Source organism: Diplotaxodon limnothrissa, linkage group LG13, assembly GCF_057381915.1.
Source record: "Diplotaxodon limnothrissa isolate DT_005_m linkage group LG13, D_limnothrissa_male_GT1.1, whole genome shotgun sequence".
Lineage (NCBI taxonomy): Eukaryota > Metazoa > Chordata > Actinopteri > Cichliformes > Cichlidae > Diplotaxodon > Diplotaxodon limnothrissa.
The window spans coordinates 3,560,677-3,632,765 of record NC_140608.1 but is presented as its reverse complement, the minus strand read 5'-3'; the positions used below and the strand labels follow the sequence as shown (position 1 = coordinate 3,632,765).

Here is a 72,089-nt window from a genome sequence, read left to right as displayed (position 1 = left end):
AGTGGATTAAGCCTGCTGTGCTGAAACGACAACATCCTTCTTAAATCTTAAGCGTCCAGTTTAAAACGTTTATTTATTAGCAACTGGGGAATTCAGGGTCTTAGCACAGGAGACAACTTGTGTCAGAAATAGAAGGAGGTTGATCCATGTTGCTGGTAAGTTCTGAAGCGTCTAATGTTTGAACTGAATTAGTCTAAAATGGGAGTGACTGGCCAGATTTTTCCAGGAGGCAAAAGACGATGGAGGGCAGACATGCAGCTGAATGATTTGGTGGGGACAGACCATCTCAGAATGAGCCTACAAGAATAAGAGCAAATAAATCAAACAGAGTGACATTAGCAGAGGCACAGTGATCATCAGAAAGCCCGCTTAGGACAACTAAAAGAGAACAAGTTTGAAGGAAGCTTAAGTTGGCCCTTAAGTACTAGCTATATAACTACAATTTTTTACAGTTAAAAAAAAAGTAAAACATTTTTTTTCCACGTAGACATTTTATCTATTGTAAAGGTGGTTTCTTAAAAAAATGTTTTTGTAATACAATCATAGTTCACAGTTCACCCGTGCGTTTAAAAATATCTGCAGGTTATGGCAGGAAATAGAAAACGCAACATTAACTGCTTTTTTTTTTTTTTGTAAGACAGTGCGTCACTTTGAACTGTGGAATGATTTGATCTCTTTTCCTTTCATAAAGGATGGTTCAGTGGAGCCTCTGGTAAAGTAGGTCATAAAAGATGTACTGCACCTTTCCTTAGTGTTTGGAGGATTCAGCTACAGACCAGCAGATACCTCCAGGTCACTTCTCTCAGTAGAAAACAGATCCCTCATGTGTTTTGTTCTGTTTTTATGTCCTGCTTTACTTTACTTTTGCCTTTTCAGCTGTGGTTGATGTTTCTTGTCTTCTGTCTTCCTCCTTGTCGTTAGATAGTATATTATTAGTTTGTTTTCCTATTTTTGTTGTTCGTTTGGTGATCTTAAATTGAGCTTACCTTTTGCTTTTGCTGTAATCTTGACATAAAAGCCTTCGCGTCTTTTCCCATCATGATGCAAAACAGTATTTTGGCTCAGCTTTCATTCAGACAAGAATTTGCTAACTGAGAACAATGTGGGGTTTAGGGTCACAGTCGATTTGACAGCAGGGCGTCTGCTGATCCTGCTGCTCTGTGTCGCCTCTTTACATTTGACTCTGACAGATTACAGGGAGCCTCCCTGCATGTGCCAAGGAATGCTCTGATGTGACAAATGACCCGGTGCTAAACGACGCTTTGTGTGTCTGCCCACATGTCAGCGAAGGCCTCATTTCATAAATAACACAGGGGACGGCAGGCCTGCTGAAAGAAAGGGACAGCAGTGAGAGACAGAGGCAAACATCCTTCTCCTAACTTCTTCCTGAAAGCAAAGAAATGCTAATTTGCTTCCCCTGTTGCCAAGTAAAAATTTTCATTTTGGATTTTATGCCATTTTAATCACTTAATTGTTTTTGAAAAAATACTCAAAATTACACAGTGAACACTATTTCATTTTTTTAAATGACTATAGCATCTCTAATGCTGCACCACGGGATCGTTTTATGTGCAAATATATTTTTCTCAGCCCAAAAAACACAAAGGGAAGGAGCGAGAGAGCAAAGCGGCATACCCCCAACTGAGATTTGCCCCATTTGGCCATAAATATAATCTGTTTATAGATTATAGCCAGAGGAAATTATGAAACCAAACTAAAGTGAGATATCAGCAGGAAGTCTGATCACTAAGTAATTAATTATAACCAGATTTATTGAAATTGAAAACTGTTGCTTGTGCGGTTATACGACCCTTGATTTGTATGTTTGTTTTGATCCTCATGCTTTGCCTCTCACCACAGCCTGTATCTCTGCAGCTCTGTCTTTGTAAGCCTTTTTTCCCACACATGGAGTCTAATCAGTAGTAGCAGAGCTTCTTTTGTTATTGTGGGCTCTGTGTTGATTGTGCCAACAGTGGTTCTTTCTTCAGCCAACTGTGCAGGAAGAGTGTAAGTTTCACACCTAACTTCTCTTTCTATTTCTCCATCACCCGTCCACCTACTCGCTCTGTTCCCCCTCTGTGGAGAGCCAACAAAAACACGTCCTCCAGGGTGTAAGTTGGCTCTCTGAGAGCAGAGTCTCTGACTTTCTGTGTTAGACCACTTGAAAAGACCTGTTAACAAAGCAGAGTCCTTTAGATACTAAGCCAAGTGAGTCTGAACCACTTCAGTGGAGCACAGATCGCCAAAAGTGTCACTGTTGACAGCTTAGTGGAGGAAGAAGAAAACAGAAGCTCGAGCCTTTGAGTTTTAGTAGTGTGTGAATGTTTTAACGGCGCCATTCAGGGTTGGGGGGCTTACAGGCATCTATTTATTTCACAGTGATGCACAGCTTCTTAGAGATGATTGGCTGATAAACAGCATTAAGAGTCTGTAGATGTTAAAAAGGCCATAAAGGAGTTAGTTCTCTAACCAGTATGGTAAAGGAAATAAACCAGATTTTATGTCATAAAGTGAAAGTACGAAAGGTGTGTGGTGTTCTTTAATTTTGGAGAAGTGAACTGGTGTCTGGTTAAACATTCTTCAGAAGCCAGCAGGGGGCGACTGCTCTGGTTGCAAAAAGAAGTCGGATTGTAGAAATCTCAAAAATGATGCAATTTTACACAATTTCTCACCTCGGCAAAGACTTTCTCTGTGAGTTTATGGTTTCAACTGGTCATTTGTAGTCTTAGTCTTACAGCATGGTGTTCCTTCTGTAGATTGCAGTCATCCATAAAGAGCCTATCGAGCTGGATATGTTTTACAGCGTGCAGTGTCTGGTTTGCTCGACATGTCCGTATTCTAAACACCATGACAGGGATGGCTAAAATATTGCACTTTAGGCTTCAAATCAGGGTACCACAAACCAGGGTGGCTATTTTTTACCTTTTATATACAGAATATGTTATACAGATCCGCACTTGTGCTTTGCTGTCCCGTGTATCAAACATTCATCATGAGCCAAAAAAGTGAAATTATTCCACTTTGAATGCAAGGAAACACACTGTTATTCTTTTATCTTTTTCATGTTGTCTAGTCAAACACAATCTGACACTAAAGTGAAAAAGTATGGATGATATGGTGGCTTTAGAGAAGTCATTCATGTTGAAATTTCACTATTTTTTAAAGACATCTTGGATCCGTATGTCACACCTCGGATTAAACTGAGCAAAAAAGGTTGTTTTAAGAGTTTAAATCTAGCATGATGGCTGGGCTTTAAGATTACTGATTTCTACTGGATAACTGAATATCATCCCTTTTTAGCTGTATTTCTCAGAAAATCCTAGTGTAGCTCCTTTCAGAATTTGTTAAGCCTTTTCTTTACATGAGATTTGTTTCTGGCAATAACAGAAATATATAAAAACCTCAGGCTTGTTTTCTAAACTCATACTGTTTTAAAGTCAGGGGTTGTCAGCCACTGATACCTGGACACGATGCCTCTATGTAATTTGGAATTGTGATGAGTTGGGAATGCATCCCATATCTTTCATCAGTCAAGGAAATCTGGAAAAAGCAAATACAAATATAACTGTGTGTAAGTTTGCCAAGGCAACCTGAACCACCATGTTTTCCTCTTTCCACGATCTGGTCTCTCCCTGTGGAGATGTGTGTGATGTGCTTGCAATGCTAGATAGAAATCTGATAGAAACTGTGCCATCCTGACTCATGGCAGAGTGTCTGATCTGTATCTGGTGCTCAGTTACAGGAAGCCTCTGTTTTCAGACACAGCTGGAAGAAGGGTGTGGCAGTTTCCCCTTTTGGACTGCAGCTATCAAAAGCCACAACTGGGTTAAATCTCATAACAGAATTATGGGAGGTGTTTAACTATTAACTGGACAAAATACAATGTTATATTTGACTCCAGGATATACTGATGTCCTTATTTTACTCTTTCTGATGTTTAGGAGACAAGTTAATTCATTCACTGAGACAATAATTTCTAGGTAAAAGCTACACTTTGAAAAACTACGTACACCCTTTCTGGTTCCATAAGAATTAGGACGGTAAGTACCAGCCAGGTGCTGCTAATCAAATTCACTTGGTTTGTTGTTCATCAGAAAGCATGACCACCTCTATAATGGCAGAGGTTTTAGTAGTTTGTTGGTGTAGATCAAGTGTGTGTTAACACAGAGCTACAATCTTTCCTGCAGTAGATTCACTCCAATGTCATCTCACCCTGGGTAAACACACCTGAATCAAATGTTTAGTTCATTACCAGGCCTCTGGAGAACTTCATGGCATGTTGAGGAGGTAATTTAACCATTTGAATCAGCTGTGTTGGATCAAGGAAACATCTAAAACCTGTAGGACGCCGGCCCTCGAGGCCTGGAGTTCGACACCTGTGGTTTAGTTAATTGAACCTTTCTTTCTATTGGAGGCTACTGGTCAAATGTCCAAGAACCTGTTTCACACCCCCAAACATTTAGCTTTAGGATATGAATTTAAGCAGCACAGCATGTTCTGTAAGAAAAACATTTTTTTTAAAGGTACCGTTTGACATCGAAACAGAAATCAGAGAGCAAAATGCAGCCACAAGGGAAACGTAAATCATGAAGTTATGCCAATTCAGTCTGCTGTCTGTGGGCTGCCAAAATGAGAGCTGAAGGCAACAAAGCGTATTAAAATGCAAGTTGTTACAAAATACTTCATCAGTGAGTAACCCCTGGGATGAATATAAAGTCTCAAGTTGATTATGTTTAACAGTGTAAGAGTAGCGCAGAGGGTGGATAGCATTTTAATGTTCACATTACTGCTTCTGAGACAGCACATCTATTCATTTATGGACACATTAAACTCAATCACATCTTTGTCACAGTGTCACAGCAGTTCAGTCAAAGCACCTTGCTCTGCTAACGCTCTCAAATTAGAATTAAATTAATCTGTTTTTGCTGAGCAATGAGGTTCCCGCGACAGCAAATTACCCATTTACACTCATCTGAGCACTTATCAGATCTGTGTGAAACCCACACTGAACCAGGAAGAGCCTGGACTGTGCACAGACTGCACAATGATCTCTAGTTTGAAGAATCACTTCTCCTCTGGAGAAACATGGTGCTCATTACATAGGGCCTGCTCGCTGCTGATAGCGAAAGCCAATACATCACATTGCCATTTTATTCTGACTGTGAGAGCTCCACGGAGCGGGGCGACACAGTGGATGGCAATGCTGCACAATGGCTACAAAATAAATGTTTACTCAAGCTGTCATATTTTGAAATCCCATCATCTGCTGAGGGCAGCAGCTCTGAATTATTTCGGTGACCTGCACTGAGGAGTTCAATGCCCTCATTTGTATTCAAAAGCAGAACTGAGAAAAATCCATTCTGAGTCGGCAAAAACAGCTTAAAGCACATGATTGCCATGCATTTGTTTATTGGGGTGCAAAGTACAGGCATAAAGCAACATACAGGGGCTCAAACAGATTAATGCAACTGTTTCTTTTAGCTTAAGGATGTTCTTTTATTAAGCAGTAAATCTGGAGCATTTCAGACTGAAAAATTCAGCCCTTCTAATCATGTTTCTGCTGTTAAGAAATGAAAGCCATTTACTTTCCTCTGTGAATCACTTAGGGGCATGAGACTGGTGAGAGAAGTGGCTCAAATATAGACGTATGAAAGCACAGCAGCACCCATGTTCTGTTAACCTCCACTGCTGCAGAAGAAGAAAGGGACAGAAAAGGGAGCAACCCAGAAAGTGGGCTGTGAATCAGCCCACTGCTGCGAGATCATTAGCGAACAAGTGCCATGCCAGTATCAGCTCACTGAATGAACAGTGACAGTGGAGCAGACAAGTCACTCTCTAGTTACTCTCCCCAAGAGAGCCCTTCACTTCCATTCACACAACCTGAACAAAGGCGGCTAAATTAGTCCCTGGACAACTGTCTTGGGGCTTTTTTTGGGGGGGGAGCCCGCTCAGGCGGACTGAGTGCAGAATGACTTCCTTGTGAGCTCTACCACCGGCCTAGATAAGACATTTCCGCCTGCCTTTTTAATCACTTGTTAATTAGCAGCACGGCGACTGGATGAAGTCATTAAGGGGTTCACTGGCAGAAGTAATTAATCAACACCTCAGAGCTTGTTTAATATGCTGAAATCAATACAGCCATTGTTTCTCTTCGGGGTCTTTTATTGAATTTCCTTCTTTCAAGGCCCAGGTGAGCTGATTCAATACTTGCAATTTCACTTGTACTTTTTAATGTGATCAGTTTCAAAAGCTTGTTTCTCTGTTGGTCTCTTTGCTCCAGACTGAGATATCACAACTCCATGCCATCACTTTTGATGTTTTTCTCCCTTTCTGGTCAGTTTTCACATTATATTGATTTCTTTGTGGCAGTTGGCATTTGTTCTCTTATGACCAGTCACACACATAGACAGGTCTGCTGGCAGCATGACGGCATATTCAAGGAAGAAAGCTTATTAAAAACATTGCTTTTGTCAGTAATGCTGTAAAAAAACCTGTGAATATAAAGTGTAATTGAAGTCCATCCATCCACTTTCTCCTGTTTATTCAGGTCCTGGTTGCAGTTTAAACAGAGACAATACCTGCTGCTCATCTGTGTGGTGTTCCCAAACCAGCTGAGGGACATAATCTCTCCAGTGTGTCCTGGGTCTATCCTGGGGCTTTCTCCTGGTAGGAGACGTAGCAGACCTTTCAGTATTCTGCATATCACAGAAATGGCAGGATGTGAGTTGATATCTACTAAAGAACAAATATAAAAACTCTTTATATATGCAAGCAGGGTGAGCCTCTTTGCAAATTTTAGGCCATTACGTAAACAGCTTATATGCTATACTTCAGGATTGTTTATTAAGGTTTGGAGAAAACAAAATAGTTTTAAAATTGTTTAAAACAATCATGGAATAATATTGTTTCTAGGAATCTATATTTGTTTTTGAGCGATTGCCCATCATGATGTGGATAAATAAAGTATTTCTGTTTGGACTGAACCTCCGCTGTGGCTGTGGTCCCTCCTTGGCAGGGGGGAAAAGCAGGGGAGTCACTTTATATGTTATATCCAGGTTTCCTCTAGGCTGGGGCGTAACATTGGCACAACATTTAGTAGAGATGTTTAACCCTCTTTTCATTCCCAGGACATCAAGTGCTATTGTTTTGTCAGAGCGACTGGCATCTCTTGGAAATGCACAAGCTGTCCTTTGACGTCGTTGCCTGGACACACCAGTTGCTGCAGAGCATGAACTGTCCTGCATGCTCCAAAGACAAAGTAAGCATAAAAGAAGGCAGGAAGGAAGGTGTAAGACTGTCAGCTAGGATAATATAACTCTTCTCCTGTTTGTGTTTTCTTCTCAGCTACATTTGTTTTCAATTGATGATGATGATGATTATTATTATTTTTAAATTCATTGTTTGGTTAGCTTTAAGCACCAAAACTTTGGTTACCTTGGTGACCAGTCCAGGTTGTATCCCTCCTATGACTCCATGACAGCTGGGATAAGCTCCAGCTGAACTCGATAAGGAGTTAGGAAAATAAATTATGGTTGAAAATAAAATGAGATCTTGGAATATTTCAGTATACAGTAAGACACCTAAATCATGAGTATATGCCATGACATTGAAATATACTTACTATAAAAATATTTAAGTTGTAATACATTTTTACTACCTCATGTTTAGTTGCTATTTTGTATTGAAAGTTAATTAAAAATCGTTTTTTAAAATAAAAAAAAATCACAACAAATCTAGTTTTTATGATGAGTCTTAATAGAACCGTCATTTTTGACTGGAAACACAAAATGAACACAACATGAGGGTTAACCTCTGACATTCAGAGTCCAGTCTGAAACTCTTCTTGAGAGTGATTGTAGTCACTCTGAGTAGGATTGTGACTGTTGCCTCGCATCAGGAGACACGTACAATCACAATGATCAAAAGTGGACGCCAAGATGTTGAAGGTGTCAGTCCCTCCTATTTTTACTCTAGGCTGACTGAACCATCAGGAGTCAACTGTTTACTTTCTTGATTTCCACTACCCAAAATTAGCATATATTACAGTGAATAGGAAATGAATAGGGAAAAATGTTGAAGAGATGTGGGCACAAATATTAGGTCTTTGGCAACTTCTAAAGAAGACAAATGCTTGATGTAAGTGTTTCTAAACCTGACTGATGTGCCATAACTAGCTGTTTTCATTTCTGTATGACTTCAAATCGATTTTCCCTCATCTAAGTCACATTTTTGCAGCGAGAAGAGTTTGTAGGTCTTCGTCCGATTAATTAACTTGGTGTGGTAACGCAGGTCAAGCTTTTTTACAGCAGAACATGTAATCACATTTTTTGGGCAGACAAATATGATAAATTTGGGGATCAGAGGTAGAGCTGCTCATCTAGCTACTGAAGCCTCAGCAGTTCCTCTGGGAAAATACCGAACCCCAAGTTACCCCATCGGAGTGTGAGTGTGTATGTGAATGTTAGCCAAGCCATTGAGGTTTAGAAAAAAGGGCTTGTGTGAATGTGTGCGTGTGACTGAATGAATGAGGCTTGTGGTAAAAAGTGCTCAGTTAGAGTATAAAAGCCTTATATAAGTACCAGCCTAATCACTGTTTCCAAATGTTGTGCATTAAAACAAGCTGTTAGAGGGTAATCTAAGGCATCCATATGTGAAGACCTGCAGGCTGACACTATAGAGCTTTCAGTGCTTGTTAATGGGGTTTTTTGTCTTAAGCTACTGACTGAGAAAAAAGACTGAGAACACGCTCTCTCTGTTGCAAGAGGACGGAGGGTCACATGCATTCACATACCAACTCTCGAGGGCTTTTGATTGTAACTGTTTTAGGAGGGGGGAGAGCATCCTGATCATGTGTGGCTCTGAAGGAAGAGGAAGCGTTACCGGCCTCACTTCCACCACCCAGATATTCTGGTGATTTGAACTGGCCTGCTTCCAGTCACAAGGCCACTTATCTTGCATTTCCTCAACGTAAACAGTTTGCAGAGCATGAAAGAGCCTTTCATGCTGTAAGCAGCAGCGTTTCCGTAATTATTCTCCAATCTCAGTTTACCCAGTATCTCTGGCAGTGCAGAGTAAGGGTTTGCAGGGATGAAGAGGTCAAACTCTGATGAAGAGTTTTAGCTGAAGACCCTGAGAGAGTAACTCACAGCAGCAGAGGTGCTTGAAAAGCATGAGAATCAGATGTTTAAATTGTTTTATGTCAAGCACTGAGCAGGTGGCTGTGAATTCTCATCTCTCTTGCTGAATCAAGCTCATTATATTCCTGGTTTAACGTTTCTTCTTTCCTCCCTCAGGCTGGTTTGTCAGAAAATACTGCAAAGAAGTAAGAGGAAGTGAAAGACACGAGCAATTCCTGTCTTCACAGTATTTGTTCTAACTAGTATTTCAAGACACAGAACTTTCATGTTAAAGCTCTGGCTCATGGAATAACAACAGAAAGCATGAAATGAAACAGGTTTTCACATTCATTAAGAAAACCAGATTAGAACAAATAACAAGGAAGAAATCCTTTGTTTTGGGAGACTTTGTTCTTGCAGAAGTTTTGACTCTTTCTGGTAGATGAATAGGAGTCGTCGAAGCATGCTCGCTGACCACCCTCTTGGTTTTTCCCAGATGGGAGAATGGGTAGACAGAAGGATAAGAACAAATTTGCTATGATGACTGGGAGAGAAGGCACAGAGGACATGAAGAGCCCTTACTGAGGACTAAACACAGAAATCAGAGGGAGGTGGTGAAGGAAGATTGGGTGTAAGACAGGAATAACATACGAACAAACAATGGTGGGGAAAGGTGTAACACAGTGGTCATGAAATTCCATTTAGAAGAATGCAAACCAAAGATAAAATTTATAGATAAGGATTTTTTTTAACAAAAAGAGAGAAATAAGATTGCAAGAAGAAGGAAAAGGATGAAAGTCCGGACATGAAAGGGTACAGACTGAAAAGAGGCTGCGACAGTTTTGTGGCTGATAGAAGTCACAGCATGCATGAAGAGAAACCAGGTCAGCTCTTTAAATACACTGGACCAAAATCAGCCCCGATGACAACCAGCTGGCTAGAATTTCTCTGGTCCAGCCACGAATTAAATGATCCAACAAGGCCGACTAAGGAGAGACATCACAGCAGAAAAGTGACAGGTTTGCCACCGGTAACACATTCTCCTGATGACAGGTCCACACTGAGCACATGTTACAGACTGAAAGAGACACCAAGGCAGATGTTATGATGCTTGCAACATCATCCAGCATGACCAGTATGGCAAATCCTCAGACCCACTGTCACACAGTCTGGTCAGAAGTATGCAAACTAGCAGCCCACTGGACAGATTGATATCTCTGAAGTTTAACTGACTCTGGGTTTCACTGTGATGATGGTCCCTTAATCTGAGAATACTGCAGATGTATAAGCGCCACTTGTCTTTGAATTCAGTTCACTTTGTCAAACTATTAAATATATCAACTTTTGTTGCAATTCCCATTTTTATTAGATGCAGAAGGAACACAGATGGCCTTGTTTATAACGTTTTCTCTTCAAAGCTTTAGATTTTTGTAGAAATCATCAATGTTCCCAAACACAAGTGCAAAACTGTCAGTGTCCTTGCAACAGTTGGTCACAGTGAAATTAGCCGAGTTGAGAAAATTCCCTCTCCCCTCCTTTTGCAACAGCTGTGAAACCTGACGGCCTGTTTTATGAGGAAGAGCTGCTTCAGTTCAGAAGTTCGCTGTGAGAAATTCCTCCCACAGTTTTTGTTTTAAATTAATATGCTTCTGTTTTATTCTGTTTTCTTAATACTGTTAGGTGATCTGCAGGCAGTGATGTCCAAACATTTCACGAGGCTGTGGAGCAGCTTTTTAAAAGTTACACAATACCTTCATTTATTATTGCTGTAACAGTATAATCTGGGAGAAAGACAGATTGCTGACAAGGCAGGGTGAAACTGCTGATTACTGTAGTCTCATATGGGAGTTGATTCATTTTAGTTTTTCTATTTTGTTATTGGATCAGGGCTGCAATTGATTCTACTGTGTGGCATTTATTTTCTCAAAATGTGTATCATAAATTAAAAAAGGTATAATATTATTGTTTAATCTGACCAAGAGTCCAGACTAAAACAATACTCAGTTCACTAGCTTAAAACACAAAGAAAAGAAAAATAACTCAGAAATTGATGCGATTATTTCTGTAAACACACTCATTTTCACTTCTTTCAGATCCAGTTTTTCACCACCAAGTTTATTTTAATTTGGTAAAACTAAACTATGACCAGAGAGAAAACCTGTTCTAGTTACCTGAAATAATAATGAGTAAAACTAGATTTAAACAACAACTATGTGAAATAAACTAACTATGGTTTGTTCTCCATGACCACAAGTCTGTTGCCATGATTACCTCCATATTATCATAAAACAAATATTAAGATGAACACTGAAACTAATAAAAACTAAACATAACTAAACTGAAAGGAGCAAACCTACTGTTATCAATGTAAACTAGTTAAATATGTTTTAAATAGATTTCACTGCTGTAACACATGCATGTACAGGATGTTTAATATAAGGTATGGCCTCCGGACAGACCGTGACTCAGTGCAAGCAGTCACAGACTGCTCGTGGACTGCACAAGTGTCCAGATCTGGTTTTCAGGAATTGCTCTCCATTCCTGGAGAAGTGCAGCCTGCACACATTCAGACATGTTCAGCTGGAGACATAGTGGGATTAAAAGCTGGCCAAGGAAATATCTGGATATCCTCTGTATAGAGGTGGGAATTTTCCTGTTGAATCAGGTTGGACCACACACCCTCATTACCTCTGTCAGATCAGATAGGGGGCTCTCATACAAATCTGCAACACTCTAGCATGTCTAAAGGCCGGTCTCGGTCAGCTTTAATCAGTTGTGGCACAATGATATTGTTGTCCATACAAAGGTTTTTTGTGCTTTGAGATCACGTGCTTGAGAACTCAGTAAACGGAATCAATTCTGAGTTAATTTGTGTTTGTGGTGAACAAATGATCAATCCTGGCACTGACTACATAACACAACATAACACATAATATTTTGAATATGTAATTTACAGACAGCCTCAGCCTTTAAAGCAAAGCGTGAATGCCAGTTTGAAATAATCATCAGTCAGCAGTTTGTTCTTTATAGTTGCAGCACCTGGCTGACTTGCTAATGCAGCTCATGAAATGCTGCTCTGTTGTGCACAATCTGCAAAATCTCAAACGTAGCTGAACTAAAAGCTCTCTCCGTCCAGCTCCTCGTACTCTGAGAGAATAATTGATCGGCTCTAGAGTTTATTATCAGGAGTTTCTCCTCGCTGGCTGTCCAAATATACTGAAAGCTGGAGAGAGGAGTGGAGGAGTTAATACTCTTGGGAAAGGTGCCTACACAGAAAACAGGCAAAGAATTCAGAGAGAAAAAAGACTGGAAGGAAAAAGAATGTAGGGAGAGATGGAAAATGTTGCTTCTGTGTTTATATGATTGTGGAAAAAAAGTTTTAAGGGAATGAAGAATAGGTTGGACAGCACCGAGTGTGGCGTCCTCAGTCAAACTGCCCTGGAGGGAGCAAGACTCGTGTTAGAAACAGTGAATTAATGCTTATAAAATCTCCTTTGATGAGGTTTAAAATAAAATACAAAAAAGCAGAAGAATGAAACGAGCGGGAAAAAAGTAGCTGCTTGAGACAGAAAAAAAGAAGAGGTTAAAGAGGGAAAGAAAGCTGGAAGCCTCATATTCTCCTTTAGTTGATCTCCAGCGTGTCGCAGAGCTTGCTGGCCCGCTTCATTGCTTGCAGGTGTAATAACACTGACTGATCCAGGGCTAGGCTTTTGGAGTTCAGGATAACCAAGCAGAGGTGATATTTCTACGTCTCTCTCTTCTGGAAAACTTAGCTCAGCTGTGGTCTGCAGACATTTAAAGGATCTCAGCTGGTAAAATGTCTCATATTGCCACCTCTTCATCGTCCATTAACAGATGAGCCGAGGTGCAGCCGCCATTCCTGGCTTGCTTTGTTATTGCATTTTACGGCTTTTCTGCTGCATTAAATCATGTTAGGAGCCCTTGGCCGGACAGCGGCTTGAAAGTATGTGATCATAGGCACAGCTTGCTTGTATCATTAGCAGTGTAATGGTTTAAAGTCCTGTTTTTGTGTGACTTTAGGTCAAGTCTAAGGCCAAATTCAGAAGTTCGATGACTTGTTTTAAATCTTACATTCAAGATCAGAATGTCCTGTTATGATTCTCTCTCTTTTTTTAATCATCAATCATAATCTGCAGTAAGATGCAGCTAAAAAAATCTGCAAATCTTAAATTTAAATCTCATGTAATTACAGTAACTGAGGCATGAAATGCTACAAACGTAACTATTTAACTGGTGTAAAGTGAAGTGAAGGTAATTTAAACCAGATGGTTACTGACTCTGGGTCACTGGGGGCTCTCATTTCACATCTGCTCTCCCGGACCAAATAGAAACAGATGTTATGAGTCAGAACAAAGCTACTACAGGGGCGGAGCGTGGGGGTGGCTTACGGGGCTTAAGCCCGGGTTGTTTTGTCAGAAGCCCGGGGTATTTTGGAGTGTAATTTTTTCATAGTTAGATGCCTGGCTGACAACTGTATAAAACAAAAAGTACACACAATATTCGAAGCACATAGTGCACACTGTGGGAATTTACGACTGTGCGTGAATCCCCCCCTGATATTGGTATGATCCAAGCTCAGGCACTAAGCGACTGAGCGAGGGGGCGGGGGGAGCTGCTGCCCGTGAGTGCGCTGTTGGAGAGACGGAGCCAGCCATACTAAGGAGAGCTTAAGTTTGAGCAGGTACCAAAGCAAATCATTCGTACCATACAAATAATGTAAATATGACGGTGCATCACGAAAGATTGATATGAAACTGATCACTTGACCAATATTATTTTACTTGCTCTTCAAGTGAATCAACAAATGGCGAAATGAAAAGCCGAACAAATGCTATTTTTTTAGAGAGTCTTAGCTTACGTGTGTTTATTTCATATTTTCAGTTCTTACCCTCCCCGACTAATTCGGTTTCAGTTATGTACTGAAATATAAGAATGGACATTAGAGGGTTCTTTCAAAGAAAAAACTCAGGTAAATGTTATTTTATATATTATGCTTTGTATGTTGTTCAGTATATTTCTATGCAAAACAAGAGGGATTTCAGTACACAGCAGGATATTCACATTTGTAACCAGATATTTACACTTTAGGGAGAAAACATAAAACATTTTTACTGTACAACATCAATTTAGAGTAAACTTTTGTTTTAGATAAATATTGAAATATATTTTGAATTAGTTAAATGTCAGAATAAAGAGAGACAGAGCTGTCTATTTTTTATCACTTTCATTAAATTTAGGAGTACATGTACACTAAGTTTATTGTTAATTAATAAGAAAACTCCAGACGATTCCATTCTGAGCTGAAGAAGCTTCTGATAGGTTAGTAGAGTCCATGTGAGTAAAGTGGTGGCACAGCTGTGGATGCATATAAGGCAAAACACAGAGCCTGTTTCTTTGACATGGGAAAATCAAGAGATGTCAACCAAAACACCAGGAAAAGAATCGTGGAGCTCCATAAGTGTGGCTCAATTTGAATACAATTTGGTGCCATTTGCAATTAAAAAACACAGACAGTTTCTCTCTTTACTCTTAAAGTTAACAAATATGTTTTTATATTTATCAATCTAAAAAAATAAACATTTAGTCTGATTTGATGTTACAATTAAAAAAGTGTTTGTGTTTTGATCTGAAGAGTTTGTAAATATCTGGTTTCAACTGTATATTTGATGATTGTCAGCACAAAGAGGGAGAGAGAGGAGCAGAGATTGAGATGGAGAATGAGGACAGAACAGAGATGAACAAGAGCAGGTGAGACACACATGTTAGTCAAATGGTTGCTTACTAAAAGTATCACCGTATCATAGGTACTCATGTATCTCGTACCTAGTGTTTCTTTTTAGGTTTGCTATTTTTCAAATTCTATATTTATTAAGTTCTGCAGGCTTGTTTGCACAACAAGGATAAATAATTATATAAACTTTTCTCAATCTAAATATTGTACTTTGGTAGAATTAAATAAATAAGTGTAGTGCAGGTCTATGATGATTTTTAGTGCTACTATCATCTAGTTCTGATTGTGGTTCTGTCTTGGTTAAGTCCTCAGTAATCCTGCTTTTGAACTGTTGTAGTCCTGTTTTAATTCTGGATCAGTTCTGCGTCTGGTTGAATTGGGGTTTAGTCCCTGTGTCTTGATACAGCCCCGACTTCGTTCTGCCTTGCTGCTCAATTAAAAAACTAGTTTAAGGTGTCCTGCATGTGTGATATATATATTTCCCTATATGAAGTCATTCTTTTTTGAACAAAACTCAAAACAGAGCCTATTAATCTTTCAGTCATTTCTACACCCCCCCCCCCCCCCCCCCTCAAAAAAAAAAAAAAAATCCCACATGCATACTACCCTTTAGGGCTAAGCCCCGGGTGTTTCAAATGTCTGGCTCCTCCTCTGAGCTACTATAGAGATGTTTTGTCAAATAAACCCTACAATCAAACACTCATGGCTGATAAGCAACGAGGGTCTGGAAGCTGATTTTTTTCTTTAAAGATTTTGTATTCTCATTCTTACCAGATGGCTTTTCTCATTATGCAGGATAAAGCAAACACTGCGTCAAACTGTGCAGCCCAGCAGGCCTGCAGAGACTCTGTGTTCCCCAATAAACACAGAAAACCACAGTATTTTTCATTATTGTGACTAAATGAATGAAGCCAAATAAAAATTCCTCTCAGTTTAAGGAATTTCAACCTCAGTTATTGATGTGAACTGCTGCTGCTTGCGTTTCTGTCCATAGGAGCTGTAAAAAAGGCACATGATGATAATAATTACCATAATTTCCAAAATCAGCATCATGTTTTATTGATCAGAGTACAGAAAACTTTTAGTTTTTCTGAAAAATTTGTGTTTGCTGAGCTCACAGAGGAAAAAGCAAGAAGCTGCAAGTCTTCCATCCAGAGGAGTCGCCCTCTGCTGGTCTTTCTGTGGGGACTGGTTGTGTGACAATCACCACAGGAGGAAGGACAGGACACACACAGGAAGACCAACATTTAAATCATGGTGGTTAATTGATGGTGGTCATACACGAGAAGGAAGCAGGGATAAAGTACACATGAGTGCAGTGAACTGAGAAACCAGTTAGAAATGATTTACTGTTGCCTTCCTGTTTTTTCATAGCAGTCTGCTCATTCTCATCACACATCAACAAGACATTTTCACCCAGTGAACTGCTGCTCACTGGATGTTTCCTCTTCCTCAGACCAGAGATGGTTGTGTGGGATGAATCCAAGAAGATCAGCAGTTTCTGAAATACAGCACCAACAACCACGCCCCATTCAAAGTCACCTAAATCACTGTTTTTCCACTTTTTCATCCCCAGTTTGAACTCCAGCAGCTCATCCTAATCATGTCCATGGAGTTGCCATGTGATTGGCTAATTACATAATCGTGTTAATGAAGAGTTGAACTGGTGTACCTATCAAAGCTGCCATCATGGACATGGATCATTATTTTGGCTAACCCGCTCTCTGAGTGCTTCCTCTCTACTCTGTTACACGTTTGTTCACACTGTCATCTTACAGAGCCTCAAATGCTCCAAACATGCACTTAGTAGGTTGTCGACTTCACTTATTCACACAATTGCTTTGAGCAAAAGGCAAGCTTCTGGGTAACCCATCCCCAATAATTCGATTCAATACTTAAGAAACAGACTGACACAAAATTTACACAAACACCCACTTTAATCTAAGACTTTTTCGAGAAAACAACACTGCGTTTCTTTGATGAGGTCCCACAGAATAATTGTGTATACAGCCTGTTAATGACAACTGTAAGTGTAGCCATGGCCCTAATGCTCCTTTTTTTAAACATACCAAGCTATAAAACATCCTCAAATTCAGGCACCTCCACATCTGTAAGATGAAAAATGAAGAGTTAATAGCCTCTTTGAAGAATTTCCCATCATGCCCAGAATTAGCCAGTGTGGTTTTATCAGTTTTATCTTTTATCTGATTTGCGAACCCTCATCTGTGATTGGCCCTGCAACCCAAGAGCTAATCAAACGTCTGGGCTCTTTGCTGCACTCCATCCTGATGACAGAGGCCTCTGTGCTGGCTGAGATTAAATTTGTCCACCTTCTGTGCGTCATGGTGCCTCGGCCTAACCATCCCTTGTTGACGTATTACAGTACCTGTGCTTCCTGATACAAAATACAGCAAAAACCCACCAAATTAAGTCAAATCTCTTGTCATTCTCACACCCTGAAAAGCCACCAAGTGGGCTGGATTTGATTATTCGTCATGGTGGTTAGAACAAGGGCGGTGAGGACTCTTTGCCTCTTTTAAATCTGCAGGAGAGAGCAATCACAGAGGACAGATTACATTTTCATACCTGATACAGATCAGAAAAGGCTGAACTTAGCTGTGAAATTCAGCATAAATTTCCTCTGCTGGAAGAGGTTTTAGAAGCAGCCAGCAGACCAGCCTGCAGCGTGTAAAACTGAAATCAAACACTAAAATATGATCATCCAAGATCCACAGATTTGGATGAGGGAGAAAGAGGAGAATACACTTCAGATACTGCGCTGCCAGAAAGCTACATCAGCTTTTATTGACAGGGATCAAACAGACTTCCATATGAAGCTGAAGATACTCCGTACTGTACTTTTTGCTTGGTTTTACACACTGAGGAGACCATTTGCAGTAACACTAATGGAACTGCTTGCTGAGAAAGTGATAGTCCACTTGGTCCAAGGGAGGAAGAAAGAAGAAACAAGTGAAAATAAACCAAAACTCAACGAGGAAATTTATGATTTAGAAGAAAATTGAGAAACGGAGTGATAAGACGTCAGAAGGGAAAAATAAAGTGGAATGATGTGTGCAGACATGAAACGGGATCAGATTTAGGGCATTTTCTCAATGAAGTGTGTATAATCATCAAGTATAATGAGAGTTTCAGACAGGAAATTAAAGATGCAGTGATAAGAAAACTTTAAAATCCAGCATTAGGAGACGTTTTTTCAGCTTTACTCCAAAATCATATCCAGGAGGTTCAGCATATTTATTCATGTTCTGATGGTTCATGCATATTCAAATATGCATTTTATATCACTTGAACATAAAGATTAATATTATGCAGCTGTTTGCAAAAGCTTAGATTTTAGATGTGAAAAGAAATAAATGTTAATGTGCTGCTGCTTAAATGTTCAAAAGGCTCAGCACCCGGCACAGATTTTACTAATCCTCCCAAACAAACAAAAAGCTTTTACTCATGATCAACTTTAAGGCATCGCTGCTTCTTTCAGTGGGGAGCACAAGTACAAGAATACTGCTGCAGTTATCTGCACATCAAAATATGAAACACCCAACATACCCACCGCGCTCACGGTGGGTATGTTGGGTGTTCATTGGTGTACTTATGGCCTGCTATCACATTATGTGGCCTGCTGCACATCTGCAGTTCTGTAGATGCAATTGCCAAATGTGGGCAATTAATTTTTGATTGAGTTTGAGTTTTGACTGAAGTAATCCATAAGTGTTCAGATTAAAGTGTATGGACTCGTAATAATTTCGTGAGGACCGGACTCAAATTCAGGGAGACATCCAAGTATTTTTTTTTTAAGCTTTAAGGTCTCTCTGTCTCTCCCACACAATTTAACACACAAAGGAGAAAAAAAGGTGAAGGTACTGTAGGTCCTTGAGTGTTAGATCAATGTTCTTGGATAAAATATGTGAACACAGCTGGTTAGAATGAAAGCACTCCTGTTCTGGAAATGACCATTAGCCCACAAATGGAATGTCTCCACTCCTGCAGGATACCTTTAACCAAATGTGCAGCTTGCAATGGCAACTGAAGTAAAGCATTTCACAATTACATTCAATTACACCAAGATATAACTAAAACTTACCTCCATATGTTGCCCATGATAAGTGCCCTGGGTCATCCAGGAGCCCTGGGGAACCCCTGGGAGAGGACCAGCCACCTGGAGGTTTGGTGAGTTATAGATCAGCATCTGCGTTACCATAGCGGTCTTTAAAGCTGATGCTAATTTTGCAGAGGAGTAAATATGCTGTGCTGAATCACTGGCACAGAAACATCACCAGTGGGGCTGAAGTAATGCCCTTGTGATGAGACATTTTCAAAGAAGGGGAAACCAATAAAAGAAGGAAGTAAAAGACAAAATAAAACAGGAAGTAAGTGAACCTAAACATAAAAGTTTAAAACCGTGACAGGACTCAGTACTAATCTGACCCGACTCTGAGCTTTAACACCTTATCTTATCCATCAGAAGGGATACTTGTAATTCTCAGAAATGCTCATTCAACCTTGAAGAAAAAACAAATCAGAATTTCTTCCTCTAAAATTTATAAATGTTTGTTCCCATGCTTGTTTATTTGTTTTTAACGAATCTGTTTAATAATCCAGTTATTTTCAAGCTAAGAGAAGAAGAGGTGGCCCATTAGAGGCCACACATCCTCACGCGTGATTTGTCCCTGGAGATGACCAAGGACATGAGAGACCAGGCAGTTAATCACAGCCTTTATTTATGCACAATGACACCAATCTTATGGCGTGTTTAGAAAAAGGACAAAGACACAGAGAATCGTGTCAAAATCTCACGTTGCTGGAGCGACACTTCCAACTGCAATCTTTGCATTTTGATTTTCTGATGATGAAATCCTCTGCCACAGCTCTCCAGGGCCTCTGCAGTCACACCCTCGTTTTTATTAACACATTGCTTTTCCCTCCTTCCTCTGTCTTTGCCCATCTCTCTCCTGCCACATCTCCCAAACTCCATCATTTCCCCTCTGCGCTCAATTTGCCTCCGTTTTTATTCCCTCTCCCTCATTATTCCTCTTCTCCCTAAAGGATGCAGAGAATTAGAGCACAACTTCCTCCCCCAGAAACACAGGCTTGGTAAAGCTTTGAGTTTCAGAGGGAGCTCAATCAGAACTCCCTCTACTTTCAGAGCACTTCAGCTCTGTGCAGCAGTAAATTGCCTTTCCTTGCTCTTTGTGCACTGCTGTGCAGAAAGAGCTTCATGGTGAAGTTAAGATGCCGGCACAGCGGTCGGCAAACTTCTCAGCGGGTTGCACTTTTGAAGGAGCCTTATTTTTTTATAATTGTAACCATAACATCACATCCCTACCCTTCCAGATTCCCAGTGCTGTTAAGATTTAATGAGATTTTGCATTTCAGATAAAAATCCATTCACAATAGTTTGGAGAATCCTCAAAGGCACACATCCTAAATAGAGTATTTCTTGGCTGGTATGGTGGCGTTTAAACATCAACAAACTTATTTCCTGCTTTTTAGTGAATTTAGCTGGAAAGTGAAGAGATGTGGATCAGAGCAGTGACTCACTCCCTCCACGGCCACCATCCTTCAGTGAGCGGCTTCCCTCCTCTCACTGTTTCCAGCTAGGAAAAAACTCAAATGAGACTCTGTTTGTTTGTTTTTTATTTAAAAATTATGAAACATACACATATGGAAATATGCACGACTATCTGCACTGCTAATATGATTTCACAGCACTGTTTTTGTTCCACAAAAGGCACTAAGTCAGGCATGAAAATTTCCCTTCCTTTCTTCTTCCTCCATTTTCATTTTTTCTTCTTTTTTAATAAAAGAGCAACTGGACTGATCTTGTAGTCTGAGTGCTGCAGGGCACAGAAACATTCGAGGATTCAATTAGACATTTAATAACCTTTTCTTCTTCTGCTTCTTTTTTAAAAATTTTTTTATCTCCAGACGCCTGTTGATGCCAGAAGCTTTCTGTCGCCAGCACAGGCTTAAAAACATGTGGCTGTATTTGCCTGTGTGAGTAAAAGGTGTGTGATGATAAGCAAAAGGTGCTACACTGATTTCAGAGACAGATGAGGAAGCGAGAGCTCCTGGGACGCCTGGCGTACAGATCAGCTCATGGGTGCCTGTGTGTGAGAGAAAAATCGCTGCTGCCATCAGTTTCCCAGAACCTCATCTGCGCTTTATCATATCGGCTTCCTGGCAGCATCCTGATGATGTCATCGGTGAGTCAGGCTGTGGTCTGCCTGACTCCTCAGTTTAGATTTGATCATCACCTCCTTCTGCTTGACTTTAACGTCAAAATCCGTTAAGCTGACGTTAACTTTAACCTCAGGTTTTGGAGCTATTTTTGGATTTTGGAAGTTTTGTCTCCGATTTGATCTTTGCACTCAAAGGTTAATGCCAAAGCTAGAGAAGCGTCTAGTAGTTTGTAGGTTGCTGAGTCAAGGAAATCTCTAGTGGGTTCTGATCCCAAGGTGTCACATTAACACAGGGTTTTCAGCTTCCTGCATCTTACCACTACACACAAGGTAGCTTTTGGCACCAGACTGTGCACCAAAAAAATACTGGTAGATTCTTTTAGAGTTGGAGGGTTGTCAATCAGAAGACCACATTTCCTTTCAGCACTATTGCTTTTATTAAAATATTTCCTGTCACAGCATTAAAATGATGGTAAACCCTGATGCAAAATGCACCTCTGCCACATGTATGTTTATGACATACCTTGTCTTGGAGTTGGTGCCATGGTGCAAGGGATGCAGCTACTTTCTCCATCTGCTTTGATACAGCCTTATAGGTCTCATTTGGACCTCTATGTTTTCCACTTTGTTCTCACTTGCTGTTTAGTTTTGCTCATGTACCAGAAGCTACCTAAACAGGTTTAGGAAAAGATTGTAGTTTAAGTTAAAATGTTGCATACTGAAAAGGGAAAGGTTGGGTTTCGGTCTGTTGCTTCATAGCATAGATGCCAGAGCGGTTTTGAGGCACTGCTGGTTCTGAGAAAACAGCCGTATTTTACACCCTGAAGTTAAACTGTGCAGGTTATGCTTTCAAGCACAGTGCTTCCAGTCTGAGGTCATGCTATGCAGCAGCGGAGTCTGCATGCATCAGCGCTGTGTGTTTCTTTTCACTTTTCACTGGGCTCGATGCACTGCCGTCCTTAACTAATGAGTCCAGCTCTCGAGCTCATTTGAGGGTCAAATTTTGTGCTGAACATTTCTTGTTTGCAAGCTCTTAGTTATTCCCAGAGTGATGCAGTGAGCCATAAATATTCAGTCTATACAATACAGTGTGCAATAAAATGCAATGAACAAAACATCTTCTTTTACTCAAATATATGATTATAAAGACATTAAGTAGGAATGCATTCAAAATAATGCTACAGCCCACAGACAGAGGGAGGCAGGAAGATCTTCAACAGTACATTTTTTCCTCTTAGTAAAAAGAATTCTCTGGAAGAGAAATTGGAAAACTGCTCCGTGGTCAGAATGACTCAGCTGTCGCTCTCTGATTCATGTAGACCTGGATCAGACTGTAGGTGGGCGTAGCCTGTCCTGCATCCAGCAGAAGCTCCAGGTGCTTTTACTTCCCACGACGGATAAACAATTAACAGCTTTCTAAGAACAGCTGTGTGAAGGAGAACCATGAAAAATGTCACTTCTCCGGCTCCTGTCACCTGGAACGAATTACAATCCTGCAATTTCCAAACGGGCACGAAAGAGGACAATGAGGGCCTGTCTATACAAGCAGGGAAAAGTAAACCTGGACTCACTGCACGGAGCGTTCGTTTTTCCATTTTCACTGTAACTGGTTTCACTCTCTTTTTGGGAACTGACTGAAATATAAAAGCTGAAGTTTCATAACAAGTTAATGTTACTACTCGAGTCTCTATGATTAATGGAAAGAATACATTATTAAATAAATTAGAATGAATAAAAACATAAAAACACATTACAGCGCTCAGGTTTGACCCCAGCTAAATATGAGATAACCAGTTTAACTGCACTTTTCTTACTGTGGAGAAACTAGCTGTTGTTACTTTGAGCAGACTCCTGAGCTTAAACAGGATGTCATGGCTACACATGAGACAAGCAGGGACTACTATTATCATCATCCTTATTATTAATGAGTGCTGAAGTCTTCCAAAGGATGCAACTGCGGAACGTAAAGAGGAAAGGGAAATAGTTTTCAAGGCTGAACACCTAAAGTACACACAGAAAAAAAAAAAAAAAGTAGGCCGAGCTCTCTCTCCCTTCCTGGTTGTAATTTGTTTCCAGGACATGGATGCTCTGCAGCACACACCACACTGTGAAGCCTTTTTAAGTATGCACACACTTCAGGCTGAAGGCTTGGCCGATCTGTTCTTATTGCAACAGCAAGTTAAATCTGCTCTGATGTAACAGGATTCAGGTGTTTATTGTTCAGCATTTCTTCACACTTACATACCAAGAAGACTTTAACAAACGCCAGAATTCTGTGTCTGTGAAGCTGGAGAGGTTGTGTAGGTTTTGGACTCTCTGTTGGCAAAGATCTGCGGAAACAGAGCCGAAGTCCAAAAACCTGCATCTCTTTCCCTTAAAAGGTCATTGGATTGTTATCAGAAAGGAGTACGCACCGACTGTCTGCAGAAAACACACATACACAGTTTTTACACTCCCACACATGCGGGAGAAAACGACTCAGGCATATGACTGTCTCTGACAACTTTTTTCTTTCTTTCTCTCAGAGTGAAGAGGTCCATAAATAAATAAATAAATAATTAAAAAAAACATCCCAGAGAAAGAGAGAGAGCTGAGAGCTTCTGGTCTGCTGATGCCAGATATCTGTTTATATTAATGAGTTTTAAACAAGCAGAATTCCAAATTTTTAACAGTAACTTCCTGTTATCATAACAGACGACTGCTGCATTAGTGTTATCATGGGTGTTGATTTCAGGATGATTTAGAGCACATGTACTTCTTTCACCTCACCCCCATCTGGTCCCGGCAGATGGCTGCCCCTCCTTGAGCCTGATTTCTTCCTGTTCAAAGCGAGTTTCTCCTTCCTACAGTCACCAAGTGCCAGTCATTGCTGGGGTTTTCTTTTTATCATTGCAGGGATTTTACTTCATCAAAAAGGTCTGACTTTGTACAGCCTCTGAATCTTTTTGGTTAGGCGTAATCATCTCTGCTACAATAAACTTGAAGACCCAGAGAAAAAAAAAGATATTATAACATATCTACATATATGCATGCAGATATGTGCAAAATGTAAATAAAACTGTTTCCACATCAGTGCTGCAAACGTCATAAATCGGTTTAAAAACTGAACTGTGTAAGTAAAGGAAAAAGAACAGTCTAAGAATATATTCAAGAAAGGAGCAAAATCTCACAAAAACATTAAAAAGCTAAACAAATTTTGCAGCATATATTTCTTAAACGTACCTCTAAATTTTTCCCAAACATACACACACTTCCCACATGCTCACTGAGCGTAACTCTCCTCTTGTTCCTAATCGTGCCCATCTCTGTGCTTAACAACTGAAACTAGAAAAATTTGCATTTCCTGCGAAAATGCTGTGTGGATGCCTTAAAGCTGAAGATGTCTGCAGAAAAAAGCTGAAAAAGTTGAAAAAAAAAAATGTTGCCCTGAGCAGGATTCGAACCTGGCCCTCCTGGTCTAAGGGTGGCTATTTAGGTCACTGAGCCAAAGTCATTCTCGCAAAGAAGAGGTGGAGAGATTGACAATTGTGCTGAAATGAGCAGAAGCTGATGAGAATTGTCCTGATAAGTGGTGGAAAGGCTGAAAATGTTTCAGAAGTGGTGAATAAGCAGAATTTGGGCAGAAAAGAGGTGAAAACTCTGAATATTTTGCTGAAAAGAGTTCAATCAGCAGAATTTCTTCTGAAAAGAGTTCAATCAGCAGAATTTTGCTGAGAAGAGGTTTTTTCTGAAAACAGCAGAAAAAACAGAAAATTTTTCTGAAAAGAGTTCAATCAGCAGAATTTGTGCTGAAAAGAGTTCAATGAGCAGAATTCTGCTGAAAAGAGGTTTTTGCTGAAAAGTGGTGAAAAAACTGAAAATTGTGCTGAAAAGGGGTGAAAAAGCTTAAATTTGTGTTGAAAAGAGTTAAAAAAGTTTAACTGTTGATTGAAAGAAATGTTGCCATAAGCGGGATTTGAACCCGGGCCTCCCAGTCTGAGAACTGACGCTCATCTCACTGAGCTAAAACACAGGTCAGCCCGGCAAGGAAAATCAGTGAGGCCACTTGAGGGCATCCACACTCTGTGAGAAACTGACATCGCACATCCTGTTTCAGCTGTTTGACCCACTGTTTACATTCTTGCTCTCAAGCTGCGCAGAAATCCATGTCAGCGCCAAACACGGAGAAAATACCGCAGAATGATCAGCTACTGCCCTCTGCTGGTGAGACACAATTACTACATTAGAATGGACTTTCATTGTTTTTTCTAACTGAATTGAACCACGTGTTCTTGTCAATTTTTAAAGGTTAACTAAAGAGATAAATAACCTTTTACAGGAAGGAATCTGTAGATTTCACAACATGAGGTCCACTGTTCACAGACCAGTGAGGCGATGGGGATCATGTCCTCCATTTCATTGACATTAAAAGATATGATATGGAGACTTGGTAATGAAAAGTTGAACATATATATGTAGTTTATTAAATATTGAATAAACTGCACACTTTAAAAGCTTAATGCAAGCAAGAAACTGCAAAACTAAATGTATGCAATCAAATATATCAGAGATATTATTATTAATGTACAGAGACCAACTGTTTTGGAAAGAGGTCAAAGTGCTCAATGTTTTGGAGCCCATGTGAATTACAGCCTCAGTTTCATGTTCTTAGCTGATAGTAGTGGCACACGGTGTGGCGTTCTGCTGTTGCATCCTATCTGCTTCAAAGTTTGATGTGTTGTGGGTTCAGAGATGCTCTTCTGCACACTTCAGATGTCACGAGTAGTTATTTGAGTTTCAGGCCCGTCTTCTCTGGCATTAACACAGACGGCTGTGTGGGAAAATCCCAGCAGACCAGCAGTTTCTAATTTTCTTCCCCAGTTTGGGCTTTGAACTCACTGAAAGTCTTGGATTTAACAGCGTACCTTTGGGAACAGGCTCCTGTGACCCAGAGAGTTTTTTTTTTAGCTTCCTTACGAAAAACCACATTTCTGTTTAACATCATTAACAAGAAAGGACCACACACCACTCGTGTTTTGATTCAGCTGCACTGGCTAAACGTTTACAGTTTGTTTTTACAGCCTTTCATGGATCAGCTGCGTATTATATTACAGATCTATCACCTCCACATTCAGCCTCAAGGTCGCTGATGTCATCCTCCCAACTATTTTTTTTTAAAAATATTGGTATATCTTGCTTTGCATGTGTGTATCTTTAGGTTAACTCCTGCTTTAAAATGCTTGTTATTAGAAAAAAAAAAGTGACTTGAGGTTTAAAAAGCATCAAGATTTTTTGTAATCAGACGTGATTGATTTTTCTAAATTCTCATGTACATCCTTAGAAACCATAAAAATCACATAACAGCATCTACAAAACCATTAAAATATAGCTTTATTGAAACATGATGTTAAAGCGATCACATTTAAGTTTGCGTGACATACAGTACATACAAACATCAGGCACAGATTTGGTAATCATCTTTGACTCGTGCAGGCAGCGAAAAGTGTCTGGAACTCACATTAACCAAAGTTTAAAGAAACCACACACACACACAAAAAAAAAAATCTTTCTGTGGGTTAAAAACAACACAGATACTCCACATAAACTTTGATTAAATAGAAAAAACACACAATGAAGGAACAGCCACAGGCCTCGTTACATTCAGCTGAATTTCCTTCATGATCCCCAGCTTGGACACATTCGGGACATTCAGGCCAGAAAAACACTGACTGTTCAAACTTGGATAAATTGTGCACCTTTTCCAATCAACAAATTCAACACCCACACACCTGTAGACAATCATCAGGCTGAAGCAACAATTAGAAAGCGATGTAAACAGTTCAGGCAGCCGCGAAACTACACAGTGAGGAGTGCAACGATTAACGGCATGTATGTCAGCAGTGACAGCGCTATGCACACAACAAGTGAAATATTAAATAATCCAGAAGCATGAAATACACGTCTTTCAGGTTCTTATCTTCTCTTTTTAGTGTTGGTCTTATCCTGCATGAATATACTGAAGTTCAAAAAGAAAAGAGGAAAAACAAGAGACCTGGTGCGATTATCTGTAGGATGATTTCCAAATGTCACATAACGGATATACGAAGGATGTAGAGACTAACACAGAGATAATTAATAAGCCGATGCTTTAAATAAATCAGGTGGTTGGCAGTTTGGGAGTCGTGGGATCGCCACTGTTTACAAAGCTCTTGCAAAAAATGTTTTGTTGCCGCCAACCTGACCAGCAGGGGGAGCTCTAACAGAGACGAAGTAACACCATTACCCTTCATGCTGTGTGCGAGTCAAGCATCTCACCGTGTCGTGCATACAATATTGCTCAGAAGGAATTTTATGAAATACGAGGGAAAGGTAAATATGTGCAGGATGTCTCTTGTCAGGTGAATGAACCTAAACAACAATGAGCTAAGGATCAACTTTTAAATAAAACACAAGTTCACACACACTTTAAAGCTTTCACCAACACACAGAACCCTTAAGAGTCTCTTGCAAAACCCACGGACACTTTAATCAAGTAACAATTTGTGTATGTACGTGTTCAGCCTGTTTTAAAGAATCTAGACTCACTCAGGTCACAGTAAAGCAGCATTTATCCTCATTCAACGCTTTCCACGGGCACATAGCAAATACGTCACACCGAACGCTTGAAATGACACACCTGTGAAAATGTACTTTGGGCTTTTGCTAAACCTTTTTGAACCTGAAGCTGATTTAGACCAGCATTTGGATTTCTCTGAGCCCCGACCGGCCGAGCTGCGGAGAGCGAGGCTAGACATCCCTGTCTCATTTTAATTGCTCCAACGTTGATCAGCCACACCAATTAAGGGAACTGCTTTTAAGAAACCACAAAGGTGGCTTCGGTAAAGAGACCTGGCCTTTAAAAAAAACATTTCAGCAGGTGGGTTTAATGTTGTGGCTGACTGAGAGCAGAGTCTCACCAGTGGAAACTGAGGAAATGATGTGAACAAAAACTCTGAGCTTTAGAGTCGTGAGTAAATACTTCTGGGAGTGTGGTTGGAAATAGCAGCACAATCTAAGCCTCCAGCTATGACTACAAGGAAGTGTTCACCGGGAATGCAGGAACTACTGTTTTTCAGTGTTCAGAAAGCAATCAATTGCTTTTACTCACTTCAATAACCTGACCAGCATGTTATAGCTTAACCAAAACGACCCTTGGGTGCCAGGCAGACACTTTCCAGCTCTCATTTATTTAATACAGCATTGAGACACTTTGTGGTGGAGGTGACAGTGTTAAAGCACATAAAGGCCATATAAATAGCTGTGATATAAATATATGAACTCAAAGATATTCACTTTGGGTGAAGGTCCTTTGAAAGTTAAGCAGAGTTAACTCCTCTGTGGAATAGAGCCATAATACAAAATGTGAAAAATCAGCGCCGCCCTCATTTTTTCAGGCCACAACGCTCAACCAGGCAGAGGATCTGTGTGGACATCGTAGTAATATCTTAACTTAAAGCTGCCAACTTTTAAAGTTCAAGTTAAAATATTTGGCCCTTTGGCCTTCCTTGTGATCTATCCTGACATGTTTTCAGACTGACTGCAGTCACTGGCAGGTCAGGTTGGGTCTACTGAGCCAGGCCCAGATCTGGATCATCTCCTGTGGGGTCCTTGGGTGAACCAGCATTAAGCTCTTGTAAGCGCAGGGGTTCGACCTGTATTTCTCCTCTATGTTAAAAGTCCTGAAGCCTTTGTGCTTTTCGGGGGCCAGCCCCAACTTACGAAGACACATACCCGTGTAGACGTCATCTATTGGGTACAGCGCTACGCGCTGAGATGCGTTATGCAGGCGAAAGGCGATGTCACCTGAATAAAGGTAGCCGCCTCCTCCTGCGTACGGTGGGTAGATTCCAACATACATGCTCTCTGGTATGAAGTATTTGACCCTCTTGTCTCGGTGGGGCCCCGCATTCGTGATCACATCACCCACAAACAGGTCCTTGGCTTTGGGTCCCGAGAGCCCCTTGAGAAAGTCCATGATGCGGTAGGTGTTAACGAAGACGTCGTCGTCGCCTTTGAAGATGAATTGGGCGCCGGAGCAACGTGCCTGGATCCACTCCAGGAAAAGAACTTCTTTGACAGTCAAATTGAAAAACGAATCACGGAAATCCCACTGGATGATGTCTTTATGGCGGGCGTTCTCAAAATGCAGCATACCAGACAGATCTGGGTGGTGGTCTCCAGGTGTTGCGTTACCAAGGAGGAAAATGGTAACCACTGTCCGATTGGCTAATACGCCTGCTTTTCCCCAGGACTGGCGGATGGCCTGGCGGCGATCAAAGTGAGGCACCAGCGATTTGACAGCCAGCAGCAGAAACGGTGGCTCCTTGCAGATATCCATCTGGTCCATAATGATCGGGTAGGAGCGGCAGCGCATGTAAAGCAGGAAGTCCTTGAAGCGGGGCAGCAGGGAGTTGTAATCTTTTACCTGAGTGGTCACCCTGAGGTTAGGCTGACAGACGTTGGATGTCAAACTGGTGTCATTGAGCCACTCAGGGATGTCGCTGCTGCGGTTCGTCATGAAGATGTGATTGCTGTGAACGTCCAGAATCTGCTGCTGGCGGTTCCAGTAGGCCGAGCTGGGAGCCACTTTAGCCCAGAAGCGTTTGGAAGGGATAAGAATCTTTTGATGTCCACTTTTGTCTTGGTTGATGTTCCGCGAGATGATGATGAAGATAAAGAGGTTGACCATAGTCAGTGACACCACAACCTTAAGCCTCATCTTTGGCAGCAGCCCCATGACAGATTACCGCACACGCTGACACCTGTGCAGACACACAGAAGAAGAAACAAAGACTTTAGTCTTCACTACAAACTGATCTTTAGTTTTCATCTTTTACCTTATTCTCAAATCACTCAGGTAATTTCAGGTAGGAGGAAGCACGAGGGAGAACAGTTATCTATGGTGAAATGAGCAGGTTTACAACTTCCCTCTGTTGAGAAACAATGGGTGGAAAAAGGAAGAGAAGACACCTCAACCACACTGACAAAACGATCACATGGAAACCCCCGTTTGTGTTGTAAGACGTTGTGTAAAACTATGTCAGAATAGTTTGTTTATCCAAAGCAACAGCAAGATTACGTATTGATCTGATCAAGAAGGTCAGAGGTCAAACTGCTGATAAGACTGAAGCAGAGTGGTGTCATCTTCACACTGAATCACTTGACTTTTCACAGGTTGACTGATATGGTGTATAATAATGCTTTGTTTGTTTGGCTGTCATAGTTACTTCTGAGTGAACATGCTGGTTCACTCAGAAGTGATGGCTGTGCTTTCCAGTGAGGGTTAAACTGATTTCTTACAAAACACTTAAAAACTTCCTGTAAAACTTATGAGGTGGCATGTCTCCATTATCACCATAATCAAATCACAGGTAGGGTAGTTTTTTTTTTCTTGGAATAATTAAAAACAAAAAATACTCCTCCTACGGCAGACACAAAGATAATTTAACTTTGAGCTACCTAACTAGATCTGCAATCATCAGGCCTTGCTATTTTGTTCACTTTATTTATGTGTGTTCATGCAGCATGCGTTTACAACTGTGAGCCTGAACTGATCTAATTACCAAGCTGCGTGTCCAGACCAGTCCAAACTAAATATGAGAAACCAATTAGCAAATGATCTGCTTGGTGTAAGGAGAGTTCAAGTTTACCACATTAACTGTCGGGATGAAGCACGATAAGGTAGTCTGCCTGAAATCACAGCATACACCTGCATTTCCACTGACAACATGTTTACTCGTTTACTACGCCAGAGGGCAATTTAACGGAAGGCAAACATTTGAGGATTCATTGTCCTCCTCTCTGCTTTTGTATCCTTTGCTTAAACCAATAAGAAATGAGGATGACATGTGAGCTTGAACAGACAATACCGTCCTTTCAGGAGGCTCAGCTGTGCCTCAGGTTTCTGTTTAGTCACGCTTTCCCCTCTGAAAATGTCCTTACCTGGAGTTCCCCTCACTTTCTCCTTTTTCCTGCAGACCAGTGAAGCAGCCACTTTAACGCAATATTTTCATCAAGTTATTGATAAACTACATGTTTTGGTACTGCTTAACCATACTTGTGACAAAGTCTAACCGAGTAAATGTTTTCACTGTGAGGCTGCACACTTCTGGGCAAATTTCCAATCTTAACAGGGCAGGGATAGCTCAGTAGGTAGAGTGGTTGCCCCATGATCGGAAGGTCGGGGGTTCGATTCCCCTTAACAGCTACCCTGAGGTACCCCTGAGCAAGGTACCGTCCCTACACACTGCTCCCCGGGCGCCCAATGGCTGCCCACTGCTTCACTGAGTGAATGGGTTAAATGCAGAGAGCAATTTCCCCACGGGGCTCAATAAAGTACAATAATGTACACACTTTCTTCTTAAACAACACTCTGAAGTCATAAAGACTAAAAGTAAAATAAAAAGACGACTGGATAATGATATAAGATTGCAAGCTCTGAAAGCCAAAAAGGGTCTGCTCATCTGGGAGACATTAGGGCTCATTTAGGGAAAGTGCTTCTTGATCATCTCAGTCAGAAAAGCCGCTCCCCAGCATTGTTTCCAATCGAATAATTTCAGTGATTTCAATGAGATAAAGACTTTTGCTGCTGTTATTTATTGTTAAAAATCAAGCGCAGCCTCTTCTTTTCTGCTTTTTGGCACGACCGAGGTGCCTGTTTGCTTTCACTTTCCTCTCATCTGCGTCTGCAGACATCTCATCGCAGAGCTTTTGGGACAGACAAGACACTTTGAGTTATATTTTAGGTTTAAGGAAATCCCGTTGTAGCATTAAAGATTACAAGACACAGGATTTGTTTGCTGTTAACCAGGCACAGGTAGGTTATGAGGCACTAGTTTGTGTTGCTGGGGATTTTCATTGTATCTGACAACTGTTTAGTCTTTTTTTTTTTTAGAAACATTTGGGTGTAAGGGTACTGCTCATTGGTGTGTTTAGAGATGGTGTAGGTGTTTTTAATTCTAAACAACTTACAAGAATTTAATTTTGCCTTCACCTGTTTCCACCAGGTTTTGGCCCCAGAGAGCCGAGTCAGGACATTAAGACTTATTTATCTTCATTACAATTATCAATGTAAACAGCTCAAAAAGCGGTGCGAGCTCTGCCTGATGAGCTAACAGATCTGAACTGCTCCCTGGATCCTTCCTGCCTCTGTATTGTGTTGCTCTCTCAGCCTCCTAGCAACAACTCTCCACTGCTGCACTCCTGTTTGCTCTTCTTTTTCTATTCCGTGAGCCTCGTTCACTCCTCCTCACTCTGCCCGTCTCCATCAGGTTTCCTCTGTTCCTTTGAATTTGTTCTGACTCAACGCAGGATAGGAATACATCACACTTATCAGTATTATATCACCAAACAGACAAGCATGGACTTATGCTAGTTTTCCTTCAATCTCCTCTTCTCCCTTACTCTCATGGATAATTAAGCTTTCCCTTCCTCTGCATCCCATACAAACAAGATCACTTCTGGGAAACAAGTGGGTGGGTCGGTGGGGGAGGCTTCTTAAGAAGAAAGCTAAACAACATGTAGATGAAACCACAACTTCTGGACCTGTAATTAACCACCAGTAGTCTGCAGCAAAATCCACGCATACCTGCCTAAGTCTGGCTGACCATCTGCATTTGGTTTAAGACATTAAACTCAGTCATAGTGTTTCACATCGAGGCCATTTTAGCTGAAGCAATTAAGGCATGTTGGTGGTTTGACACACAAATATCATGCTTCTAGCTGTCAGCATTAAAAAGACAAGGTCTACACTTGTGGTTGACACTCACACAAAAACAGATTAGGCATAGTAAGGTCATGCACCAAACTTTAAGCTATAGTTTCAGTTCTTTTGCATTCAGTCAGTGTTGTTAGAGCTGACTCCAGCTTAAAGACAGTTAAAATCAGTTCACACATGATTTTCTTAATCTTGAAATATACATTAAATGAAAAACAAAACTTAAAGATGTGGAGGCACTGGAGGATGTGGAGATGTCTGGTCACGGTTAGTTCCTGACTTGAGCGCATTTGACAATAAAGCCTGCCTTGAAAGGACAGCTGGCAAGTGACAGCCCTCCTGCTTCTGCTGGGACTACTGTGGTTTTTCTATGTTAGGTTGCAGTTTCCTGGTAGGTAGAGTTAATCAGTGCAACTGGGAGCACCTGGCCAGTTTCTCTCATTTTACACAACACATTCGAACACTCATTCAACCAGTAACACTACTGACTAACAAACCTCATAATGTAACTTGAGGTTTTTGGATTCTTTGGGTTAATAATTCATATATTCTGGTTTAACACAGAATCTCTCTCATAATTTGTTTTGGCTCATAATGTCTTCATTATATTATGATATGTCTTTCCATGCCTGCGAGCCCACTGAGGTCCGCTTCGGCCTGAGTGACTTAAATCCCATCAGACAGTGGGTGCAATGGTCCACGCCTGCCTGTTCTTTTGGGACTGTGTGGACTCTTCCTACCGATCTACATTACAATCAACTATCTACGGCAGCAGACTTCAAAGTATAACAGGAATGACTATTCGACCGTCGGCCTTCCAGATGTCTGTGTCCATGTCTGCAACACAGTATAAGCAAGGCATAAGCTGGACTATGACACGGGCACGCTCACCACAGGAAGTGTGAGAGACCTCGAGTGATCAGAGGCAAAAATCAGCTCCAGACAGCTGTTACACAATTCTTCCACCATTTCTTCCATGGAAAACTTATGAATTTTACTTCCTCTGGAGCTCAGTGACCAAAGGCTTACTTATAGGTACGCTAAAGGACAAGTAAGTTCGAAAATTAAGGGGCGGGGGAAAAAGTGCAGTGCTGCAATGGCAAGAGGTGAACTTAATTCATTACACAAAAAGACATCAGAGCTTCAAAGCAATAGAAAAAAAGTCACCGTTATCATGTTTCATAATAACTGGAAGCAACTGAATTCAATTGTCTGGCCCCACTAGGGCTGAACGATATATCGCATTTGCGATAATATCGCGACATGATCAAGTGCAATTTTCTAACCGCAAAGGCTGCGATTATACTCTGGACATGTCCAAATTCATGGGCTGCATCCTCCTGAGGCCGCATTTGTAGACCGATTACGTCACAGCGACGCGCCGAAGGCTGTCCAAATTACTACCATATCCCAGAATTCATAGCGCGGCCCAGCCAAACTCCAGTTTCCAGCAATGGCGGCCGCTACTAAGTTTTAAAATTACTCATACTAATCTTTCTGGGTCACAAAATAAACTTTTAACATATTTTCAGGCGAGAAAGTAGTTGTGTAAACATCAAATATCTGCTCGGTTTATCAAGCTATCCCATATTTGCAAAAGTGCTTCGACGTTTTCAGAGGCGTCTGCTACCCACCAGCTCGACAGCTAGCTGGGAGCTCGAGGGTTACTGATGCGGCCGAGAACGGCACAACTCCAGGCACATCATTTTCAGATCACCGCGGAGTTTCGCTGCTCGGGTTAAACGTAATATATAAGTCACTTAGACAACCTAAAAATGTTATTGTTGGGCTTTTTTCAGTGTTTTGTTTGTTCGTGAGTAAATCGGTTTGGCTGAGATTAAAGTTATTAGATTAGATAAAATAAAACTTTATTAATCCCCCGGGTGGGTTCCTCCTTGGTTTTCACACAGCTGACTAAACGTCAAACAGAAAACTTATTAAACAGAAGTATGAGACAGTCGAGAATTTACACCAGTGTCTGGTTATATTTTAGATAGCAAGAAGCAGACGGCCGAGTTTATTAAACTCCACCGAGACAGCGGTGACGCTAATCAGAACTAGCCTTCTGATTAGCTAATCAGAAGGCTAGACCGTCCAATTTCACGCCTTTAAACTTTAAAGGCGTGTTTGTGTGTGTGTTTATACAATTGCTATTATGTTTGCACTTTATGTGTAATGTTACTGACTGCAGAGATCAGTAAGATGTGTGTATTTTTTATTTATTAGTTTTATTTATTTAATATTATTTTTTAATTGAATGACTGTCTAGTAGTTCACAGATGTCGAAAAACTGAGTGTGGTAAAGCCACTGATTTTGTTTATGTATATTTCTGCAATCTGCACATTGTACTGACTTTCATTTTAATGTTTACACCAGGGTTCCTTGTCAGCACTTTATGCTCAGATGTTTGTAAGCTAAAAATAAACTATTGTGTATGTTCAAATATACTGTTGTGATTGAAGAAGTTAAATAAAAATGTCAGTCATCAATTCATGCATCACCTCATGTCATCATAACAGAGGTCTGTCTTCCAGGAAAGAACAGTTTAAAATTAATGTAATATAGTATTGGCCATACTATATGATGTATTGCTTGTCTTTGTTTAATAATACAGAAGACAAAGACCTTAAAAAATAATCGCATATCGCAATCGCAATATTGGGGCAAAAAATCGCAATTAGATTATTTTCCATAATCGTTCAGCCCTAGGCCCCACCAAGTATGCTGGAAAGCTGTCTGCAAGTGAACACAACTGACTGATGGCCTTCTTGATTTGATTAATCTAACTAGATCTAGTTACCTCATAAAACCTCATCAATGTATTATTTTTAAATGGACCCTCATTTTAAGGATATGCAAAAACACATTTAGATCCAGAACATAAGCAGTGCCCCAAGAAAAGACAGTATGAGTCACATCCTGTCATCACAGGAAGCAGTGCACACCTATACTTGTTATGGTGCAAAGTACTCCTAAAAATTACAAAATAAGTGGACAGAAAGTTTTATTGTATTTTTTCTTAAACCGACTGTATGCAGAATCCACACAGAATGAGGAAAAAAAGTTGAATTATTAATAAACTAATAATAAGAAATAGTCTCACTGTGGTAAAAGACAGCAATGGAGCATGATAACGGTTCAGGCAGAGATGAAGAAACGCAATGTCAAAAAGCAGTCTGCAAACATCCGCAGTGGCACTTTTATTGCTCACAATAAACCTTTATGGCTCTTCTTTTGCAGAATTCGTCTGACTTGGCTTTAAAGATAAAAGATTATTATACTTTATTTAGATAACGGATTCCAAGACAGTCAGGCTTCTTTTACACAGATACACTTGACTACTTTGATTCAAGTCAACCATCAAAAGATGCCTATTAAAAACCTTTGTGGTATGATTAGGATTTTTGGGGGGTTAAAGGACTATACATTATACACTGAAACAATAGCATGTAATCTATTTTTGATTTTTTTATTCCATATAGATACAATTTGCCACCATCGGGACAAGACCTCTCTGTGTGTACTTTACATGTTCTTCCTGTATCTGCGTAGGTTGTCTATGGGCACTTTGGTGTAGTTTGTAACATAATTATCTGATCCGCTTTTAAACCTCTCTCCATTATTCATTAACTTTATGTTTATCGATCATGAAGCTTGTGGTGACACCATATGGTGTCGGGTAACAAACAGGTCTGTGGGATTGTGATGAGGTCAGTAATTTACCAGACAACACTAGACTGTGTTTGACCAGTGTGGCTTCCACCTGATAAAAAGGTTCACTGAGGTAAGCCATCCCACCTGAGTGGGGGATGGGTGTGAGACACTACAGAACAATGGCAGCTTGAAGGGCTGGGTTTGTACGCTTCTTAGTGGACCTTAATAGCTTTCATGATTATGTTTAGATGGCTTTAAATACTATACTGTGGAGAGAACCGATGAACAATGCACCTTCCTAAAACCTTAAACTTCATGTGTAAACATAACAGAATATAGCTATACAGATCTAAATGAGAGTCTTAATGTGACAGACATGCCAAGAGATGCACTGCCTATTCAAAACATTTCCAACGACGCACATTGTGTGATCTTACCTGTGCAGGTGAGTGGGCCTCTTCAGCTCTTGTTCTCCTGGTGTCTCCTCAGCACTTTTACCCCATACTTTTGTGCACTGTCTGGGGACAACAGCCAATGGGGAAAAGGGATCGGGAAGGGGAGGAGGCAGAGAAAAGACTGAATCTGCAAATGAGAGAGAAAGAACCCAGATGTCAATATTGAGGAAGAGAGCATGAGGACAAAAAAGACATCAGTTCTAATTTTATATACTGAAAGTGTGCTTCTTAAAGAAAGAACCAATAACCCTGATTTAAATACAAAATGATAAATATATCTTTATTAGTGTTTCTAGTAGAAGAACTGGTGAAGTCTGACCTCTGTGAGCAGTCATGATTGGGTGGGAGGGTGTATACAGCTTTTAATAATAAAATACAGTTTTATGTGTGATATTTGGAACAGATGTAGATTTGCTGTTAATGAAATTAAAACCCTGGTGTCAAAATTCACAGTAAAACAGAACTTGGTTTCATTAAATTTCACTTCAGGGAGGTTCAATCATTACTATGATTTATTTTTGTATCTTTTCACGGTTTTCATTTTTTTTATTTTTAAGTTAAGAATTTTCCTGACAGGTACCACAGGACAAAATGTGTCGACTAAATCTATGTGAAAGTAACAGAGCTGGTTTCCAGAGGGAGTGCTTTCGTAGTACAACAATAAGTAATTCCCCGTGTACAGTATTCTTACTTGAAATGCAGATCCTAACTTCATGCTGCATATAAACATGGCACTCTGATTGCCCAGTGGTACAAAAAGTGGTTCACTTCTTAACACGGTATAGTGCTATGGCAGGTTATGCTGCAAACCTATTTAGAAGAAGTGCGCTGCCACTCATGATCAACATAGCCAGGGTTTCTTTGTGTTAGCTGACTTGACTAAAACCAAAAATACTGGCCACTTCCTGTGCTACCTCTCAGGCTCCTAGCAGACACACTTATATTATCGATTTCAACATCCTATGTCACCCTTTTCTCAAGTTTTTGCATTCACAAGAGTTTCAGAAAACCTTTGACCTTTACGCCAAGATCACTGAGATTCAAACTCATTTGATATTTTTAAGGAGCACACCTATGGTATCAATTTGAAGTTCCTATGTTGCCGTGTTCTCGAGTTATTGCATTCACAAACTTAGGCGCCAGAGAGATTTGGTATCATGACAATGGTTTTAAAAATTTACCAACTGAGCGTCAATCAGACATTATCAAAAGGAACAGATGATAGATACAGACAGGACAAAGTCTTCTGAAGTCTTGTGATTTGACGTCTATAAATGCTGAGTGATTCAAAAATCAAGCAGAGGAATTTTCTAATCTGTGTTCTATTAGCTGCGGTTCCAGAAGTGTCAGAGAAACAGATCAAGCAGAAAACATTAAGACATTTTCTGCATCACCAACTGAACCGATCTCCCGTGACAATGTGACGCACAGTCTGCATCCCTGTAACTTTATGACTGAACTACATTCACTGGTGTTTGTAACACATGACTGAACAGACTGCATGTGGGACTTTTTCGTATAGCAGCAGATAATGTCTATTACACTTAGAGCAGACCGTAAATTAAAAACAAAAACAAAAAACAAATCAGTGAGTATGTGGTGTCTCTAGCTAATGTTTAAACTTTGAACATAACCTGATCCTGACCAGGTTATGTGTTCAGAACAAGTTGCCATAACGATCTAGCGAGGTAAAAAAGAACAGTGAGTTTAAGCTTGCTAACCCATTTAACTTTGTAGCACACCTCTCTGCTCCGGTGTAGGTTATGTTCCAGATAAGAGACCAGTGAGGCGCTAAATGTATTTATTTATTTATTTTCTTAGACAGAAATGTTTGCATTTTTCTCTGAGCACCAATCAAGAAATGGTTTTAGAAGCAACTTTATATTTTATTCCCCTCTATGTTGCAGGAAATTTTATGATAATCTGACTTTCCCATATATTCAGTAAAGTGATAAATTAAATGTATACAGTCTGAGCCTGAGTTTATCTGATATACAGTTTGCCTAGAGGCTAATCACACTTACACATTTGTCTAATATTTTTAAATTTGCTGCAGCTAAAAGAAAAAGGATAACATCTCACTAAGCAAAACAAACAACATAGTTTATTAACTTAAAAGAATATCCAATTATTTTGTCCAGCTGACATGTCAGATCCTTTCATGCGCTGATGACATACTGACATGTTTGTTAAGTTAGTAATTTTTACAATACTTTTTTTGCACACTTTCAGCACCATATACACACACTCTACTTCTATAATCGCATACAGACACACACCATGACCCTCCTACCTCAATTGTCAATCCTTAATGTTTAAATTCCATAAAAATTTAGTTACTGCCACAAAACTCTGGAGGCTGGTCACTCAAGTGCAGGTAAACATCTGACTGACAGCAAAGCCATGAAACAGACTTCACATTCATGAAACACAGTGCAGACTATTATCACCATCTCACCGAAAGACAGGAGGGGTTGCTGTATTTAACAGAGCTCTTCTCTCCACAGAAACTAGACTTTGTGCTGTTCAGGACTAATACTTATTTTCAGTTTTAGAGATTTGTTTGCTTACTAATATTTGAGCTTACCCAAGGTACTTTTCCTTCTTAAGAGTCCTTAAATCTGAGCTTCTCCTCCTTACACAGACATGCCGTTGCGTGGATGTCTGCATAAAATCATCTCTCAAAGCATTTTGACTTTAAATTGTGTATGGGAGCAACTAGCAGGATCTTAAATAAACTTGTACAGTTTGTTTTTGTTAGATAAATCTCTCACAAACAGAAAGAAAGATATAAATATAAAGAGAAAAGTGAAACACAAACACACACACACGCAATAATAATCTAATGCTTTTGCAAAAGACTGATGTAGAAAGCTCGTTTTATACAAACATGACTGGGTTTTGTTAATCATTAAACTGCCTGTGTGTGCTGGTTAGATATGAGAGGACAGCAGATAGCAAGCATAGGCAACCTCTTAACGAAACAAACTGAAAAAGCCACCGGAGGATGGCCAAACAATTAAAATGGAGTTAATCATCGAAAGGAACGCCTGGCTTTGTTCCATTTCCGTTGCTTCTCATGCTTTCCATTGTGTTTGTTTGACCATGCTGAGAAACTTTCCTCTTTTCTTTCCTGCATATGCTCCTGTACATAAGTTATTTAAGACTAAATAACAACAGTTTGTTGGGCAAAAAACAAAAAAAACCTCCCAAAACAAAACTACAATGCAAGTGAACAATGCAAAAGAAAACTGTGCAGTTTTCCTATTTAAAACATTATATAGACCACGATGTTAATGCTAAAAATTAATTACAGAAACCTCTAGTGAAAAACAAACAAACACATTTTTGGGTTTAGATTGTGAGTCTTGGAGGGCATCTAAAATGGACATAAAACATATTTTTGCAGCTCTGGAAATTTCACGAGTCTCTAAAATGCTGAAAAAGGCAACACAAATTTCAAAAGTGAAAAATCAACACACCTCTTTTTACTTTAAGGACCTGTCTGACCCCGCTGAAGCTGACATCTCCAATCACTTCTGTCTCATTTTACTGCCGCTAGGCTTTTCGTACTAACTGCAGATGAAAACACTAATTACATTTTTAACAGTGAGGTTAAAGCAACGTTAACTGCCATTACTATTCAGATGAATGCACAACTAATGAAGCTCCACTGATCAGCCACGCCCTTCTCAACGTAAAACTTCATCATTTTTAGGAACTCAAAAACAGAAAATGTATCTAGGACATCCTCTTCACTAGCTGGTTGATATTTGTGGGCTTGTTTTGCAGCAGGTCTGGTTAGCACACATGTCCTACACACTCACGGTTGCAGAACACATGTCCTACACACTCACGGTTGCAGCACACATGTCCTACACACTCACGGTTGCAACCCTCCCAAAGTTGTGTGAAACAGGTCAGCAGGGCAGAGAAGCCTAAAAGGCTCAGGCTGCTAACTGCTGTGTGCGAGTGATAACAGATAAGTCTCCCCCACAGGCCACGTCAGGTCTGTGGACAAAGTTCAACCTTCAATTGATAAAGGCTAAAAAAAAATTAAAGATAAAGAGTCTAACCATTTAGAGGAGCATGCACCTGACTTAAGGGACGAATATTTATTGCAACTTCCCTTTAATTTTTTTGACCAGTGTTTATGCTGAAGGTAAAACGTCTCGTCTCTGGCACCACTTACGATATTTTGGTTTCACATTTAACGATTTCCTCTGTGGGTGTTACCAGTGGCAATGCATCGCAGTGAAAACTGGCAAAGCAATGGGCAGGTCCCAGTTTTAAGTTTTTCCTTCTAGAGCGAGTGGAGTTTTCAGCATCCTCTGGATCAAAAACAGTTTTTCCACCACATAAAGAAACTGAGCAGAAAACCTGTTAATGATTTGAGGTGACAGAGCCACTGTTCTTGATTTACCTCTCTGTGGTCTGCTTAATAAATTCAACAACAATAAAAGTCAAGGAAAGGAACGCAACAGCCACCCATACCAAGCTAAAAATGGATCTGACTGGAACACTGTCACAGATTTTTGTTTAAACAAATGTCCCATGAAGCTATACAAAATGAATCTTGGGTTATATAAATAAAGCATGATAATTACTGATGATACTCAACAAGAGGATTACTGCCTGTCCCCAGTCAGGATCATCTCAAGTACATTTTGACAGTATGCATCTAGAAGTTCATCATTTCCTTTTATCTCTCTGACATTGTAATGCATTATAAAAGCACTTTGAATTACCTTTGTATATGAATCATCATTATCCATGGATTGTAAATTGTTGAGCAGACTCTCTTCACCTTTGTAGGTTGAAACTACCAAAGATAATTTTTTGGGGAGTAATACTTCATACAAGACTAAGATATTACTGTACGAAAAATGTGGGTCTAATGGGGACATGGTGCAAAGAGAGGAGGGCCATAAATAGCCTGAAGGCTGCAACTTAAAGAGGGACTGTCTGAGCTGGAATATATCCACCAAATGTCATGGCTCCTTCTCAGAATTTTCCATTGATGTGAGACAGTCTCCTAATTTTATTTGTTGGTTCTGATCTCTGTGTTGGTTTTATTAAAATGCAACACATGCATAACTAGCCTTAGAGGACATTCTGTTAAAAATCTCCCATTCATCCTCATCGGAATTACTATAAAACCACAATAACAACCTAAATATTTCAACCTAGAGGTCCCAAAAAATTGATTCCGTTCATCATCCAAGTTAATTGGATGAGTGACAAAACGTTTCTCCCACTGAAAACGCTACGTCCAGACAAACAGAATCAACCTTTAGGGTTTTACTTACCTCAATGATTGAGCATGCACCGAGACAAGCAAGAGGTCCTTGAAGTATACAGGGTGGGATTATGTTCCTGGTTTTGTACATGAGACCCAACAACAACAACAACAACAACAACAACAACAATCCTAAAATAACAAAAGCCCAAAAACTGAAGTAATATCAGGAACACTAATTTCCTTATCCAAATATGGCTATGGGGTGGGTTCTACGGGGCGAAGAACAGCTCTCAAGCTCTGCACATTTATTCTCAAAACAACCTGAGGAAATGTTCTTTTTTTCCTCCTAGTAATGCTAAAGTGACCATTTCTAAGCTACAGTATAGTGATGGGGAAAGGAGAGACATTCACTGCCTCACAATAGCACTGGAACTTAAAATAGACTGGAATTTCTCATTATCAACAAATACTTGTGACCCTGGCTACACTTAGGCCACCTGCTAGTCATTTGCTCACACTCAGCACACACTGAACTTAGGTAGTGTCACTCCAGTGTGACCTGATGAGCAAAGATGAAGTGCACTCTGCAAAACGAATCATGAACTTCCAGTCTTTAGAGAAATGCATTGACAAGACCCTCCCTGCAACTATGACAGATAGCCATGTTTCCACTGAAAGGCTAATTGCAAATAATGACAGGAACTCCTTGAGAAAAACAAAGAGATTAACCGAAGATCTCTGTCTCAAGGGATTATAGTGTACATCTTAAACATTATAAAGCTTGTAAAAATGAAGTGAGACATCCTAGAAAGTGTTTGCCAGTAAGAAAAAAACCTAAATGGTAGCTTTGTTTACAGAAATTATGCATCTGATGCTAATGCAGCAAGAAAGGAAATGGACTCTTTAAGCTGATCAAGTGACAATGTTATCACATCTCCCGAGGAAGACGATAAAAACGAGTAATTTTGCACCTGCACATTTAAATTGTGAAGAAAGCGTGTATGGATTCAGATGACTGCTAAGCTTTAGCTTTAACTCTACATTACACATAATTAAACACCACCAATATCTCAAGGTTTTCTTATGAATCTACCCTTCTTTTCATCCCCTGATAGTTTTATTAAAGTCACTATTTAACCCATGTTATTATGTGCGTGCCAGCACAGCCACAACCACCTCACCATGTATACTTCTCAGGCTCCTAACATGACATGGTGAGCTGCATGCTTTTTTGCTAAAAAATCTTTTTGAAGCTATTGCATTGTGCGTGCACAACTTTTCTTTATGTCAGACGAGATCAGAATCACATTATGATTAGGGCTGAACGATTATGGAAAATAATCTAATTGCGATTTTTTGCCCCAATATTGCGATTGCGATGCGATATGCGATTATTTTTTAAGGTATTTGTCTTCTGTATTATTAAACAAAGACAAGCAATACATCATATAGTATGGCCAATACTATATTACATTAATTTTAAACTGTTCTTTCCTGGAAGACAGACCTCTGTTATGATGACATGAGGTGATGCATGAATTGATGACTGACATTTTTATTTAACTTCTTCAATCACAACAGTATATTTGAACATACACAATAGTTTATTTTTAGCTTACAAACATCTGAGCATAAAGTGCTGACAAGGAACCCTGGTGTAAACATTAAAATGAAAGTCAGTACAATGTGCAGATTGCAGAAATATACATAAACAAAATCAGTGGCTTTACCACACTCAGTTTTTCGACATCTGTGAACTACTAGACAGTCATTCAATTAAAAAATAATATTAAATAAATAAAACTAATAAATAAAAAATACACACATCTTACTGATCTCTGCAGTCAGTAACATTACACATAAAGTGCAAACATAATAGCAATTGTATAAACACACACACAAACACGCCTTTAAAGTTTAAAGGCGTGAAATTGGACGGTCTAGCCTTCTGATTAGCTAATCAGAAGGCTAGTTCTGATTAGCGTCACCGCTGTCTCGGTGGAGTTTAATAAACTCGGCCGTCTGCTTCTTGCTATCTAAAATATAACCAGACACTGGTGTAAATTCTCGACTGTCTCATACTTCTGTTTAATAAGTTTTCTGTTTGACGTTTAGTCAGCTGTGTGAAAACCAAGGAGGAACCCACCCGGGGGATTAATAAAGTTTTATTTTATCTAATCTAATAACTTTAATCTCAGCCAAACCGATTTACTCACGAACAAACAAAACACTGAAAAAAGCCCAACAATAACATTTTTAGGTTGTCTAAGTGACTTATATATTACGTTTAACCCGAGCAGCGAAACTCCGCGGTGATCTGAAAATGATGTGCCGGGAGTTGTGCCGTTCTCGGCCGCATCAGTAACCCTCGAGCTCCCGGCTAGCTGTCGAGCTGGTGGGTAGCAGACGCCTCTGAAAACGTCGAAGCACTTTTGCAAATATGGGATATCTTGATAAACCGAGCAGATATTTGATGTTTACACAACTACTTTCTCGCCTGAAAATATGTTAAAAGTTTATTTTGTGACCCAGAAAGATTAGTATGAGTAATTTTAAAACTTAGTAGCGGCCGCCATTGCTGGAAACTGGAGTTTGGCTGGGCCGCGCTATGAATTCTGGGATATGGTAGTAATTTGGACAGCCTTCGGCGCGTCGCTGTGACGTAATCGGTCTACAAATGCGGCCTCAGGAGGATGCAGCCCATGAATTGTATAATATAATCGCAGTATAATCGCAGCCTTTGCGGTTAGAAAATTGCACTTGATCATGTCGCGATATTATCGCAAATGCGATATATCGTTCAGCCCTAATTATGATAACAAGATTATAGTTTTCCATGTATAATTAAATAAGGGAGAAAGTCCATAACTCAGACATCATTAGGCTGGAATCCTTGAATGACCTGTGATATCGAACCTACTTTGAAATATATGGAAGACCTTAAATCCACCTAGAAACAATACAAATGACAAGCCATGTGGTCTCAACTTGAAAATATCTGTCTGGTTCTTGTGCATTAGCGAACTCCTATAGCTGGCATTGCATCTACATAGTTACTATGAATGGCTAAATGGATACAGATTCTTAGGAACTGAGGCCAGGAAGTGGTTATGTGGCAAAGACAAGAAGCACAAAGACAATGGTTCACACAATGACTGTTGTCAAAAGGGAACTGATGTTTTCACATTTCTAAGTGTTTTATTATTGAGCATTTTTAATAATAGTTTAGATTTTCCACAAGATTCACCAAGAAACAATGCTTGTAAATTAATTGGGTGACAAAATAGCCACTGACAATTTAGTTTCCATTATCTTTTTTATTTTGAGTTTGTGTGAGTTGTTGACCACTCATATGTTGCCCAACTCCAGTGTTCCTGTTACCAGACCGCTAAAAGCTACCTCATGACAAAGACTTAATGGAACAGGGGAATACAACAGTAACAAGATGACTCATTAAGGATGCAACAATTCACATTTCCATTGAAAGTAACAGCTTATAATATGAACTTACATGCGTAAGTGGAGAAGATGATACATTTTCCAATGATCTTTTATCAGTTTAATAAAGTATTACTCTAACCTTCAGTAAATTAAACCCTACTTACAAAAAACAACAACTTAAAAATCGGTGAATTTCTTTTGCTAAAAAAGTGGGCATCAAAATCTTTACTTTTAAAAGCGGACAACTATAAACCATCAACAAGAACTATGTTGTGAACCATTAACTTCAACAGTTCAACAGTAAGTTTTAAAATTAGGAGATTTAGTGAAACTACAGACACTATTAATTATGTTTAAGGCTAAAAATAATACTTTGCCTTTCACGTTACAAAGTTTCTTTTCAATGTGTTCGGGGGGTGAAGACAGCAGAAGGAAATTTCATTTTAAGCATCAACTAACTAGGACTACACAAAGATTAATGAGTCCAACAGTTAGGGGTATACGACTGTGGAACTCTCATTATAATCTAAAGAACTGTACAAATTTACATTGTTTTAAAAAGTCTAACATGTCTAAAACAATAATTCAATATGAAGAATATGAATCAAATTGGAGTTAATTGAAGAAGGTTTTTTTTTTTTTTTTTTCCCTCTCTCACGCTTTCTCTCGCCTTATTTTATTCTATTTACTTATTTTTTCTCCTTGTTATTATATGAAGTGGTATATTGCTGATTGTAAATTTGATGTTTGGTGTGCGTTAGGATCTGGAGATAAATGTTAGTGTGTTCCTTGGTTATTAGTTGGATTGCAGATGGGGGCAGGGTTTAATAAGAATATTTTCTTCTTCCTGCTCCTTTTCACGCATTGTTACAGTGTTATACTGAGAAAAAGCATGGTTTGTGTGTATGAAAGGACAAAACTGTTAAAACTGTTGAACCAAGTGTGAAATAAATAAATAAATGAAATGACATGAAATGAAATGACATGAAATGAAATGAAAACGCACCTTCAAACTTTCTCCAGGTGGTTTTCATATACAAATAAAGCCAAGGATACAAAGCAGTCTAAACTTTAACTTCGTAAAATGGCTCGGCTTCTTTTAGAGTACTATTGACAGCATAAACGTAGGACCCAGATAAAGACAAAGTAGTACAACTCAGTCAGAAATGCTGTCTTTAGTTTCCTCAGTGTGCCATCATCCTGCAAGTCATCACTTACATTAGGCAGTTCTGTGAGTGTCCTGGCTATTATACTGGCATCACTTTAGTTTTCCTCCCATTATCATTAATGTCTTTTTAAGCCCACTGATGTATTTGCCATATTCTGGAGCGACCACGGACTGTAACATTATGGATTAATTCTGTCTACTCAGTAAGCTGTTTTTAATGGATCTTGGGAAACAGCGGCAGCAAAGCAATTTATAGCTGGTGCTAACTTGTGTGCAAATGCACATCTCTTCATATTAGTGATTAAGAAACCCTGGTATTGTGAAACGACTCCGTTTCATGTGACAAAAAGTTGAACAAGCAGCCATTCCGGAATCTCTGTTTGAGCAGTATGTCTCAACCTTTGCGGTTTAACGGGGCTAACATTGAAAGGTTCCGTTTTGAGGCTGATGTAAGGAAAAGGAGAAGAGGCTTGTGTGTTTGATTTTGACAGTCTTGTGCAGAATACAAAAAGTCAGACAAGTTGAGCCTGGATGCGCAGAGAGATCTGAGCTGCTCTGCCACTGTATGACTGACTTTATGGCTCACTCCACCGTGAGTTGATCCCTGTTGTGGGTCCAATATATAAATAGAAAAAAAGGAATGAAATTCCAGACAAATGTTATAAAGGTACTGTTTTACCTGTTCGGCTCCTTATACTTTGCCACATGTGAACAATGTTAATTGTAATTTAGAACTCTTTTTCCTGGCAAAAGATGTTCAAGGTTTTTCCCAAGCTCAAAAAGCACAGTTTTGCATAAGGCTTTTGATTTCCCTTGATTTGTTTTTGTTTTCAGTTCACTTGAATTTGCCCATTTCCGTTTAGCTTCAGTGTCTGGTTTCTTCATTAGTCCGTTTAATTATCACGATATTAAGAGTAATTTCAGAATACATTTTACAATACAAGCCTTTCATGGAGGCAGTTAATGCACAATCACGCCAAGAATCACCCCAAAATCGTGCAAAGATATATTTACCAAATTGACAAGACAATGAAAAAATATTTTACTTTTACTTTGGAATGTGTACACCCCCCCTATAAAAAATATTATATATATATATATATATATATATATATATATATATATATATATATATATATATATATAGTCATTGCTAGATGTTTATTAAATAATGAGTAAACATGTGTACAAACATTTTTAATCACAGCAATGCTGAGGTTTATTTGGGGAGGTGGAACCAGATTTATTTATTTTTTTAATGTAAAAGAAATTCTGTTGTATAGTGAACTAACTAAAACTTTATAAATACATTTTTCCCCATTTAAAAGAAGAGCTTACTGGTGGTGTTATGTTGACCTTCATATAAAATCATTTGAATAACTGAGAACAAAATTACTAACTTCTGTTGAGCAAACAATGCCCACGAAAGGTTTGCTTTTGATGTTCAGAAACTGAAACACGTGGTTGTGTGCATAAGTGACTGTGGTCACTTATGCACACATCTTGGCATTACTGCCAAGTTACAAGCTTTATAGCGTGTAAGAAACTAAACCAAAGAAAAACAAAGAACTCCCCCAAACTCTCTGGGTGTTGGATGTGATCATGAATATTTGAGAAAGAACAATGTTAACACCGTTGGGTAGCAAACAAATGAACAACATTTAGAGAAACTACGTGAACAGGCCAAATATTTATATTCACAGTTTGGGTTCAAGTGTTGACAGTAAGGTGATAATATTAATAAAAACTGATGGTAATTAATAGAAAGTAGAACAATATTTCTGTTTGAATGCAATGTTGTAATTCAGGCTCCATGACTGTCTAAAGGTGGTTTACAGTAAGCTGAATTAATTAGATTGTTTTTATTACTTTTTGTAGGCTTCTTATCTATTGAGCTGCATAATAACACAGCTTTTTTCTATACAGAGAAGTTTTTGGCACCCAAAGAGATTTTAGAACCAAAGAAAATCACCATCACTGTAAGAATTTTTTAAAAACAGTTTCTACATTTGGTTTTCATTTAATAATTTATAAACAATACCATCGTTTAGAGGATGTAGAGAAATACCTTATTAAACAACAGAAAATATACACTGCATTCACTGTACATGGGCACACGCGCCCCAAAGACTTCTTCTGGGGATAAGCAGTGTAACAAACCTACAGTGTGTGTGCTGTGCATGTAGCTTTGCTAAGTGAACATTAAGCTGTATAGCTGATCAGGCTGTGTGACTGGCTGTCTAAATGGGGCCTTGCAGATTTCTGTGTTAACGATAATGTGGTTATAGTACAGATCTATTGGGATGCCACCATAATTAGCACCACCCCTGGGTATTGCCAGATCTCCAGTTTCAGGATGTGCTTAAATTAATGACCTTGAAACAAGAGGAAGACGGCTGAAAAGCCAAATGTATGAATTCAACTCAGAGCAAAAAAGCAGCATATGCAGCAAATGTACTTCTGTACTTGTGTGAACTCTCTCCACTGTAGTATATGAGGAAGAAACCCTTAAGTAACATCAAGCCTAAAGTAAATAACCCTCACTCCTTTCCATGTTCCTTGAGCCACTAATTTGCTTACTACCCATGATGTCTGGAATATTAATGAAGAATTTGGGTGGTATGGATTAGATGAGGCGACACATTAATCTAGGGTCAAGGTCACAAGCCTTCAATTAAAAGGACACTTGAGTTTGTTCACTTCCTGCTCCGGAGTAGACATGAAAAGAAGTATCCTTTTAATTGGCCATTTATGCAAATAGCCACTGGAAGAAACTATAATAAACTCAAAACAACCTTCTGTTATATTTCACAACAGTGCAAAAAAACTGAAAACAATAGTCATGTGTGGCTATCTATAGTGCACATGGGATGAAGCCCAAACACCTAAAAGGAAACCGTAACAGTTCCTCACCCTCCACAGAGAAACAATGAAAGCTGTTACTTGCGGAGGACACATATACTAAAGGAGGTACCCTCACACTTTCTTAAGTAGTTAGCTATCTGTCTATTAAGCTTCGTAACCCGTGGATGGTCTCCAGCTCCACTGTATTGAACTCCTTAGTGTTACAGAAGCCTGCAATCGATATTCCACCAAAATGGTGGAGTAGGACCTTTTTAAACTACTGGATGAAGGCCTGGGGCCTGCCAAAATATCAACCTGATCAGCCTACAAGTAGGAAAACATAAAGAAGATGAGGTGCTGTTTGAATGGGGAGAATGAGGACTTACACACAGTACAACTGAATGCAATTTTCTCCACTGAAACAAATGAAATAATTAAAATAAATTTTAAGATACACTTCAGTGGCCTCCAAAATAAAGCCTGTGTGAGAAACACTGCTGTACAAAAATGTGTTAATAAATAGTAAATATTAGCAGAGCTTTTCTTCCCTCAGTGATGCATGTCTGTACGGTGATGGTATTAAAGACCGACTTAGCAACACAAACAAAAAACAGTCTCACTCAGATACAAAGGTCATTTGTATTAATGAATGTGTCTTTGCGGTTATTCATATTATGTTCTGCAGCAGCCAAAAACTAGGTTAGAAAAGGTACAAAAAATATATTAAAATTTTTTTTTTTCTGTTTATCTTTATGAACTTTTTTTTCGGGCTATATGATAACCCAACGGGCAGGGCTGAGATAGATTTTGGTTGCCCGACCGGAGATGTTGCTAGCTCCGGGACGTCGGGCTAGCGATTTTGCGAGCCCTGCGTTTGGTTCTTTAGCTGTCAGAATTGCTGTCTGAAGGCCAACAAAGATACCCAACGGATTTACTTTACCAAGCGGATCTTCACGGCCATTGGGCCATTTAAACTTTTTAACTTTAAGATGTCACACTGTGTCCATTTTTGGAATTATTGTGATTTAGTAAATAATTAATAAACAGTCACTTGTATAGAACGCCTTTTACTGTCACTATACACTTGTACAATGAGATACAGAGAATCTCCTACTCAGTGCAGCTAGCTACGATAGTATCTCATTCATGAATGATTAAACTAGGTTTATGCGAAACCACAAATCACACAGCATTATCGTCACAGGCCAAAGTTGGAAAAGTCACTAAGGGACACTAAGGGGGTAAAATTTGCTGGTTGACTGGCCAGGTTGCTCCCTCAGGTGTGTGGTCAAAAACAGGGTGCTGTCTATTTGGAGCTTAAAGATGAATGACTGTATAATAAACTGAAATTGTCAGACTATGTTTTTAGAGATATATTTTCAGACAATGAAGCCAAGATAACAAACACTGATAACATTGGAAAGTTTGGCTGTTTTTGTACACACCTGGGATTCTCTGTATTTTTCTTTGGCTGGCTTTTCACTTGTCACATTTATATCTGTGAATGATTACATTTCATGTATACTTTAATGCTGATACAGAATTTAGATGAATTGTACAGCACACTGTCGTAGAAAAATGTACATTTTCTAAGAGAAAATATCAGCTCTACCAAAATGAATTGATTAGACACGTTTCTGCACCATGTTTCTGTTGACCTTTTGAGTCCCTTTTTATTTTTCTTACTGTATCCAAATCAGTATGGGCTACACCCCTGATCTATAGTACAGCAATTTCAAATAAATATCATAGACTGGACAGATGTAATTTTAACAACATATTAAAACTAATACTGTTAATTTTGGCGCCTTTACATTCATTTTATCCACTTTGTATTCGTAATTCCATAACAGACCAGTCAGAAACTTCACCATGACTGATAAGCAATGCTCATCCTAAGTGTGGTTTGGATGTTTCTGTCTAAACATAGCACTGGTACAGGGCTGACGCACACACATCTGTGCAGAAAAACCCTTGGAAAATGTTGCTCGTGTGATTCAGAAATTTGATCATGAAGTGCATACACAGCAAAAAAAGGCAGAGAACAGACAGAGAAGGAAGAACAGACAGTTATATTGGGAACTTGTTTGTCCAGGTTTAACATTAACACCAAGTTTAAAACTAACTTTCCTCTGTGCTACTTTTACAGATTGTTTATATGTCCAAAGCAGGGAGGTCAAGCTCATTTTTAACTCAAGGGTACATACAGCCCTAGTTGATCATAAGTGGATCACTTGTTTAATCACTTAATGATAACCTACATGTTTGTGAAATTTCAACAGTGTATCTCCGTATTTTCACATTCATAGGCTTAAAGGCTCAAATTAGGTCCTATTTACTCCAGTTCCTAAATGAAATGCATTGCAGTACAATTAAACACATTTTTGAATTTTTTATTCATTCCTATTTTGAAGTTAGAATAAGGGAAGAATGTGTTTACAGTGATATGCGACTTATTTTCAGGGCATCTTAGGATGGTCAGCAAGAAAGATTATTGAACTTTTTCTATGTTGATTATTATGCAGTGATTTTACTGCTTAAACTTGGCTATATATGGCTAATAAAATAAATATTGACAAACATTTCCATCTTTAAGGTTTAAACAACATGCTGGAATCTGTAAAGATTTTTTTTTTAACTTCCCAGACATTTTCACTCCCAGAGATTGCTGGCACAGCTCACCAAGAATGAAAATGCATTTTGGATTTTAACCCTATTTAGTGGTCGAGACTTAACTGGGTAGTCCACCCCGGCCACATGTTTTGACACCCCTGCATTCGATGTGACACTTTTTGATTGAGAATAGCTACAAAAATGTCTTACTTTAGTTTTTGATTCAGTCACTTCCAAGTGCCCGAAGTGCTTTCAGTCTCGCTCAAGTTATTGTTAATCATAAACACATCTTTATATTTGATAGGCAGCTTAAATATTTACTGCATTTAACCCCGAAACAGGTAAGTCCATTAATTCATTAAGGTTAGTCATTTAGCCCTAAAGCAGAATAATGCTGTATTTTTAAAGATAGTACTGCTTTACAAATGCCACGGCACTACGTCTTGTCATAGTCTGTTCTTCCTACTGCGTTTCTGGTTTCTTTCTTGAGTTTTCCTGAAAAGGAACAAGCACTTTTCATGTACAGTCCTGTTCCCCGAGTAACTCGGACTTTCCTGGAAACTTGCTGGGTCGGTTAACTTACTATGAGGATCTAGTTCAGCTACTCGATATGACTGTTACTCCGGACAGGTGGGAAAAAATAAACTCGGTTGAACTCACTTGCTTGGCAGTCAGCCTAGAGACACTCCGACAGCGGCGAAATAGTGAAATAAATCCATCACGTGCCGTTTCCGGTGGCTAATCGTCGTCTGTTTACCGAGGACCTCCCGTGTTTTCCCTCCGCTAACAGCCGAGATCTGCTGCTTATCGCGACTGGTCTATTTTTTAACCGTCTCAATTGTGACTGCACTCGCGGTCTCGGCACCTCCCAGATCACGCCCTGTACAGTGACGTCACCTAGCGCGCGATTTATAAAGGCTATTCCATTATTAAAAGGCTGAAATTGTCAAGGCGTCATCATAAAGAGACCTTGACGAGTAGAAACCGGTTAGGCGACAGTAATTCTTCGAGCTTTAATTCCAGGGAACCAGACTTTCCTGTAATATTTTGAAGTGCTGTTGAGCAATAGTTCCGGAGGTTTTCTGAAGGTCTCTGGCTGCTTTTTCAACCTTTTTGGTGCCCTGATCATTTAAAGAGGAATGTTTTTATTATTTGTTAACACTAACTTATGAATTATTCAAGCATAAAAAGGCAGCCAACTGGTATGAACCAGTGTTGTGATCTCTTTGTGTGTATTATCATCAGTTAAACATTTTAGTTAACTAAAATAAAAATAAAAACTAGACTTTTGGAATAATAATAATAATAATAATAATAATAATAATGACAATAATAATAATGATAATAATAATAATGTGTTTATTGAGACTTTTGATATTTACAGTACTGTGAGTCTTGCCTCTGGCATCCACACAATAATACCACATTTAACACTGAAATGAATAAAACCTAAAGTAAAACTCTTAACCGAAAAAAGAAAATTCACTTTGGAAACTAACCTCAGTTAATAATGCCATTACAGATGATATGGAGGCTCTTTCATGAATACAGGTGTGCCTTGGTTATATATTGTCATATGGTCCGCAAACGTTATATGCAAACTTTACAAAAACAGAAATACATACTGTATTTGACTTCCACATTAAAGCTTAAACTCTCATCAGCTGTGCCAGTGTCAAAGCCTTTGCTCCTCTGGAGAGTGTGGTAGTGGCTGGAGCAGCTTCATCTTGTGTGATGGGTGTGTGTCCTCCAAACAGCAGGGGGTCAGTAGCCATTCTGTCTACTCTTAATGACTGGGACCAGGACAATGGAGCTCTGCTGTGTGGTGGACTAGGAGGGGTAACAGAGCCACAGCTGGTACTCCTATGAAAAGAATGGACATCCAGACTGTGGTCATAAATAATTAACCAGAGGACACACAGAAGTTTATACAGATGAAAGTACATCTGAATGCTAAACCTTATTGACGTTCATAAAATATATCATAAAGCCAACTTGCTTTCAGCACTTCCTCGAAAGCAGAGGCAATTAAAGGATTGTAAAAAAATAAGGTATTGGCATATTATACACATTATAGTTATTGATGACCAAAGCCTGCTCTCATGTTGTTACAGATATGACCTATAAAGACCTCAAACTCTTGAAGTGAAATTGCAGTCTAGTTGCAGACAGCAATAAAGTTTGAGGCTATTCAAGGATTATATCATCCTTATGATGCTCATATTTGTGGATGCCACAGATGAGCACCTACTATTTCCTTTCTTCTTTGTTGATGCATACTTGGTGTACTTATAATGTACTGCCTGTGCAGACTTAAATCAAACTGGAGGGTACGTAGATGTCTGCATGGAGTTTAGCATTCACGCTCATGCTTAAATTGTTCTGAGGTGAATCTATGTTTGGTGTGACCGAAGAGGATGCAAAGGATAGGATGAGATGGAGGCAGATGATCAGCTGTGGTGACCACTAAAGGGAGTAGCCAGAACAAGAAGTGGTCAGTGTGGCTGCCAGCATTTATACATGTGCAGTGTGTTTTGACAGCCATGCGTAATTGCATGGAGGATGTACTTGCATATTAGATTAACTGGCAGTTCTAAGGCTAAGTCCACAGTAATGTGTTTTCGTTTGAAAACGCATTGTTTTCTCTCCATTTTGGCGTCCCGTCCACACTGGACGGCATTTTCTCTGATAGAAAACACAGCGTTTTGAAAACGCTCTTGAAAACGTATGCATTTGAAAATGGTACTTTAAGGTCGCAGTGTGGATGGCAAAAATGGAGACTTTCTAAAATGATGACGCATGTTAGTGATATGATGCAGTCATGTGACCAATTAAACTAAGGCATTATACAGCAGTTGTTTTGTTTGCTCTCGATTTTGACAGCCCTAATAAAGATTAATGTCAGTCTGTAGAGTTGGATGTCTCGAGTCCGGTCTTGGTCTCGAGACCACTTTTACGTGGGCTTGGTCTTGTCTTGGTCTCGACGGACTTTGGTCTTGGTCTTGTCTTGGTCTGGGATCCCTTGGTTTTGTCTTGGTCTCGCTGTTTGGGTATTGCTGTCTCAGATCGACATAGTCGTCGGGAGATTTGGAGTCAACAGTATCCATGACGTACAACGTAACGTTCAATAATGGTAAATGGCCTGTATTTATATAGCGCCTTTACTAGTCCCTAAGGACCCCAAAGCGCTTTACATATCCAGTCATCCACCCATTCACGCACACATTCACACAAGGTGATGGCAAGCTACATTGTAGCCACAGCCGCCCTGGGGCACACTGACAGAGGCGAGGCTGCCGGACACTGGCGCCACCGGTAGGCAACGGGTGAAGTGTCTTGCCCAAGGACACAACGACCGGGACTGTCTGAGCCGGGGCTCGAACCGGCAACCTTCCGATTACAAGGCGAACTCCCAACTCTTGAGCCACGATCGCCCCCCAATAATGTGTCATGCACAAAAGCATCAGCTCTAAGAGCCGTGCTTAGAGAGTGCTTTGCAGTGAATCAGAAGAATCGACTTCCATTGAACAAGAGCCAGCTCTTCACTTAATTTCCTTTTGCTGCTCAGCTCTCACACAGTGGCTCAGCTATGCTCCAATCCCTCCATATTGTGGCCAATCACATGCGAGGATATTGGATAATATTATTATGTGAAAAACAAAGAGAGTGAGAGACGCGACGGTCAAGTGGAGCCTGCGTCTCTCCTCTCAGTGACTTTTTTGTCTCGGTCTTGGTCTTGGTCTTGTCTCGTCTCGACTTTGACTAGGTCTTGACTCGGTCTGTCTTGGTCTTGGTCTCGATACCCTCTGGTCTTGGTATTGTCTTGGTCTTGGCTTAGGCGGTCTTGACGACAAGTCTATCAGTCTGTACATGCTCCAGATAGCTTTTCTTCAAATTCTTTAACGATCACTCACTTTTCCAACTTTGTACTTTTGTGTTACTCGCAGCAATAACTCCACCTCATTGTTGGTCCATTTAAAAAAACTTTCGAAGAGCCGGAAAGTAAATAAGCGGCAGACAGAAATGAGGCAGGTCGAATCTTCTTGCGTTTCACGCATGCGCAGTACTGGAACGTAAGCGTTTTCGTCCGTTTCAATGTGGACGTGCAACTCTGTGAAAACCACTGGAAACGATAGTGTGGACGTGTGACCTCTGAGTCATTCAAATAATTAAAAAAAAGCTTAAAATGGCACCTAAGGGATGAACCAGCATTGTGTCTATTAATGACAACTTAATGACGAAGCCATTCTTAAGGAAGGAAACAGGAGAGAGGCAAAGCAACGAGTGTCTACAGCCATCTGTGAAGCATGGTACAGGCTCTGTCATGGTTTGGTGCTGAATTTCAGCGAGTGGTGTTAGAGATCTTGTCAAAAGTGGCAGAATTCTGTATGCAGAAAAGTATTATCAGCTCTTATTCCACCACGCAAACAAATCTGTAAAGTGTTTGATTGTAAGCATCCTTATTTTCAAACCTGACAATGATCCCAAACACACTGCCAAATGCAGTAAATCCATACCTGCAACGAAAAACACACAATGGAACACTATCAGCCATAGATTGGCCTCCCCAGAACCCTCAACATTACTGACGAAGTGAAGGAATTATCTTAACAGAGAACAGAACAAAAGGCCATACCAAATATTGTATTTCATGATTTTTTTAAATTGTCCAAACAAATTGTCCAAACTCTGTTTTTGCCTTAAATATTGTAATTCTATGTTTGCAGAGTAGAATTCCAAACCACAGCACTATCTTTGCATCTATTTTCCTAGCAAAATATAAAGAAACTAGTGATGGCTCAAAAGTTTTGCACAGTACTGCAAGAGATAGCAGTGCTGAGATGAACAGGGTAAATAAATAAATTGAAACACACACACACACACACGCGCGCTTTTCTACTGTCCTTCCTGTTGTCATCTTTATATAATCATAGCCAAGGCTCTAAAATTTCTGAAACCTCAGAACACTTCAACATGCCCTGACATATCTTCACCTAAAGTCACACCCCTCAGGGGCAACGTTCATTTTACCTCTGACTTATATCGCAGGTTAAGAATAGTGGTAATGCCTTGGAAAGCAAGAAAACTCACTATGAAACTATACACATAAATCTATAGATTACAGTTTCTGTACAGATTTATAACTGAGATTATCAGGCAAGGAATCTATTAATGTCCAAGGTATGGTTACAATAAATTAAAATTATTACTGTTAGTTATTATAGTGTTAAGAGTTCCTGCTCACCAAGACACAGTGCATGCTATGTAATGCTTCAGGAGATTTTAAATTACATTTTTTTTCCACTGTGGCAGATCTGTTTAATCTTTTTTAATACTTGGCAGTTTTTTCTGAATAAAAGTGGGGCGAAGACTTCCGCAGTGAGCGTGATCAACAGGAAGTGGAGACACACAGCAGTGTAATATATAAAGTAATGAAGGGTTGACAGACTTTTGCACAGTAGCATATATCAGCTGTCCTGGAATAGGTTATGGAGTTAGTTAGTATATAAAAAAGTGGATGGATTATGGTGCGCTGGGTGAACTGTCAGTACCACAAACACAAACTATTTTCTTTCAGTCAGTCCCACGTGTGCGATGAAAATGGTTCCAAACCAAATTAAAATAGAAAGGTTTTAATAGATTGAAGATACATTTAAAACATCACAATCTATAGAAAAAGATGAATGTATTTGGACCTTTTGTTCTGCTGTATGATGGCACAAAGAATCAGTATTACATCTCTGCTAATATTTTAAGATCTCAATACTCATGCAAGAGGAAGTGTTTCTATTTTTCCCGATAGATTGCAATTAATTGGCACAGATATGGTTCACACCCAGCTGTGAGTTAAGATTACTTGCTCCATATGTATTAGAAATCTTCCATCAATCACTGTAGCTTCAGAGGACCGTGCAGGCTGCTTTATCTGGACTAATGAGGTTAACGGCGATAGGATGACCGTGGAGGTAGCGGGTGTGAAGCAGGCTACAGGCAGCCAGGACTCAGGTGTCTTTCCTGCCTGCCTCAGAGTCTCAGGTGGTCACAGAGGCGCTGTTTGCTGTGTATGATCACCCAAGGGTGTCCGTTAAGCACAATGTGGCTCTTGTAGCCACCGCTGCTGCCCAGCTGCTCGTTTATCAGGTTTAATCAAAGCAGGACTAACGTGTGGTACTGCTAATAAGGTTCATGAAACACAACATGTGCAAGAAAGATTTGGAGAGATTAAACACCCACTTAATCAGTTTTTGGGATTTATTCACTTTATGCTTGTGCGGAACACTGACTGACAGACAGACTTAAATGATACCAAATACCTCAAAGAATGTAACTGGGAGGAAAGTATAAAAATGACTCACGGTAAGAATGCAAACAGAATTCTTTAAAAATGAATTCACTTGGCTTTGTGTTTAAATGTAATACACATTACTTTTGTTCTAGCTGTCAGTGGGAGTATTTTTCACGCATTTTGTGTTTTGACATTTTTGAAAGGTTTTTGCAGCCTACTCCAGGGGTCCTTTGGTTTTTGGGTCAAAGCAGCATTTGTCTGTATATTTAATGAGTGCAGTCCTGTTGTCTTGTGTGTGGTGTGAGTGATTAACAGCCACCAACGCAACTTAGTCTGAGTAACAGCAAGGTCTGCGCACCCACACGTACGCGTACGCGTGCGCGCGCACACACACACACACACAGTAGAAAACAGTAGAAATGAGGAAGTTAAAGGATTTAACGGGTGATACTGTCAGATAGAAGCACACACACACACACACACACACACACACACACACACACACACACACACACACACACACACACACACACACAACCTTTTAAAAAAAAGGAAAAAAGCAGCAATAACCACTGTTGTGTGTCATAAAAATAACTTCCATATCAACTGAAGGGTAAAACTTGAACAGTATTTTTATTCTGGACATTACCTTGAACCTGAGCTCGATTGCTGATGCATAATTTACTCATCACAAAGATTGCCGAATAGATTAGGCAATGCTCCAAATTTAGAGTGCTCAGTCACAGTAAAGGTGTGCCACTGCTCTCCTCCGAGTATATTGTGTGTGTGTGTGTGTGTGTGTGTGTGTGTGTGGGCGCTGACAGCAGAGACCTTTTGTTTACAAAATAAAACAGTTATTGTGACAACATGTGATAAGAATGTAAAATGTTAAAACTCAAAGAAATTTTTCAGCGCAAACACCAAACAAAAGACAGCAGAGTCTTTTCATAGCTTCCAGCTGCTAACTGCAGACAGTCGGTAGCCACCTTTGATAGTGTGTGTTCACTTCCTTCCTACTTTAGGTGCACTTACTAAGAAACAAAACTCTTAGAAGAATAAAAAGGAGCTATTCTAGATAACAGGGATGGATGCTAAGAATTTTTGTACGCCTTTGTAAATGGTGCATTGAACTTAAGTGACACAGAGAAGATGACTGACAGCAAACAGAAGAGCAACGTCTATGTGTTGCAGCATATATGAAAATATACAATATAAAAAACATTTAAAATATTCTACTTTTTTATCTCACAAACTATAAAAGACCCAGTAACATTTGGCGAGAAAGAAACAAAGCCAAGTTATAGATCATAAAGACACACTATCAAACACAGTATGAGGGCAGAAGAGGCATTTATATAATGATATTTGGTTATACTTGCATATATAATAACAAATAAGTCGAGGGAAAATATCTCCTACATCATCATACAAGGCAGGATGGATCCCTGTTTTCATGTTGTTTACACCAAATTATTATCCTACCACCCAAATGTCACAGCAGTAATCAAAACTCATCAGACAGGCAACATTTTTTCCGTCTTCTATTATCCAATTTTAGTGTAGTCTAAATTTCAGTTTTTTGCTAACAGGAGTAGCACTCTTAAGTAGAATTGTCAGTGCATTCAGATGTTCTTCTTTATACCTTTGTTGAAACAAGTCATTACTAGAGTTACTGTTGCCTTCATATCAGCTTGAAGCTGTCTGCCCACTGAATTATTGGATATTTTGTCTTTTTATACAATTCTCTGTAAACCCTAGTTTGTGTGGGAAAGTCTCAGTAGACCAGTAGTGTCTGAAATACTCAAACTAGCTCACCATGCACCAACAAACATGCCACATTAAAAGTCACTCAACCCTGTAAGTGTATCATATTTGAAATATGAGTTTTCGAGGCCTCTAGATTATTAATGTGATTTTTTTTTCTCCTTTTTTCAAAAAAACAAAACAAAAAACCCCCAAAAACTGGATAAACTGATCAAAAATACCAGACTTTGCAACAATGATACCAATTTAAAAGTCATATATGGCAATAGAAGTTTAATTCGTTAAAAAACCAAAAAATATTAACAAAAGGTTTTACTGCATCAAATCCTATTTCTTCTGATGCTGATGCTCAGTTTGAACTTCAGCAAGTCGCTTTGATCACGTCTACAAAGCTTAATAATAATATAATAATATTAGTAGATGTGAATACAAACTTTATTTCATGTAAATGTTAATTCTAGTAAGTATACTCAACTTGAATAAGTTAAGTGGAACATGAGCACATGTGTTAGTATCAGTGTGTGCAAGTCAACCTTCAACACCCAAGCCTTCACAATATGAAGTTAAATATGTTGCATCTTTCTAATAAGAAATGTATCAACTCTAATATGAATATACATTGCAATTAATGTTAAAAAGAAACTTTATTTCTAACACACACAAACAGTTAATGTGTTTGCTGATGTTTGTTGAGCTGATAGAAACATTGCATTTGAAATTACCTGCCAATTAAAAAACTGTTTTTCCCGTTATGCTCCTCTTACTCCTCTTTTAAGTGAAGTACGGCAAAAACAACTTATGGAGACTCAAATCAATTTGAAGGCTTCAATGACATGAAAAAAATAACTCCCCTCAAATGCCTAAAATCAAAGTACTGAGCCTGTCTTGAAAAGGAGTAGAAACTAGATACTTGTTTTAAAAATTTAAGGAGTAAAAAGAAAAAAAAAGAAAAAATACAACTGTGTGCTTTTAGTGCAGATATGTAGTTTCCTGCAGACAACTGGCAGTTTTTCTCAGAAAAACACATCTGCCTGTTTTAATGTAAAGTAAGGCTGAAACTTCCTCTGCAATGCTGCCAAAACACCAACACTGAGGTTTTATTCATTCCACCCCACCACACACACACACACACACACACACACACACACACACACACACACACACACACACACACACACACACACACACACACACACACACACACACACACAGAGTCTGGAGAAAAAAACCCTCCATTCGATCCACCCTGCAGACATGCAAGGTGCACTGCCCGGGTACTTATGATTTGACGTCAGATTTGATATGATATGTCACACATAGACAACACCGACCTAAATATTTTACAGCACAAGCAGAAGGCAGGTATATCACAATATACAATCCAATATACAATCAGGGCCCCAAGGTCCCCGTGTCTTAGGAATGTGACTGACTGAAGCTTTTAAATTGTTTCACAACACATAAAACAGATTAAACAGACTGATCTCATCACATTTTACATTCTAGAAGTATATTCATATATTGAGGATCAACTACTATATTGTTTAAGCTATTCATCAGTATAAATAATATGCATTTTAGATTTTTTTTTATCGCTACCCATTAATAATCCTCTTGAGGCAGGACAGGTCATTTTGAAACCTTAGCATCAACAATAATTTCACCAAAATATAAACTTCATTACAATAAACTGGTCAGTCAGAATTATGTTGTTTCTAAACCAAATACCTAGAGTTGCTGGTACTGCATGCATGTGAAGCCTGACATGCTGCAGATAAAAACCACATGCAAAAATCAGGATTAAGTTTTAATTTATAATCTTAAAAAGAAAATTATATAAGAAAATCACAGTGAAAACTTTAAACCAACCCCCCTCATTTTAAAAAACAGTATGTGCTGTAAGGGGAAGAAGGGGTTGAAATTCTTTGTCATTGGCCTGTTCAAGCTTCCTCTTACAGCAACAATAGCACCCTTGTAGCTCTTTGGTCAGACCCTGGCAGCGATGTCCTTGGGTCCTGTGACTTTGCCCTTCTGTTCATTCTGCTTGCCTAATCCAAGTGCTCGCTTTCTCAGACTGATGCGAGAAGATCAGAAGAATGTGTGACCACAGAAAGGCAATAAAACACATCGATTAGACAGTAAATATAAACTTGAACTGGATTTGCTGACTTATTCACAATTAAAACCATCACTTTACAGATATATGGCTGTCAGGCAATATATTTTATTTTATAGTCTATCTATCTATCTATCTATCTATCTATCTATCTATCTATCTATCTATCTATCTATAAAATCTAGTGAAATCACTAGCACATTGGTTTAAAAAAAATGTTTTATTTAATGTATAGATTGTGCCAGAGGCAAGGAATAAGTCATTGACTCAGTTAAATATCTACGCTGTTAGATTTAATCAGGCAAAGTGCTGTGTACTGGGTGTGGAAAGCTTTCAGTGTTCCAGTAAGAGCAGATAAGTTGGAAATGAACAACAACCTTATATTCTAGCAAATCCTTAAAAGCTCTTTGTCTAAATCTGAGTAGAATCCAAGAAGTGATTGGTTAAAACAAGAGCTGATGTAATGTATTGTGTTGTAAGGATTTATTGTAATACCAACTGACTTTGGAAAACCTTTTGAAAAACGAAACCTGGGGGTGATTGTTCACTTATATTGTTAGAAAATCTTTTTAGATGAACCAACCAAGCAACTGATTTAATTTAGAAATATATCTTAAACAGGGGTGAGGAACACCAGGCCTCAAGGGCCGGTGTACTGCGGGTTTTAGATGTGTCCTTGATCCATCACAGCTGATTTACATGGCTAAATGACCTCCTCAACATGTCTTGAAGTTTTCCAGAGGCCTGTTAATAAGATATTTATTTGATTCAGGTGTGTTAACCCAGTGGGATATCTAAAACCTGCAGGACACCGGCCTTTGAGGCTTGGAGTTTCCCACCTCTGTATTAGGAGATAAGTTGATGTGATCAAGTCTGGTGTTGCTGACACACACAAAAAAAGAATATATTCTACTTGACCAAATAAAAACATGACCAAATCTCTAATGTCATCTCTTACCTCAGTGATATTAATCATGTTAGGATAACTGCGACATAATAAAGAAATTAAGCATTTGGATGACATCTTTAGAGTGATTTAATCAAAAGAAAGTTTAGTATCAGTGGGCATGTTGTAATAAACACTGCTCAGCAGGACTGTACATGCTGAAATCATTACCCAATGCCTACATGCAGAAACTGTTTCCTGGAGGTGACTAAATGTTTAATCATTAGCTGTCCCAGGAGTCACTGTACAGCACTGTGGGTCTTAAGACACTGTTTTACATGCTGGTTAGAAAAAAAGAAAAGGAGGAAGAATGCAGCCATTTTTAATTGTTAAACTTAACGTTGAGGTTTCCTCTCTCACTGGTGACACAACATATTTAAAATATTTTTAGCAGAATGTTTTAAACCATAAATTAGCAAAGAACTGAGCTTTGTTTCTATTTAATTTTGTGATTTCACTTTCAAATTTACTGTGGAATAAAAGAAATCTGCTCATTTTATTTTTAACGTCTGACCCGAAGGGTCACAAGATGCGATCAGATGATCTGATGTGAGAACTTCACATGACTTTAGTTTTGAAATGTTGCTGTGGCTTTACTTCCCCACATTATTGTGGGAATTATTTGTTTCTCCTGCTAAAAAGCATGGAGCCGGCAGCATACAGCACAGAGAAATTACAGGAAAGCTTTTATTTTTATGGGAATCATGTGAACACCACATAACATGCAGATTGTGAGCAATTTCATTCCATTCTTTCAGCAGAATCTGCACAAATAACACAAATCACACAATTAAAAGCTAATACAAGTGATGTGGCTTGAAGGAAATTACAAAGATGTGGCTTGTGACATCAGAGAGAAATTAATTTGCCAGAACTCTGCAGCCTGAGCTTGAGGCTGGTTAAGTACTGGCAGAACTGAAAGCAATGTTTTTGTTTCTTCCTCCAATTGCTCCTGTTAAAGCAGAACTCCAGGCTGACCCCTTGATTTCACACTATTTGTTACTCTTCTTTCGCACCAACGCTTTGCTCGTCCTCCTTTAGTAGATTCATGGATCTTCTCTGCGGCCTTCCTCTTTTACTTTGTCAGCAGTGCCATTAACAACACCACATTTCTCTCATTGTTCATCTCAGGAACACTTCCAGTGTCCCTGGTTTTAAAAAATCTCACCTTCTGGGATAATTTCCCATTTATTTCATGACGCACAAAATTGTGACAGCTGGAAAAAACAAAAAATAAAATAAAAATAAAACAAACACAAAATACCTCCCACAGGAGCATACTTCCTAGTTGTACTTGATCAGTAGTGATGAGATTTAAAAAAAAAGAAAAAAAAGAAGTCTGGATCAGTTTAACAGAGATGTCAATGCTCCCACTGTTTGTGTGTGGGATTGTCTTACAGTCTGTGTAATGCACCTTTTGATGGTAGACTTTGGTAAGTGCTAATAAATAATTGATGGTGGGAAATTCATGTAATGTTGCGGTTGTCATTCTCACTTCCATGAAGCTTAAACTATATAAAAATGCCAATTTTAACCTTCGTAATAGGGACTCCCCGCTGAGACCCAACTTAATCCCAGCACTGAAATTAGACCTGTTAGTGAATTTGATGCCACAATTGACACCTGCTCTCATATTACGGTGCTGGGAAAAGATGGTGAGATTTGGAAAGAAAAAACCTCACTGAGCACCAGTGAATCATATTTTTATAGCTGGTTTTAACCTGCAGAGACAATAGAAAAACAAAAAACAATACACTCAAAGGGACGAGAAGGATAAGACCCAAACGCACTGCAGGCTGGACTTTGAATAACAAATCCAAACACCAGAATTAACATTTAAAAAAAAGAAAAAGAAAAAATGGACTGACAAGCACAGCGGTCAGAGCACAAAAGAAGGCAGCACACAGAAAAACAATTTAACCTTGAAGAAAAGACGATTTATATAAACACGGTAGCCTGATTACATAACAGGACACAGATGGGGATTGAGGGACAGCTAAATATAATGACCACAGGTAAAAACAATCGAGGAATCGGTTGAAGTATAATTAACACAGGGCACAAAGGAGATATAATATTCAAGGTAAAATAATAAGAAGAAAGAAGTCTCCTGTCTTTAAAAAGAACATGGCAGCACAGCTTACCTTTGCAAATTTGCATGTCAGGACAGATAAGACCAAAGTGGAGCTGTTTGGCTGTAATAAACAAACCTGCATGCATGGTGAAAACCAAGCACAGCATGTCAGCAGAAACACTGGCTAGGCTTGATGGTGGAGGGCTGATAATTGGAGCTTGTTTTGCAATCTCCAAGTCATCAGCTGAGGTGCTGTGCTACAAAGTGGGTTCAACATACCCACGGTAGCTTTCCATAACCTGGATTCACTCATTTCTTCATTTCAGCATCTCTTTACTGGCTAGCTGTCAAGTTTAGAATTTAATTTAAAAATCAAGGTCTTGAAAAGTGAGGACCTATTGCATCTTAAAGACCTCATAGCACCATATTATCCCAATAGAACACTTTGGTTTCAGACTGCAGGATTACTTGTGATTTTCACATTTCCAAAAGTAGAATGTGAGCAGAGCTTTCAGCTTTAGGGCACCACTCCTGTGTACCCAGCTCCTAATTTGGATTTGGGAAACAGACACCCCCTCTACTTTTAGGATTAGTCTCAAAACGTCATATAGTTAGGCTTTCTAGTTAAGTGACCCTAACCCTCAACTAAGTCACATTGCTAGTCTCAATTTGTTGGGGGCTTCCAGGGAGAATTTTCCAGTCATGTCTTTTCTCCTTCCTCATTGCCATACATGACTGTTGCTTTTAATCCTTTGTAATTATAAAATTTTGCCTCTCTCACAATGTGTTTTCCCCTCACCCCCAACTGGTCACAGCAGACGGCTGCCCCTCCTGGAGCCTGGTTCTGCCAGAGGTTTTTCTTTTAAAAGTTTCTTTCTCAACTCTAACCTACAATATAAACCGCATTCAGGCAAATTGGTGCTATACAAATGAAATCGGATTGAATTAAAGTGAACTTTTACTGATTGCCGATGTTTGGCTAAGTGGTCACAAAGCTAATCAACTCATTAAGTTAACCCAGAGTTTTCCCCTGTGTGGGCATGGTATTGACAGTAGCTGACTGATTAAGTGAGATTGATTGTACGTTTAGCTGCCAGTGCAACAAAGAAAGATGAAGGCTAAACACATAATGACTGAAAGCTACACAGCTGCTATAGACAAAGGGGCGGGGTGCGGTCTTACTGACTGTCAGGGAAATCCAGAGAAAATAGATGCTATTGAACAACATATCTTCTTACTCTCCAAGGTATTTTCCTGAGAAAATTGATCAGTCAGTAGGCAATGATTTCCACTGTAGAACAAACTGCTCTGGCGCAGGTTAAGGTTTGTGCATAAACTACAGTGGTGATATACCCCAGTAACAGTGAACCAGCTTTGTAGAACTCAGGGTTCAGCCTGATGTTACCTGGATAAGATGAAATCCTCTTTGTAGTACCCTCATTCAGTTGACCATGAACTCCTCTGCATACCAAAGAATACTTTGGCATGCATGCCATCCGTCTCACACCTGAAGCTTGGCCAGAAAAGACAAGAATCAAGGTGTCGCAGTGGCCCAAAGTCCAAACCTCAACCTCACTGAAGTGTTGTGTTGGGACCTTCAGTGAGCTGTGCATCTTTTGCTGATGCACTTAATTACTCTCAAAATTCAAACTCTTATTTGCAAAACCAAATAAAGGCTTAAAAAGCTATTTTAAGCAGGTGTGTTCTGCAGAGCAGAGAAGATGCAAATCGTGCGTTTTCTCCCTGTGCAGTGCATCTGTAATGCTAGAGGTCACAAATAACACCATTTGGATAGGGAAATGTGTGTTTGTGAGCATTTGTGCTTTTTTGAAAGCTTGCATGTTTGTACTGCTTTCCCCTTGGATAGAAATGTAGTTTCTGAAGGGTTAAACAGAGGTTACTGTGTCAGCCTCTAGTGGAAAACTGTTATCTTGTTACTTAGTTGTGCTACAGAACAATACATGTAACAAAATTGAATTGGAGCCGTTTTCAAAACAAGAAACTGATCAGTACAACCCATCAATATAATCATTAATACAATCACTTACTGCTATTATTTAAAAACATTCAGCATTCTCACATGCTCTCACTAAAAAGAAGAAATTTCATGCGTTGAAATAAAAATAATTTATAGGTTACTATCGTTTGTGGTTTGTGCTTGTTTTGATATTCTGCCTTTCTTCTACATCCAAACTGCGACTGTGCCCCCCTTGGTGAGAGAGCAGATCCCCTGATAATTAAGGTTCCCCTTTTTGAAAATGCAAAGTCGATGTCAGAGCTCCATTATGGATGTCTCTGTGGATATCGCTTCCAAGTTATTGATCAAAAACTGAGCATAGCATTAGCTTGCAAAGGAAATGAAGTTATGATTAATTGATCACTACACCAGTCCACAACAGCTGATGGCAAATAAATATAGGATGCACAAATAAAGCAACTTAACCCTGCCTACAGTGGTATCTGCAAGCCACTTTGCAACACCATATCAATTTACATGCTGTATATGGCTTAATGTCATATCCGGTGGGTGTGGGCGGGTCTTACTGCTGCTCTTCCCATGTTTACATTTCCTTGACTGGGACGTTCCAAAATCTTTGACTAATCCTGCTAAGATATAACAGATGAGTATCTTTTTAAAACCACTTCAGCTTCAGATCATGCTTATTTTATATACTCTAAGGATCTGAATGATGCTATAAAAGAGCAGTTTAAATTATAAGCATGTAACAAGAGGGAAATGCTGTTTTAAAACAAACTTATAGAACCTGTCACCAGGAAGTGATTGCCTAATGTTGCAGTAGTTAGTGACATTTTCTTTAGAGCGGACTGTGTCTTTAAGGAAAACAAGTAAATAAGCATGTAAATCTTAACCTTTGCTGTTATTACAATTCCTCCACATGGAGGAAATTCCTGAGACACCACCTACCAAACAACCGTGCTGAACATCACTGTTTGTATCTGTGGTCTCCCCACTCTCCTGAACCTCTGCAATTATCTCTCCACTAGAGTCATCACGTATGTTTTTGGAATGCACTTGAAAAACCAAGACTGGGGAAATGGATACATTAAAAACCAGAGCAGCTTTCGGACATGTGTATTTAAAGGTTGTGTTGTCTGCTAGGTAACAATGAACCATTTTAAAATTAAGTATTATCAGATTATCCATGCTAGTGACAGAGCAGGAGGTAAAGTAATTTGAAGAAAGAAAATGCACACGTTGTTATTGTAACAACATGGAGGAAAAGATTACCTTTTTTTTTTTTTTTTACTGTGCACCAAGCCATTTCAGTGCTCCATTATTGATCATAATTTGGTATTATGAAATTATACTGCATGAAATTGGAGTTTATTGCTCTGTTTCATTTCCATGCGTTGCCTGGAAATTAGTTGCTAAGCATGGACAGCAGCCACAGGATTGCATGATTATGTAATTGGGTAATAGAGGAAAACAGCAGAGAGCAATTCAGTGGGTAGAGAAAAGAGGATGCAGCTTCCTGCAAGGGACATTTGCCTTTAGTTTGAAATCTCTAGATTTTATTCTTTTATTAAAAAACTTCATGTGAATGCCCCAGTGCTGCTTCTATGCGGTGGTGTAGAAGATACTCTAAATGTAGGACAAGGACAAAGTGAACACCCCCCCACAAAAACAACAACAACAAAAAAAAACAAACAATTGAGGCAGGGCACGCATGGGGAATACATGGGCCGAGAGAGCAGAAAAGACGCAACTATATAAACACTGGGGACTAACTGGAGCATGAGTTCTGATGGAAGCCTCCAGCAGGACAATGTGCCATATCACAAAGCTCAAATCACCTAAAACTTTTTTTTAACATAATGCATTCAACATTCAACAGGGTGATCGTGGCTCAGGAGTTGGCAGTACGTCTTGTAATCGGAAGGTTGCCGGTTCGAGCCCCGGCTTGGACAGTCTCGGTCGTTGTGTCGTTGGGCAAGACACTTCACCTGCCGCCTATTGGTGTTGGCCAGAGGGGCCGATGGTGCGATATGTCAGTCTGCCCCACAGCTGTGCCTCCACCAGTGTGTGAATGTGTCACGGTCTGCATGGCAGACCGTGGGGGTGTGGGGGAGATAGGACACTTCACTGCAACGGTGTCTTTATTTACAGTGCAGGAAAATAACAATAAATCCCCGTGTGCTCCCTTGACTCCCGTGCAGTCTTCTCCCAAAATCCGTGTCTTTGTGCTCTCCGCTCCCGTGTTTTCGCAATTCCCGTGCTTACTGCCCTCCTGTTTCCACGCTCCTCCTGGGTGAAAGAATACCAGAGGCAGCTGTCAAGAAACATGCTCTTGCAGGTATGCACACACTGATTTAAACCTAAGTCAAGACACTGACGTGGAGTCCTACGCAACAATCCAGCACTGAGGAGCGCTCAGCCAAACTGTTAAATAGCTCCCCGACGAGGCTTGATCAGCTTCAGGTACGTGCGCTTCTTCTCCTCAGGTGTGGCCAGGCTCCTGTCTGCCACGCCCACCAGGGGTGAAGAACAGGTGCTCTGCCACACCCACACACCCACCTATACACAAACATAAGGAAACAGAGGACAGCAGCACCAAAAATACACATGTCCATACTAATTCAAAGACCGTGGGTCCTTTAGACCCAGGTCTGTGACAGAATGAATAGTGGAATTGTAAAGCGCTTTGAGGGTCTCGAAAAGCGCTATATAAATGCAATCCATTATTATTATTAACATACTCATGGCCTCCATAGTCACCGGATATCATTCCAATAGAGCACCTTTAGGATGTGGTGGAACAAGAGATTCACATCACTGATGCCAGTTGGCAAATCTGCAGCAGCCATGTGATGCTTTCACATCAGGATGGACCAAAATCTGAGAAACATTTCTGGCACCTTGTTAAATCTATGCCACAAGAAATTAAGGCAGCTCTGAAGGCAAAAGGATGTGCAACCAGGTACTGGTAAAGTAGCCATGATAAAGTGGCCAGTTAGCAAATCCATAAGCTTATTTTCTGTATCCCATTTAAGTCAGGATTTTGACAAAGCCACATTTTATGCAAACAAAACCCTTTATTTACCAAATTAAACAGACTGAGCTGAGTGTCTTCATGTGTGTACTGTACTGCAGTCTGCTGCTGTTGCCTGTGATACGGGCTCACAAGGGAGTAACCCAATAAAGCAAACCGGTTACACCCTTTTCTCGTGAGACATCTGAACAGTTAGACGTGGCTGACACGGCACACTAGATCAAGTCTGTGTCACTAGAGTTTCACTTTCCCTAAAAATATGAACAAGAGAATCTGTGGGAGGGGAAAATGAAACCTTACTCTTCAGTTGCCACTCAGAACACAATTGTGTCTTACAATAAAACTCTGGTTTCATTTCTAAAGGGCTAAAGAAGTTAGTCAAACATGCAGTGGACAAGGCTTGAACGGTTACACAGCAAATAGGCCTCCTTGGGGTCTGTGGGAGCACTGGAGACCACAGACAGATGGTCCACTGGAGTTTAGAGCCGAAAGGTTCCAACTGGGCCCCAGTGGGGCAGACTACAGTGGGGTGGGGGGGCCCATAGTGACCATGTACATAAATTATGATTAGACAAATTAGCAGTCCAAAGACATGCAGTTAGTCGGGTTAGGTTAATTGTCTCTCTGTGTTAGCCTCTGTGACCTGTCCAGGGTGCAACCTGCCTCACGCCCTAAGATAGTTGGGATAGGCTCCAGCCCCAGCCGCAACCCTGAAAAGGATAAGTTGAAGAGAATGGAAATTGGAAAATGGCACCACAGCTCTTACTTCTGGAATTTATTTTGCAGTACATCAATAAAATTGCATTTCACTTTTAATTGCGATTTGAACCAGTCACCTTCTCTCAACTTCACATGACAGTGCAACAACATGTTCAGTGGTTTCACCTTCTCCACAGTATAGCTGCATTTCCCTTCTATAAATATGCCAGCAAAAAACTTGAAGGACCCCAGCTGGGTAGGTGTGGGTGAACGGCAAATCCATATTTATACCACACAGAGCCCGAGTAGGTATGCCTAAACATGGCCTACATGGGGAAACTAGTAAGCAGATGTTTTGACTGCAGAAAAAGTGCAGTTTCTCCACAACTGGTTCAAACTAGCAACTTCAAGGGAGCTTCAATATGGTTAAAATGCTAAATTTAAGCAACTTTAAAGGCTTTTAGTATGAGACTCAGGTCTCAATGTTTAAGATACTTATCGCCTGTAAAGGAGACTATTTCAATCCTTTTAGTTCATTTATGATGAATATGGTTTATAGCTGATGAAAGTCAGAAATCCTGTATCAAATTACTAGAATCTCTTTTAGTAGAGTCTTACAGAGATTGTCTTGAATACTTGAAAAAGGCAGCTGGACTTTTGGTTCATTTCACCTTTCATTTAACAGGCTTCTTCAGTTCTGAAACTACTGATGGAAATTCCCTCAGGTATTTAACCCCAGTGGGTTCTCAGAGGTGATGCATGGGTTCATTGACCCATTAAGGGAAAGTGAGTCATCACATGAGCCAAGGTGTGACAAAAATATAAAAAAGTAGGCATGTCTTTACCCTTGGGGTCAAAACTTCTGTATGAAATTGTCCCACTCGAATATCATGTGAGCTGATGAGATCACATGAAAGAAGCCGTAAGTGGGGGTTGAAATGTCTGGGAAGGGAACCTCAACACTTCAGGTGG

At 39.6% G+C, this 72,089-nt stretch overlaps 1 protein-coding gene across 2 annotated transcripts; it reads right to left on the bottom strand.

The window, feature by feature from the left end:
- Positions 1–26,483: 26,483 nt before the first annotated feature.
- On the bottom strand, positions 26,484–53,026 carry b3gnt2b (UDP-GlcNAc:betaGal beta-1,3-N-acetylglucosaminyltransferase 2b). 2 transcript variants are annotated; one of them, XM_085369039.1, is made up of 3 exons: positions 52,881–53,026; positions 36,895–37,039; positions 26,484–29,848 (listed from the first exon to the last, which is right to left on the bottom strand). In XM_085369039.1, exon 3 carries the CDS (start codon positions 29,821–29,823, stop codon positions 28,630–28,632), a length of 1,194 nt encoding a protein of 397 aa, XP_085225165.1. In that variant the 5' UTR covers positions 29,824–29,848; positions 36,895–37,039; positions 52,881–53,026; the 3' UTR covers positions 26,484–28,629. The 2 variants fall into 2 exon arrangements, with proteins under 2 accessions (XP_085225165.1, XP_085225166.1); XM_085369040.1 differs by lacking the exon at positions 52,881–53,026 and adding an exon at positions 39,500–39,565.
- Between the last annotated feature and the right edge of the window lie 19,063 nt (positions 53,027–72,089).

Bases quoted from the DNA above. Each gene is read 5' to 3' on its own strand.
- b3gnt2b (XM_085369039.1), bottom strand. From the start codon at position 29,823: ATGGGGCTGCTGCCAAAGATGAGGCTTAAGGTTGTGGTGTCACTGACT.